The 72,089-nt window shown below is 38.3% G+C and overlaps 3 gene segments (V, D, J or C); all 3 read right to left on the reverse strand.

Moving 5' to 3' along the window:
- Positions 1-35,156: 35,156 nt before the first annotated feature.
- On the reverse strand, positions 35,157-35,857 carry LOC121433491. The segment is given in 2 exon segments: positions 35,157-35,596; positions 35,809-35,857. Coding segments are annotated over 2 exon segments (489 nt in total).
- A 5,715-nt stretch (positions 35,858-41,572) lies between these two features.
- On the reverse strand, positions 41,573-41,938 carry LOC121433501. The segment is given in 1 exon segment: positions 41,573-41,938. A coding segment is annotated over 1 exon segment (366 nt).
- A 26,755-nt stretch (positions 41,939-68,693) lies between these two features.
- LOC121433507 lies at positions 68,694-69,305 on the reverse strand. The segment is given in 2 exon segments: positions 68,694-69,043; positions 69,257-69,305. Coding segments are annotated over 2 exon segments (399 nt in total).
- Between the last annotated feature and the right edge of the window lie 2,784 nt (positions 69,306-72,089).

Genomic DNA, 72,089 nt, shown 5'->3' on the forward strand with positions numbered 1-72,089 from the left:
TCGTTATTGGCAGATGATAGGATAGTATACATAAGTGACCCCAAAAATTCTACCAAAGAACTCATACAGCTGATAAACACCTTTAGTAATGTGGCAGGATACAAGATCAACTCCAAAAAATCAGTTGCCTTCCTATCCACTAAGGATAAGGAAGCAGAGAGGGAAATCAGAGAAGCATCACCTTTCACGATAGCCACAAATAGCATAAAATATATTGGGGTAACTCTGACCAAGGAAGTGAAAGATCTATTTGACAAGAACTATAAGTCTTTGAAGAAAGAAATTGAAGAAGACACCAGAAAATGGAAGGATCTCCCTTGCTCTTTGATTGGGTGGATCAACATAGTAAAAATGGCAATTCTACCTAAAGCAATCTATAGATTCAATGCAATCCCCATCAAAATCCCATCAAAATTCTTCACAGGTCTGGAGAAGACAATAATCAACTTTATATGGAAAAACAAAAAACCCAGGATAGCCAAAACGATCTTATACAATAAAGGATTGTCTGAAGGCATTACCATCCCTGACTTCAAACTCTATTACAGAGCTACAGTATTGAAAACAGCTCGGTATTGGCATAAAAACAGAGAAGTCGACCAATGGAATCGAATAGAAGACCCTGACTTTAACCCACAAACCTATGAACACCTGATTTTCAATAAAGGAGCTAAAAGTATACAATGGAAAAAAGAGAGCATCTTCAACAAATTGTGCTGGCAAAACTGGATGTCTATCTGTAGAAGAATGAAAATAGATCCATATCTATCACCATGCACAAAACTCAAGTCCAAATGGATTAAAGACCTCAATATCAGTCCGAACACACTGAACCTGATTGAAGAGAAAGTGGGAAGTACTCTACAGCACATGGGCACAGGAGAGCACTTCCTACGTATAACCCCAGCAGCACAGACACTAAGGGCATCAATGAATAAATGGGACCTCCTGAGGCTGAGAAGCATCTGTAAAGCAAAGGACACTGTCACTAAGACAAAAAGGCAACCCACTTACTGGGAGAAGATTTTCACCAACCCCGCAACTGACAAAGGTCTGATCTCCAAAATATATAAAGAAATCAAGAAACTAGACCATAAAATGCTAATCAACCCAATTATAAAATGGGGCATTGAGCTGAACAGAGAATTCTCAATAGAAGAACTTCAAATGGCCAAAAGACACTTAAGGTCATGCTTAACTTCCTTAGCGATCAGGGAAATGCAAATCAAGACAACTTTCAGATACCATCTTACACCTGTCAGAATGGCTAAAATAAAAAACACCAATGATAGCCTTTGCTGGAGAGGTTGTGGAGAAAGGGGTACACTCACCCATTGCTGGTTGGAATGCAAACTTGTGCAACCACTCTGGAAAGCAGTGTTTCAGTTTCTCAGGAAATTCGGGATCAACCTACCCCTGGATCCAGCAACACCACTCTTGGGAATATACCCAAGAGATGCCCTATCATACAACAAAAGTATATGCTCAACTATGTTCATGGCAACATTGTTTGTAATAGCCAGAACCTGGAAACAACCTAGATGCCCTTCAACGGAAGAATGGATGAAGAAAGTATGGAATAAATACATATTAGAGTATTACTCAGCAGTAAAAAACAAGGACTTCTTGAATTTTGCATACAAATGGATGGAAATAGAAAACACTATCCTGAGTGAGGTAAGCCAGACCCAAAAAGAGGAACATGGATGTACTCACTCATATTTGGTTTCTAGCCATAAATAAAGGACATTGAGCTTATAATTCATGTTCCTAGAGAAGCTAAATAAGAAGGTGATCCCAAAGACAAACACATAGGCATCCTCCTGAATGTTAACCTTCATCAGGCAATGAAAGGAGACACAGAGACCCACATTGGAGCACCGGACAGAAATCTCAAGGTCCAAATCAGGAGCAGAAGGAGACGGAGCACGAGCAAGGAACTCAGGACCACGAGGGTTGCACCCACACACTGAGACAATGGGGATGTTCTATTGGGAACTCACCAAGGCCAGCTGGCCTAGGTCTGAAAAAGCATGGGATAAATCCGGACTAGCTGAACATAGAGGACAATGAGGAATACTGAGAACTCAAGAACAATCGCAGTGGGTTTTTGATCCTACTGCACGTACTGGCTTTGGGGGAGCCTAGGCAGTTTGGATGCTCACCTTACAGAGACCTGGATAGAGGTGGGCGGTCCTTGGGCGGCCACAGGGCAGGGAACAATGATTGCTCTTTGAGCAGATGAGGGAGGGGGACTTGTTCGGGGGAGGGGGAGGGAAATGGGAAGCGGTTGCAGGGAGGAGGCAGAAATCCTTAATAAATAAATAAATTTAAAAAAAAGAAATAAAATCCCATCCTCTGATCCTCTAAACTAGACACAGCTTCTAGTAACTTCAATTAGAAGGCTCTAGACAGGGAAGAACAGCTGAAGGCCAGGACTTAATTGGTCCCAACAGGGATTAAAAGCAAGCACAACTGGGATTAAAGGCCTGTACTGCCTGGTTTCTATGGCAACTAACTTGCGTGGATACTGGGATTAAAGGTGTGTGTTACCACTGCTATAAGACTGACCAGTGTGGCTGTTTCACTCTTCTGAACCCCAGGCAAGCTTTATTTGTTAAACTACAATTGAAATGTCACAGTCATCCGTGACACTTTTCATGGAGTTTTTAAAATGCTTTTTTGAAGTTTCAGATTATATCTCAATTTATTTCTCTCAAATCAGTCTATACAGCTCATTTCCCAATCTGCAGTTTGGCATGTAAGCATTCAGAGAAAGAGTTTGTATTTTCACTTTTTTATTGCAAAACTTTTTTGTAAGCCATTTCACAGAAGTTTCCTCTGTGTTGCTCTCTCCTTCTGAAGCCTCTCCAAGCCTCTCCAGAGCTTTCAAAAGGTCTTGTAACTCTTTTTTTAAAATGTTTATTTATTTATTAGGTATATAATATTCAGTCTGTGTGTATACCTGCAGGCCAAAAGAGGGCACCAGATCTCATTACAGATGGTTGTGAGCCACCATGTGGTTGCTGGGAATTGAACTCAGGACCTTTGGAAGAGCAGGCAATGCTCTTAACTTCTGAGCCATCTCTCCAGCCCGGTCTTGTAACTCTTTTCCTTTTTCTAACAATTCTTACAAAAGTATTGCCAGCTTTGCTGTAGCAAGTGCCTATTCTACATTGATATCTACAGACTAGAGGTTCTGATCATCTTTGTCATTCTTTTAGCCATCTAACTTAGCATTTTGATGCTTAAGAATCTCTGTTTCAGATTTCATCTTCATTTTACATTTACATGATGAACTTCCTTTATGTCCTCATGTTCTGTCTTGATTGCTTTTGATAAACATTGTATTTCCACTTTGATAGTGTTGCTTGTTTTTGTTCTGTTGAAGCTCTTGATAGCTTTTTGATTTAATATTATCACAGTTATATGTAGAAGCATATTTATTTTTTGAGATATTCCTGTTTGGATAGAAGTATAAGAGTTCTAACTACATTGTAATGATCATCTGAACTTCATTTGATTATGTTGCAAGCCTCTCTTTTCTATCTCTGATTTTATTAATGTAAATATCTTTCTTTTTCACTATGTTATTTTGCATGATAATGTTTACCTATTTTTTCAAAGAAAAAACTCTTTAAATAATTTTATGAATTACAATTTTAATCTCCATTTCATTAATTGCTACAGTAATATTTATCACCTTTTCTGATTTACCACCTCTGAGATTAATTTTATCATTTCCTTATATTGTGAGGCTCATTATTAGGTGCTTATTTGAGATCTCTCTGAATTTGGTCATTTACTTGAAATCTTTTTGTTCTTTTATTGTAGCCATTCAAAGCCATCAGCTTTCCTCTCAGTGTTACTTAGCTGTCTCTCAAAGATGCAGGGAAGCTATGCTATCATTTTAATTTGATTCTAAGTGTTGTTTGTTTTTCTCCCTAACTTCTTCAATAAACCAATGGTAATTCAAGTGGCTACAGGAAAGTTTCCAATTTATTATTTGGGCCCTGTAATTTTTCCCTGTAAGAGCTCAGTTTTATTAAGATTTTCTTATTTTTTTAAGACTTACATTGTGGCTTAAAATGATGTTTATATTTAAAAGGATGATGGGAAGCTTTGAATGACATATATTATGTATGTATGTATGATGCACGGGACATATTTCATATGTCATGGCATGGTGGTTGTTCATTTCTTGTGTAGTTTAATTCAAAAATTTCTCTGGTTATTTTCAGTTTCAATGTAAAAAAAACAAACAGACTGCTAAAATTACCCTCTGCTATTGTATCAAGAAAATTCTTACTTTCTATATCCATTTTTTATGTTGGTTGCCAGTTTCCTTGCTGTCCATTGGCCACAAGTCCATGTGACAAAGGGGCAAAAGCAATAGTAAAGAGTTTGAATTACCTGTGAACATGATGGAAACAGCTGTCTGGAAAAAAAACTTCAATGAGACAGCTCAACTTCATTCCAGAGTGAGGGGAGATATAATGGCAGGGCCATCACATAATTTTCAATAAACAAAATGATCCTATCATAAAGCTCCTAATTCAAGTCTTAGTTTTCATGAGTGGAAAGATAGCTGTATAATAAAGCACCTACCACAATGTCTAAGAGGGAGAAGATGAATGTAAATAGGGAACAGGAACAGGAATATTTGTCCTTAAGGGTCACTGGACTGCATCTGTATAGCAGATGTAGCACATAGGAAACCAGCAGCTTTTAAAGGTGGAAACCCAGTGTTAAGATGATTAGGTGTTTAATATTCCCTACTCCGCAACTACGCTTGAATTTCCTCTCTTAAAATGTTGGACATACTATACTCCTTACTTGATAGTCATTGTTAACCTATTCCTCTTATGACAGACACATTTTTCCAGTATTCTCATGACTGAAACTCTCTTTTTCTATGTGTATAGATTTGTACACTATCTTCTGTAGTGTTGTCTTCATGGTGATAAAATGCCTTAGTTTTTTGATTTTCTTGTAATGTTTTTATTGCTCCTGCAATTGAAAATACAATTTTGCAGGACACAGCTAATTTATTTGGCAGTTACATATCACATCTGCTTCAGAAATATATTGTTAAAAGTTTTCTGGTCTTTAAAGTTTTGAATGAGAGCTCAGATATCATTCTGATGTGTTTGCTCTTGGAGTTGTAATAGTATTTTTCAATTGTATCTTTTGATACTGACTCTTTACTTTGTGTTATTTTTTTACGTAGTAAGCACAAGTATGACATGAAAATGTTCATCTTTGGTGCTATATATTTTGAAAAAGTAACTAAATGTCATTTTATAATTGCCAATAATTTGTAGATTTAAATTTTTCTGCTCTCATTTCACTCAATATCTTTCCTAGATATTTTTTTCTCAGATCTTTTATATGTTATGATTCTTTGTATTGTTCTCTTCATCATATGTTAGAATTCTTTGACACTGTAGTGATGACAAATTTATAACAAATGATATTTCTTTGCTGTAATTATTTATTTTCAAACATTATTCAGCATATTCTTTCTTCTGCTTTACTTAGTCTTATGGTGATTTCTTTTTTTGTGTCAAAGGAAAAGTATATGCGCAGGACTCTCAGGACTAAGTTCTCAGCACAAAGGAGATATCTTCACCCAAGGGGAACATAGGACAGGAAACAAGATAAAAGACAGGAGATAGAGGAAGGGGAGGAAGGGATATGGAACCAGGGAAAGGGAGATTAGTATTTGTACTGGAGAAAATAAAAGGACTTCATCTAGATAGAGAGACAGATATAGAACAAAGGAAAATTGCAGATCATAAGAGTAGAAACCTGGTGGTAAGATGAGGGTGTTAATCTTAATTGGGCATGTTAATTAGATGAGACAGTGGATGCTGTTGATTGCTGGCTTTTGATACTCCTGTAGCTGTACCTTGGTAGCCAGTCTCAGTAGAAAGAATTGGGTAAATAAGCAAATAGACCTTGGTGAATAGCTTCAGGAATGTAATCTAATGGTTTTCAGCAAGACATAAAATTGGGCACATTAAACCAGTTTATAAATATAATACCAGTAGTACAGACACAGAGAGTAACAAATAATAAATGACACCTCCTGAAATGGAAGCTTGTGTAATGAAAAGGACATGATCATTAAGAAGAAATCACAGTCAACTGAATGGGTTAATATTTTCACCAACCACACATCAGAAAAAGCACTGATCTCCAAAGTATAGCTTATGAAATTAGAAAATTAGAAAATGGGGTAGAGATCTAAACAGAAAATTTTCAGTAGAAGAATATCAAATGACAGAAAGACACTTAAGAAATTGCTCAATATTCTTAGCCATTAAAGAGTTGGAAATCAAAACAATTCTGAGATACCATCTTATACCAGTCAGAATTGCTAAGATCAAAAACACCAATGATCGCTTATCGTGGAGAGGATTCAGAGTAAGAGGAACACTCCTCCATTGCAGGTTAAAGTAAAAACTTGTGCAGCCCTTGGAAATCAGTATGGCTGTTTCTCAGAAAATTGGGAACTAATCTATCTTAAGACCCAGCAATACCACTCTTAGGCATATAACCAAAGAATGCACTATCATATCACAAGGACATTTGCTCAACTGTTTTTATAGCAGCATTATTCATAGTAGCCAGTGCCTGGAAACAACCTAGAAGATCCTCAAACAAAGATTGGACAAAGACAAACATGGTATGTACTCATAAATGGACATTAGGTGTAAGACCATGGATAACCAGCCTATATCCATGACCACAGAGAAGCTAGGTAACAAGGAGACCCCTAAGAGAGATATACATTAATTTGTCTGAACAGGCAAAATAGAGAAGATCTGCTGCAAAATTTGGGAGCATGGAGGTGAAGGGAGGGCCAAGAAGGAGGGGAGAAGGGAATGTAGGAGGAGAACATGCGGAATGGGTTGGTCAAGATGGGGGAAGGACAGAGAGGGAGAGCAAGGAAAAAGATATCTTTATTGTGGGAGCCATTAGGGGGCTAGCATGAAACCTGGCAGTAGGGAAATTCCCAGGAATCCACAAGGATAACTCCAGTTAAGACCCTAAGCAAGAGTTGAGAGATTGCCTAAACTGGCTTGCCCCTGCATTCAGATTAATGACTATTATCATTTCCTTCATCTAGCAACTGAGAGAAGCAGATGCAGAGACACACAGCTAAGTACTGGACCAAGATTCCAGACACTTCTCAAAGAGAGAAAAATGATAATATCAGTAAAGGTGTCAAGAACATAATGGGGATACTCACACAAGTAACTATCCTGAGCTAGTGGGAGCTCACTGACTCTGGACGGATAGCAGTGAAACCTGCATAGTACCAAACTAGGCCCTCCAAATATTGGTGCAATAAAAGACAGAAATGGTGGAGAAAGGAAAATAAAAAAGACAGATAGACAATTGAGGTTAATTTTGTTCATTTCCTTCTATATAAATCCACACTCATATAGCGAACAATGAACAGTACCACTGACACTGTACTCTAATTTCTTGACTAAACAAAGAACAGCCCAAATTTCACTCTGTGTAAATCCTGAAGAACATTAAGATTGAGATGAGAGAATCTTAAATCTCAAGGCAAGGGTACAAATTTCACTTTGTGTAAATCCTGAAGAACATTAAAATTGAGATGAGAGAATCTTAAATCTCAAGGCAAGGGTACACCCTGCAGAAACAAACAAGTATCATCTGTACAACTAAGGGAACTGAAACAAGATGATGAATTGTGGGAAATATAAGAGGGAGAAAACAAACTTAATTTCTCAAAAAGTTACTGCTGTAGACCAATACTTACCAAGAGTGTTTATTCTATAATGCATTTTCTAAGATAATTTACATCAGCAGTATTGAAAGTGGCTGAAAATGGTCTTGCTGACATAGTGAACACTAAAAAAATTTCCCTAGTAGGGAACACTGTCATCATAAATCAAGCAATAATTTTATAGAGATCAATAGACCATAGCACCAGAGATTGCTGCCATATAAAAAGTATGTTTGATTAAGAATGAAAATCAGAAGCAACAACAGAAATCACAGAACATACCAGGACTTCCAGTTGGTGAACTCTGAAATAACATATAAGAAGTAAATTATTAACCTAGTATCATGTGTAAAATACAAGAAATAGAAAAAAATGAATAAATAAAACATCATGGCAAGAAGTTTAGATTCACATCTTTAACCTCAGAACTGGAGATACAGACACCATGGGATTATGTATTTGAGAGTAGCCTAGGGTACAAGTTCTAGGCCACTCTAACCTGTGCATGGAGACAACTTATCAAAATATGTGTTAATAATTAAGTGCTTACAAGGCAGTTCAGGTATTTACTTTCTCAATCAAGTATATATCTGACATTAACATTTTAGCATTAAGCCAAGAATATTATTTAAAATTAAGTATACATTTAAGTAACATGCATTTCTCATTTACTTGCTTTATATAATTTTATACATTTAATATTTATGTACAAAAGATTAAACTATTTCTGATAACCATATCCAGATCTCTTTGTCAACTTGTAACACCATGATAAGACAGAAATAAGCAGCATGTGAATTAATGAAATTCCCAATCTCGACATAAAAACCATGACAGATGAATAACTCTGCTCCAGTCAGTGTCTAAGAATATGACAGAAAAGTAACTGCCCCAATTAATATCTAACAAACTTTGCTGTGCTCTGGATTTTTGCAGAACTCTGTACTTTGTTTTTGACAACTGCAATCAGATCAGATTGTGGATTCATGTCATTTACTGCTGATTATTCAAATAGAACACACAGAGAAAGGGCCACACAAATCCTAAGGCTATTGCAGTTAAACATGTATTTTCACAGTATGTAAGGGGAGATCATGGAAAGTAAAAGGACAAAATGTTCATGTTTTTTTATGCATAGTAGAAAAATCCAGAAAATCTTTAGTTACTGCTTTTCCCACAGATCCAGTTTCCACTCTTGTGCATTGGATTCCTTGGGCTGTGATTAAAAGTGAACTAACTACAAATCTACTGGCTGACAACAACACAGATTATTTTGCTTTCAGCTTTGGAGCCAGAAAGTCTGATGTTGATGACCTTGATCTCCTGGGACACAGAATACTTTTCCATGGCCCCCACTAAATATAATGGCCTAGGGAAGTCATATTTCACCCTCAAAATCATCATAATGGGGGCTGAGGATGTTGTAATATATTATGGTGTAAAAGTCATGTAATCATGACAAAGGGTGCTATAGCCTAAAATGAAAACCTTATGGTCCAAATGTTATCACATGTAACTTATGTTCAGATATCACAGATAATTGCCAGAAATTGTGTGAAAAGAAGAACAATATAAAAAGTTACCCAACAACAAGTTCTGTGCCCCTTGGGAAACACAGCTTCACCAAAGTAAAGACTTAATGGTACTTTCAGTTCTACCATCCTCAGCATGGCAATATGGAGGAAAAGAATGAACATTATCCAATCTCTTTTAAATAGATAGATAAGACTGGAGGTAAAGGAAGCTACTGAATATTAATAACTTGTGCTCTTCTGAAGTTGGTTAGTGACTTCTAGATGGTGTTTTGTGGCTTGTAGTTTCTTCCAATTTTGGCATTGAGATAGCAGCCAAAGCAAACTCATAAAAATCACTTCATTTCAATGATGAATTAAAAGGAAATCAAGAAGTGACTATAAATGATGGTAAAACATGATAGGAAGAGCAAGCAGTATATGATGGGGAGAGACTTGTGTTTTGTGTTAATTTCATTGATTAAATAAAGAAACTGCCTTGGCCCTTTAATAGGACAGAAAATTCGGTAGGCAGAGTAGACAGTACAGAATGCTGGAAGAAAAAAGCCAAGTCAGGCAGTCGCTATGATTCTCCCACTCCAGGAAGACACTGGTTAAGATCTTTCCTGGTAAGCCAGTTCATGGTGCTACACAGAATATTAGAAATGGGTTAGATCAATATGTAAGAGCTAGCCAATAAGAGGCTGGAACAAATGGGCCAAGCAGTGTTTAAAATAATACAGTTTCCGTGTAATTATTTTGGGGTACCCAAATATTGTTTATAAATGTTCTTTTACATGTAAAGGGGTATATAATAGAGATATGAATAATTTGTATTGGTATGGATTTTAAGGTCAATTTTGTTATATGTATTTCTGATATTGAGTAAGGTATTGTGATTGTGTAGTTCATTTTAAAAATGTACTGTATAATTAGGAAATATAGGTTGTTAATGGATAACCATCAATAATAGTCAAGCTTGTAGTCATGTTAGTTAGATTTTCTAGATATATAGAGATATATTGCAGTTAGATAGGCATTCTTAATATCTTTCAAAGACTACAGAACATGGCATTGAAGATGTTTTAAAAACTTAGGGCTTTTCATGACAATGAGACACTCTGCTCCTGACAGTGCCAATCTGCTTCAAGAGGAAGATGGGTATCGAAGAGGATCCTTATGGAGCTTGATAGCCATTTGGGCAAAAAACTGCTCTTGCCTGGACTGTTGCATAAACTGGACACAAAGAACCCGCAGAGAGAGGACTGCTGAACTTGCATAGAGGTGAGATTATCCTTCGGAGTTCCTGATTCATGAAAGAGTCTATGAGACATTCTGCAGGACACAGCAGATAGTGACTGAACTGTCTTTGAAATTTCCTGCTTCATGGAAATGTCTCTGGATACTATGGGCCTGAAGGCCAAAGATGGATGCCCTAACGATACAGAGGAACTTTGGGTGACTGTCCAGGCAGCGAGATGCCTCTGCCATTTCTAGAGTTTTGGATTTCTTATTTGCTTAGGTAATATTATATCCTTCTGGAGTCTTTGATGGAGTTTAAAAATGGCTAGTTATAGTTTCCCTTAGTTATGATAAAAGATAAAGTAGATATATTGTAACTGTAATTCTTACTTGATAACTGTTTTGTTATATGTAATCTTACTATGTTAAAGTGAAAGCCTTTCTTTTTTGTTTAAACAGAAAAAGGGGAAATGATGGGGGAGAGTCTTGTGTTTTGTGTTAATTTCATTGGTTAAATAATGAAACTGCCTTGGCCCTTTAATAGGACAGAAAATTAGGTAGGCAGAGTTAAGAGAACAGAATGCTGGGGGAAAGAAGCAGAGTCAGGCAGTCGCCACGATTCTCCCACTCCAGGCAGACACTGGTTAAGATCTTTCCTGGTAAGCCAGCTCATGGTGCTACACAGAATATTAGAAATGGGTTAAATCAATATGTAAGCTAGCCAATAAGAGGCTGGAACAAATGGGCCAAGCAGTGTTTAAAAGAATACAGTTTCCGTGTAATTATTTTGGGGTAAAGCTAGCCGTGCAGAAGTGAGTAGAGGGGAGAGGCCTGCCGCTCCTACATCAAGTATATGCTGCTGGAGGGACTGCAAACTGATACACAGTCACTGTGAACTTCAGTATGGAGATGCCTCAAGAAAATATGAAATTGCCATACGATTTAGTTACTCCTGCATTATGCACTTTTTAGAACAAATGTAATTAAACATAAAAGAGATATACCTCCATACCCATGTTTGTTGCTGCACTATTCTCAGTGTAAAAAAATTTAATCAATGCAGTGTCTATCAAACAGATGAATCAATAAAAAATATATATGTGGAAAGAAATTTATGCAGCTATAGTAAAAATAAAAATCATGTTAATGTGCTAATTTTTCCTCTGTGGCTCAATATATAAATTTGTTTTAGAAAAGGCTTATTGTGGTTTTGAATATAATGCTTGTTTTTCTGTGTTTGGGAATAGAGTTCAACCAACTTCTTGTGGTTCAGGCTGAATAGTAGTAATCTTGAGATTTTCTATACCCTTGAGGATTTCCTTAGTACATGTCCATCAGTAAATGTGATAGCCATGGGAAAAGGTGGATCAGGCATCTAATCCTCACACATGAATAAACTGAGTCAGGACATTTACAAAGTCACTGTAATCATGCAAACCTTTGAGATGAAATTAAAAAAAAATAGTTGTACCAACAACTTCACTGGTTATACTGTGAGATGTTTTGAGTATCCAGAAAAGAATGCAGGCTTACCAACACCTTGACTAACCTGTGAGGACCAGAGAGTAGTACCCAAACACACCATGATCAGATTTTAGGTGTTGAGTTCATATGTAACTTTGTGACTACTTCTTGTGCAGCACTAGGAAAGTCATAAAATTCAGTTTCACTATCCTGAGCTAGGACTGTAATCTTGGAAAAACTGAAAGATGTTCATCAGAAGATGTTGCTAAGGATCATTTTGCTGTGCTTTCTCACTCTGCATGGAAAGGATATAAAAGCCCAAAGAAGGTTCATGAGTAGGTGGAGAGTTTCTTTGAAGTAAAGTCTCCATGATAGTAGCTTGCACTCCTGGATCTCTAGAGTTCCTGTACTTGTAATGGGAGAATAACTAGAATATATAATAGATCCTAGGTGTGGTATCATGTAATTTGTCAGTTAGGGTGAAGAGTCTGATGGGTTACAATTTCTGTGTGACCATACACGAAGTAGTGATTTCCAGTTCAGCTAGAAAATTTGACTTGGTGCTCAAAGGACACCTTCTCTTGTTTCACCCTATGGCAGTCCGGATTTGCAGAGGATTCGCTAGAGTATTCTAAGTGGTGTATTCCAGCTGGTTTCTTTCTTTTTTTAAATTTTCCATTCAAATATTTACACTTCCTTCTCTCCTCCAAATCCCCTACTGCTCCCTGACACCCGCTCCTCCCTCTCCTACCTTGCTTGAGAGAGGGCAGGGAATCCTGCCCTGTGGGAAGTCCAAGGCCCTCCCCTCTACATACAGGCCTAGGGAGCTGTGCATCCATATAGACTATGGTCCCCAAAAGCCAGAACATGCTGTAAAAACAAGTTCCAGTGCCTTTTTATCAATGGCTTCTCAGTCAGCCCCCATTGTCAGCCACAATCAGAAAGTCCAGTTTGATCAGGTGCTCACTCAGAGTTGGTCCAGCTGGTTTTGGTGAACTCCCATTAGAACAGGCACACTGCCTCAGTTGGTGGACAAACCCCTTGCAGTCCTGACTTCCTTGCTTGTCTTCTCCCTCCTTCTGCCTTTCAACTTAACCTTGGGAGCCCAGTCAGTTGCTCTGATGAGGGTCTCTGTCTCTATCCCCATCCATTGCAATTCTATGGTGATATTTGAGATAATCGTCAGTGTGATAGTGGGGCAAGGACAGCTCAGGCACCTTCTCCTCTGCTGTCCAAGGACCTAGCTGGGGACATCCCCATGGACACTTGGGATCCCTTCTAGAGCCAAGCCTCTTGCCAACCCTAAAATAGACCCCTTAATGTAGGTATCTTCTTCCATGCCCGTATATCTGAGTTCCTCCATCTCCACCCTTCCACACCCCCCAAGCTGTTGCCAATCATTCCCTTCTCCCTTCCCTCTCCCCCTCTTCCCTTCCATCAACCTCACCCCCACCCCTGAGCCCACCCCATGCTCACAACTTTTGCTCTGCAGTCTTATTTGCTTCCAATTTCCAGGATTATCTATATATGTTTTTCTATGAATTCACCTTGTTATTTGGCTTCTCTGGGTTTGTGAACTATAGGCTTAATGACCTTGGGTTATGGCTCGAGTCCACTACTAAGTAATACTCTATTCATCTTTTTTGGGTCTGGGTTACCTCATTCAGGAGAGTGTTTCTATTTCCATCCATTTGCATGCAAAATTCAAGATGTCATTGGTATATATATATATATATATATATATATATATATATATATATATATATATTGAAAAAAATTTCTGCCTCCTCCCCACCTCCCATTTCCCTCCCCGTCACCCCACTCCTCTCCCCCTCCCACCACTCCTCCCTCCTCTCCTCCTCCCTCCTCTCTTCTCCTCCTCCCTCTCCAGTGCAAAGAGCAGTCAAGGTTCCCTGCCCTGTGGAAAGTACAAGGTCCTGCCCCATCTATTCAAGCCTAGAAAGGTGAGCATCCAAACAGGCTAGGCTCCCACACAGCCAGTAAATGCAGTAGGATCAAAACCCAGTGACATTGTCCTTGGCTTCTCATCAGCCCTAATTGTCTGCCATGTTCGGAGAGTCCAGATTTATCCCAAGCTTTTTCATTCCCAGTCCAGCTGGCCTTGGTGAGGCCCCAATAGATCAGCCCCACTTTCTCAATGGGTGGGTGCACCTCTCCCAGTCCTGACTTCCTTGCTCATGTTCTCCCTCGTTCTGCTCCTCTTTTGGACCTTGGGAGCTCAGTGCGGTGCTCCAGTGAGGATCTCTGTCTCTATCTCCATCCATCAACAGATAAAGTTTCTATGGTGATATGCAAGATATTCATTAGTATGGTTATAGGATAGGGCCATTTCAGGTTCCCTCTCCTCAGCTGCACAAGGAATTAGCTGGGGACATCTCCCTGGACACCTGGGAACCCCTCTAGAGTCAAGTTTCTTGCCAAGCCTAAAATGGCTCCCATAATTAAGATATATACTTCTCTGCTCCCAAATCCACCCTTCCTTTATCCCAACCATCCCATTCACCCATGCTTTCCCCATCCTCCCCTTCTCACTTTTCTCTCCCCATTTCCCCTTAACCTCATCTCACCCCCAAGTTCCCAATTTTTGCCCCGCAATCTTGTCTACTTCCAATATCCAGAAGGATAACTATATGTTATTCTTTGGGATCACCTTCTTATTTGCTTCTCTAGGATCACAAATTATAGGCTCAACGTCTTTTATTTATGGCTAGAAACCAAATATGAGTGAGTACATCCCATGTTCATCTTTTTGGGTCTGGGTTACCTCACTCAGGATAGTGTTTTCTATTTCAATCCATTTGCATTCAAAATTCAAGATGTCATTGTTTTTATCACTGAGTAGGACTCTTATATGTGTATATTCCACACTTTCTTCATCCATTCTTCCATTGAAGGGCATCTAGGTTGTTTCCAGGTTCTGGCTATTAAAATAATGCTGCTAAGAACATAGTTGAACAAATGCTTTTGTAATATGATAGGGCATCCATAGGTATATTCCCAAGAGTGATATTGCTAGGTGCTGGGGTAGGTTGATCTCGAATTTCCTAAGGAACTGCCACAGTGATTTCCAAAGTGGTTGCACAAGTTTGCATTCCCACAAGCAATGGATGAGTGTACGCCTTACTCCAAAACGTCTCCAGCAGAGGCTATCATTTGTCTTTTTGATTTTAGCCATTCAGATAGGTATAAGATGGTATCTCAAAGTTGGTTTGATTTGCATTTCCCTGATCGCTAAGGAGGTTGACCATGTCCTTAAGTGTCTTTTGGCCATTTGAGCTTCTTCTGCCGAGAATTCTCTGTTCAGATCAGTGCCTCATTTTTAATTTGGTTGATTAGCATTTTAAAGTCTAGTTTCTTGAGTTCTTCATTTATTTTGGAGATCAGACCTTTGTGTGTTACAGGGTTGGTAAAGATCTTCTCCAAGTCAGTGGGTTTCCCATTTGTCTTAGTGACAGTGTACTTTGCTTTACAGAAGCTTCTCAGTTTCAGGAGGGCCCATTTATTCAATGTTACCCTTAATGTCTGTGCTGCTGGGGTTATATGTAGGAAGAGATCTCCTGTGCCCATATGTTGTAGAGTACTTCCCACTTTATCTTCTATCAGGTTCAGTGTGTTCAGATTTATTTTGAGGTCTTTGATTCATTTGGATTTGAGTTTTGTGCATGGTGATAGATGCAGGGAGCTGGACAGGATCACCATTACAAGATGGCGCCGACATCCTGTCTTGTTGGGAATAAACAACTCCATATTTGGCTATGCCTTTGGGAGCTGCATGTCCCCTGCTTGCTGCATGTGTGGTGGTTTAGAGTCCTTGGGCCTATCCTGACACAGTCTAGTGTCAGCTGATGGTGGCAGCCAATCCCAGGGCGACCCGTGTGCCTACTCCCTATATAAGCAGCTGCTTTAGTGCTCTCGGGGCCCCCCTCACTTTCTGCTCTCCCTCAACCAAGGTCACTCTTTAAAGCGTGATCTGAGAAGATTCCTCGTGTGGTGGTTGTTCTTTCTCGCTGGTCAAGAAGTTTGCTGCAGATAGATATGGATCTATTTGCATTCCTTTACAGGTTGACATCCAGTTATGCCGGTGCCACTTATTGAAGATGCTTTCTTTCTTCCATTGTATACTTTTAGCTCCTTTATTGAAAATCAGGTGTTCATAGGATTGTGGTTTAAATCCGGGACTCTATTCAAATCCACTGGTAGACTTCTCTGTCTTTATGCCAATACCAAGCTGTTTTCAATACTGTAGCTCTGTAATAGAGTTTGAAGTCAGGGATGGTATTGCCCCGAGAATTTCCTTTATTGTATAAGAATGTTTTGGCTATCCTGGGTTTTTGTTTTTCCATATAGGTGGATTATTGTCCTCTCAAGATCTGTGAAGAATTTTGATGCGACCTTGATGGGGATTGCATTGAATTTACAGATTGCCTTTTTTTTTTTAATTTTTTATTGAGAAAAAGAAAAAAAAAGTTTCTGCCTCCTTCCAGCCTCCCATTTCCCTCCCCCTCATCCCACCCTTCTTCCCCTCCCTCCACTCCTCTCCCCCTCCTTCTCCAGTCCAAAGAGCAGTCAGGGTTCCCTGCCCTGTGGAAAGTCCAAGGGCCTCCCCCCTCTGTCCATGCCTTTGAAGGTGAACATCCAATCTGGCTAGGCACCCACAAAGCCAGAACATGAAGTAGGATCAAAATCCCGTGCAATTGTCCTTGGCTTCTCATCATCCCTCATTCTTTGCCATGTTCAGAGAGTCCAGGTTTATCCCATGCTTTTTCAGTCACGGTCCAGCTGGCCTTGGTGAGCTCCCAATAGATCAGCCCCACTGTCTCAGTGGGTGGGTGTACCCTTTGTGGTCCTGACTTCCTTGCTCATGTTCTCCCTCCTTCTGCTCCTCATTGGGACCTTGGGAGCTCAGTGAGGTGCTCCAGTGTGGGTCTCTCTCTCTATCTCCATCCATCACCAGATGAAGGTTCTATGGTGATATGCAAGATATGTGTCAGTATTGCTATAGGATAGGGTCATTTCAGGTTCACTATCCTCATCTGCCCAAGGAACTAACTATGGACATCGCCCTGGGCTCCTGGGAGCCACTCTAGGTTCAAGTCTCTTGCCAACCCTAAGGTGGCTCCCTTAACTAAGATTTGTGCTTCCCTGCTCCCCTATCCAACCTTGCTTTATCCCAATCATCCTGTATCCCCTAGATCCCCCATCCTTCCCTTCTCACATTTCTCTCCCCTTCTCCCCTTACTCCCATCCCACCCCACCCCCAAGATCCCAATTTTTCCCCGGCAATTTTGTCTACTTCCCATAGCCAGGAGGATAACTATATGTTTTTCTTTGGGTTCACCTTCTTATTTAGCTTCTTTAGGATCACAAAGTATAGACTCCGTGACCTTTATTTATGGCTAGAAACTAAACTTGTGCAACTAATATAGATTGCCTTTGGTAGAACTGCTATTTTTACTATGTTGTTCCTCCCAATCCAAGAGCAAGGGAGGTCCTTCCATTTTCTGGTATCCTCTTAAATTTCTTTCTTTGAAGATTCAAAGTTCTTGTCAAATAGATCTTTCACTTTCTTGGTTAGAGTTACCCGAACATATTCTATGCTATTTGTGGCTATTGTGGACATGGTGCTTTTCTGATTGCCATCTCTGCTTCTTTATCCTTTGTGTATAGGAGGGCAACTGATTTTTTGGAGTTGATCTTGTATTCTACCATGTTACTAAAGGTGTTTATCATCTGTCGGAGTTTTTGGTGGAGTTTTGGACTCCCTTATGTACACTATCATATCATCTGCAAATAACAAAAGTTTAACATCTTCCTTTCCAATTCGAATCCCATTGATCCCCCTATGCTGTCTTATTTCTATTGCGAGAACTTCAAGCACTATATTGAAGAGGTATACGAGAGTGGACAGCCTTGTCGTGTTCCTAGTTTAGTGGGATGGCTTTGAGTTTCTCTCTGTTTAATTTGATGTTAGCTGTCGGCTTGCTTTATATAGCTTTTATTATATTTAGGTATGTCCCTTGTATCTCTATTCTCTCCAAGACCTTTATCATAAAGGGATGTTGAATTTTGTCAAATGCTTTTTCACCATCTAATGAAATGATCATGTGTTTTTTTTTCTTTCAGTTTATTATATGATGGATTACATTGATGGATTTTCATATGTTAAACCAGCTCTGCATCTCTGGGATGAAGACTACTTGATCGTAATGAATAATTTTTTGGATGAGTTCTTGGATTCAGTTTGCCAGTATTTTATTGAGAATTTTTACATTGATGTTCATAAGTGAGATTGGCCGGTAATTCTCTTTCTTGGTTGAGTCTTTGTGTGGTTTTGGTATCAAGGTAACTGTAGCTTCATAAAAGGAATTTGGCAATGACTCTTCTGTTTCTATATTGTGAAATACATTAAGGGGTATAGGTATTATGTCTTCTGAGAAGTTCTGGTGTATTCTGCGTTAAAAAAATCTGGTCCTGTGCTATTTTTGTTAGGGAGGTTTTTGATAACAGCTTCTAATTCTTCACGACTAACAGCTCTATTTAGATTGCTCACCTGGTCCTGGTTTAAATTTGGTATATGGTACTTATCTAAAAAAAGTCCATTTATTTTTACATTTTCCAATTTTGTGGCATACAGGCGTTTGTAGTAAGATCTAATGATTCTCTGATTTCCTCGGTGTCTGTGGTTATGTCCCCTTTTCATTTCTGATCTCATTAATTTGCGTGTTCTCTCTCTGCTGTTTGATTAGTTTGGATAGGGATTTCTCAGTCTTTTTGATATTCTCCAAGAACCAGCTTTTTGTTTCACTGATTCTTTGGATGGTTTTCTGTGTTTCTATTTTGTTGATTTCAGTCATCAGTTTTATTATTTCCAGTCTTCTACTCCTCCTAGGTGAGTCTGCTTCTTTTTTTTTTTCTAGAGCTTTGGGTGAACTGTAAAGTCTCCATAGTGTGCTTTCTCTATTTTCTTTAAGTGAGTACTTAGTGCTATGAACTTTACTGTTAGCAATGCTTTCAAAGTGTCCCATAAGTTTGAGTATGTTGTGTCTTTATTTTAATTAAATTCAAGGAAGACTTTAATTTCTTTCTTTATTTCTTCCTTGACCCAGGTGTGGTTCAGTAGTTGACTGTTCCATTTCCATAAGTTTGTAGGCTTTCTGGGGGTAGCATTGTGGTTGAATTCCATCATTAATCCATGGTGATCCGAGAAGACACAGGTGGGTTACTAATATTTTTTGTAACTGTAAAAGTTTGTTTTGTTACCAAGTATGTGGTCATTTTTCGAGAAGGTTCCATGAGCTGCAGAGAAGGTATGTTCTTTCCTATTTGAATAGAATGCTTTATAGATGTCTGTTAAGTTCATTTGATTCATTACCTCCATTAATTCTCTTATTTCTCTGTCAGGTTTCTGTCTGATTGACTTGTTCATTGGTGAGAGAGGGGTGTTGAAGTCTCCTACTGTTAGTGTGTGTTGTTAGATGACTGCCTTGAGTTTTAGTAATGTGTCTTTTACATAAGTGGGTGCTTTTATATTATTGGCATAGATATTCAGGATTGAGACTTCATCCTGAGGAATTGTTCCTGTATAAAATATCCCTCTCTGTCTCTTCTGATTGACTTTAGTTTGAAGTCAACTTTGTTAGAAATTAGTATGGCCACACCTGCTTGTTTCTTAGTTCCATTTGCTTGATAAACCTTTTCCAAGCCCTTTACTCTGAGTAGATGTCTGTCTTTGTGGTTGAGGTGTGTTTTTTGTAACAGCAGAAGTTGGATCCTGTTTTGTATCCAATCTCTTACCCTGTGCCTTTTTATAGGTGAGTTGAGTCCATTGATATTAAGTGATATTAATGACCAGTGGTTGTTAACTCTGGTCATTTTGTTATGATAGTAGAGTTTGTGTGTTTCCATTCTTCAGGTTGTGCTGATGAAGGGTTACTAGATATCTGATTTATTGTGGACACTGTTGTTCCTCTTGTGATGTGGGAGTGTCATATATCAATCTGTTGATTTCATTGGTTAAGCAATAAAGAAACTGCTTGGCCATCATAGGTTAAAACATAGGTGGGAGGAGTAAACAGAATGGAATACTGGGAGAAAAAAGCTGAATCAGTGAGTCGCCATGCTTCTCCCACTCCAGTCAGATGGAGGTTAAGATCATTCCTGGTAAGCCAGCTCATGGGCTACAGCAGATTATTAAAAATGGGCTAGTCCAGGTGCGAGAGCTAGCCTAGAAGAGGCTAGATAGAAATGGGCCAAGCGGTGTTTAAAAGAATACGGTTTCCGTGTAATTATTTCGGGACATAAGCTAGAGCTAGCCATGTGGGTGGCCGGGTGCCCCGCCGCCCCTAATTACAACACTCTTGGTTTGTGATTTTCCTTCCATTACTTTCTGTAAGCCTGGATTTGTGGCTACGTATTGTTTAAATTGTTTTTATCCTGGAAAATTTTGTTTTCTCCATTTAAAGTGAATGAAAGCTTGGCTGGATATAGTAGTCTGTGCTTGCATCCATGGTCTCTTTTTTTTATTTTTTTTTATTGAGAAAAGGAGAAAAAAAAACAAGTTTCCACCTCCTCCCAGCCTCCCATTTCCCTGCCCCTCCTCCCACCATATGCCCCCTCCTCCCACCCTTCTCCCCCTCCCCCCACTCCTTTCCCCCTCCCTCTCCAGTCCAAAGAGCAGTCAGGGTTTTCTGCCCTGTGGTAAGACCTAGGACCTCCCACCTCCGTCCATATCTAGGAAGGTGAACATCCAAACTGGCTATGCTCCCACAAAGCCAGCACATTAAGCAGGATCAAAACCCCGTGCCATTGTCCTTTGCATCTCATCAGCCCTCATTGTTCGCCATGTTCAGAGAGTCCAGTTTTATCCCATGCTTTTTCAGTCACAGTCCAGCTGGCCTTGGTGAGCTCCCAATAGATCAGCTCCACTGTCTCAGTGGGTGGGTGCACCCCTCGTGGTCCCGACTTCTTTGCTCATGTTCTCCCTGCTTCTGCTCCTCATTGGGACCTTGGGAGCTCAGTCCAGTGCTCCAGTGTGGGTCTCTGTCTCTATCTCCATCCATCACCAGATGAAGGTTCTATGATGATATGCAAGATATTCGTCAGTATTGCTCAAGGATAGGGTCATTTCAGGTTCCCTATTCTCAACTGCGCAAGGTACTAACTGGGGACCTCAGCTTGGGCACCTGGGAGGCCCTCTAGGGTCAGGTCTCTTGCCAACCCTAAAGTGGTTCCCTTAACTAAGAATTGTGGTTCCGTGCTCCCCTGTCCAACCATCCTTTATCCCAATCCTCCTGCTTTCCCAAGGCCCGACCTCCTTCCCTTCTAACTTTTCTCTCCCCATCTCCCCTTACCCCCAACCCACCCCACCCCAAGATCCCAATTTTCTCCCCGGCAATTTTGTCTACTTCCCTTAGCCAAGAGGATAACTATATGTTTTTCCTTGGGTTCCCCTTCTTACTTAGCTTCTTTAGATTCACCTATTGTAGACTCCGTGACCCTTATTTATGGCTAGAAACCAATTATGAGTGAGTACATCCCATGTTCATCTATTTGGGTCTGGGATACCTCACTCAGGATAGTGTTTTCTATTTCCATCCATTTGCATGCAAAATTCGAGAAGTCATTGTTTTTTACCGCTGAGTAGTACTCTAATGTGTAGATATTCCATACTTTCCTCATCCATTCTTCCATTGAAGGGCATCTAGGTTGTTTCCAGGTTCTGGCTATTACAAATAATACTGCTATGAACATAGTTGAACAAATGCTTTTGTCATATGATAGGGCATTTCTTGGGTATATTCCCAAGAGTGGTATTGCTGGGTCCAGTGGTAGGTTGATCCCGAATTTCCTAAGAAACCGAAACACTGATTTCCATAGTGGTTGCACAAGATTGCATTCCCACCAGCAATGGATGAGGGTACCCCTTCCTCCACAACCTCTCCAGCAAAGGTTATCGTTCTTGTTTTTGACTTTAGCCATTCTCACAGGTGTAAGATGATATCTCAAAGTTGTTTTGATTTGCATTTCCCTGATTGCTAAGGAAGTTGAGCATGACCTTAAGTGTCTTTTGGCCATTTGAACTTCTTCTGTTGGGAATTCTCTGTTCAGATCAGTGCCCCATTTTTTAATTGGGTTAATTAGCATTTTAAAGTCTAGTTTCTTGAGTTCTCTATATATTTTGGAGATCAGACCTTTGTCTGTTGCGGGGTTGGTGAAGATCTTCTCCCAGTCAGTAGGTTGCCTTTGTGTCTTAGTGACAGCTGCAGAGAAGAAGGTATATTCTTTCCTCTTCGGGTGGAATAATCTATAGATGTCTGTTAAGTCCATTTGCTTCATTACCTCCATTAATTCTCTAATTTCTCTGTTAGGTTTCTGTTTGATTTACCTGTCCATTGGTGAGAGAGGAGTGTTGAAGTCTCCTACTATTAGTGTGTGTGGTTTGATGGCTGCCTTGAGTTTTAGTAATGTTTCTTTTACATACGTGGGTGCTTTTATATTCGGGGCATAGATATTCAGGATTGAGACTTCATCCTGATGAATTGTTCCTGTTATGAGTATAAAATGTCCCTCTCCATCTCTTCTGATTGATTTAAGTTTGAAGTCAACTTTGTTAGAAATTAGTATGGCCACACCTGCTTGTTTCTTAGGACCATTTGCTTGATAAGCCTTTTCCCAGCCCTTTACTCTGAGTAGGTGCCTGTCTTTGTGGTTGAGGTGTGTTTCTTGTAGACAGCAGAACGTTGGATCCTGTTTTCGTATCCAATCCCTTAGCCTGTGCCTTTTTATAGGTGAGTTGAGCCCATTGACATTAAGTGATATTAATGACCAGTGGTTGTTAACTCCGGTCACTTTTTTAGTAGTAGGGTTTGTGTGTTTCCCTTCTTTGAGTTGCGCTGGTGAAAGGTCTCTAGATGACTGAGTTATTGTGGGCATTGTTGGACTCCTTGGTTAGTGATTTTCCTTCTATAATTTTCTGTAAGGCTGGATTTGTGGCTACGTATTGTTTGAATTTGTTTTTATCCTGGAAAATTTTGTTTTCTCCATTTATAGTGAACGAAAGCTTGGCTGGATATAGTAGTCTGGGCTTGCATCCATGATCTCTTAGTTTTTGCAGTACATCTATCCAGGACCTTCTGGCTTTCATGGTTTCCATAGAGAAGTCAGGTGTAAGTCTGATAGGTTTACCTTTATAAGTAACTTGGCCTTTTTCCTTTGCGGCTCTTAATATTCTTTCTTTATTCTGTGTATCTTGTGTTTTGATTATTATATGGCGAGGGGAGGTTTTTTTTTGATCCAGCCTATTTGGTGTTCTGTATGCTTCTTGAACCTTCATTGGTACCTCTTTCTTCAGGTTGGGAAAGTTTTCTTCTATAATTTTATTAAGTATATTTTCTGTACCGTTGAGCTGCACTTCTTCTCCTTCTTCTACTCCAATTATTCTTAGGTTTGGTCTTTTTATTGTGTCCCAAATTTCCTGAATGTTTTGTGATGAGAATTTGTTGGTTTTGCTGTTTTCTTTGATCAGTGTGTTTATTTTTTCTATGGTATCTTCAGTGTCTGATATTCTCTCTTCTATCTCTTGTAATCTGTTGTTAGTACTTGTTTCTGTCATTCCTGTTCGTTTACCCAGATTTTCCATCTCCATTCTTCCCTCGGTTTGTGCTTTCTTCATTGCTTCCATTTCATTCTTCATGTCTTGAACCGCTTCCCTAACCTGTTTGATTGCTTTTTCTTGTTTCTCTTGGTTTTCTTGCGTGTCTTTGAGTGATTTATTCATTTCCTCTACATTTTTGTTTGTAATCTCTAATTGTTTATGGCAGTTTTTCACCTCCTGTTTAAGGTCCTCTATTATTTTCATATAGTTCACTTTTGAGTCGCTTTCTTCTATTTCTTCAGGAGTAGGGTGTAGAATTCTTCTTATTTCGGGATCCCTGGTTTCTGGTGGTGTCATGATGCCTTTCAGATTGTTGGAGGAATTCTTGGATTGGCGCCTTCCCATCTCTTCCTTCAAATGGAGCCAGGAGAGGCCTGGTCTCTTGGTCCAGACTTTGCTGTGATTGACTCTCAGGCTATATCTCTTCAGTGTAGAAGCAGGAACCGTTCCCGTCCAGATGGGATTCCTCCGCAACCGTCCCGTCCTGATGGGATTCCTCAGCAACTAAACAGGGCCGCCGGTAGCCCAATGATCCAGGGCCAACAGGATGAATGGAGCAAGTGGGGGGGGGTGGTATCCAGGAACTCGCAGGAAGCCTGGCGCCGGAGCTGGATGTGTCCGGCTCCCTTACAGGAGACCCTGAGGCCTGCCTGGCTGGCAGGCACTCACCGCTCTGGGTGGGTCGCCTTAGTTTAGGAGCTTAAGACTGTAGTTGAGCACTGGTCCTAGCATACAGCGGGGCAGGGTTGGGGAGGGTTGCTGGGGGTGCACCATCCATGGTCTCTTACTTTCTGCAGTACATCTATCCAGGACCTTCTGGCTGTCATGGTTTCCACAGAGAAGTCATGTGTAAGTCTGAAAGGTTTACCTTTATAAGTTACTTGCCCTTTTTCCTTTGCAGTTTTTAATATTCTTTTTTTATTCTGTATGTTTGTGTTTTGATTATTATATGGTGAGGGGTGGTTTTTTTTTTTTGATCCATTCTATTCGGTGTTCTGTATGCTTCTTGAACCTTCATAGGTACTTCTTTCTTTAGTTTGGGAAAGTTTTCTTCTATTATTTTATTAAATATATTTTCTGGACCATTGAGCTGTACTTCTTCTCCTTCTTTTACTCCTATTATTCTTAGGTTTGGTCTTTTTATTTTGTCCCAGATTTCCTGAATGTTTTGTGATGAGAATTTGTTGGATTTTCTGTTTTCTTTGATCAGTGCATTCATTTTTTCTATGGTATCTTCTAAATCTTAGATTCTTTCTTCTTTCTCTTGTATTCTCTTGGTTATTCTTTTTTCTGTAGTCTCTATTAATTTACCTAGATTTTCCATATCCAACCGGCCCTTGATTTGTGTTTTCTTCCTTGTGTCCATTTCAGTTTTCAAGTCTTGAACTGTTTCCATTATCTGTTTGATAGTGGGTTTTTTTTTTGTTTTTTGTTTTTGTTGTTGTTGTTTTTGTTTTCCTAGGATATCATTTATGGATTTACTCAATTCTTCAAACTTTTTGTTATTCTTCTCATCCATTTCTTTAAGGGAGTTTTTCACTTCCTATTTAAGTACTTCTATCACTTTCATAAAGTCAATTTTTTCTACTTCTTCTTGATTAAGGTGTTCAAGTCCTCCTGTTGTAAGTTAGCTGGGTTCTGGTGATTTCATGTTGATTCTCAGATTGTTGGAGGAATTCTTGCATTGGTGCCTGCCCATTTCTTCCTCTGAATGCTCCCCTATGGATCTTCTTTTACAGACTCAGGTCTTCTTACCCAATGATATATCTTCTGATACCAAAATCAGGTCTCCTTGCTGGCCAGGTAGCTCACAAACAAAAGGCTTACCTTGCTTGCCATAGGCAGGCTATTGAAACAAAGGGACTCCCGCATGCCCTGTTGCACTCACGACTCAGTCCCAGTGCCCAAATTGGCTGAGCTGGGGAATGATCTGGGTCCGAAGGGGGGAGGAAGAATGGAGGGGTTTTCTGGATGCAAGCTGTGTGGTGTAGGAAGAGAGAGGCAGTAGCCGGGGATAATAGCCCCTGTGGGAAGACTAGGAAGGATAGGGGGATGAGGAATGTCTGTGCTCCGTCTCCCAGACTGCTGCTGCGGGTGGGGAACACTCTCAACCCACTGGTGTATCTTCTGGTACTGAGATCAGGTCTCCTTGATGGCCAGGTAGCTCACAAACAAAAGGCCTACCTTGCTTGCTGCAGGCCTGTTATTGAAACAAAAGGACTCCTGCTTGCCCCATTGCACTCACGACTCGGTCCCAGTGCCCAGACAGCTGTCATTGTTTTTTTTTTTTTTTTTTTTTACTGCTGACTAGTACTCTAATGTATATATATTCCACACTTTCTTTATCGTTCTTCCATTGAGGGGCATCTAGGTTGTTTCCAGGTTCTGGCTATTACAAAAAATGTTTTTATGAACACAGTTGAACAAATGCTTTTGTAGTATGATTGGGCATCTCTTGGATATACTCCCAAGAGAAGTATTGCTGGATCATGAGGTAGGTTGATTCCAAATTTCCTGAGAAACCACCACACTGATTTCCAAAGTGGTTGCACAAGTTTCATTCCCACCAGCAATGGATAAGTGTTCCCTTTACTCCACATCCAATCCAGCTATCCAAGGAAATGAAAGATCTATTTGACAAGAATTTTCTTTATCCATTCTTTGGCTGAGGGGCATGAGGGTTGTTTGCAGGTTGATCCTACATATTCAAGAATATGAGTGATCTGTTCATTTTCTGGCATCTTCTTCAATTTCTTTCTTCAAAGACTTAAAATATCTGCTAAACAGTTCTTTAACTTCTTTGGTTAGGCTTGCCTCAAGATATTTTATGTAATAAGGCTATTGTGAATGGTGATGTTTCTCTGATTTATTTCTCAGTTTCCTTATAAATTTTATTTTGGTTTTCTGCTGATATTTTTGAGTTGGTCTTGTATCCTGCCACATCACTGAAGTGATTTATCATCTATTAAAGTTCCCTTGTTGAGTGTTTGGCATCACTTATATATACTTCCCTATAATCTGCAAATAACAAAAGTTGAAGTTCATCCCAGAAATACAGGGATGGTTCAACATATGAAAGTCTATCAATGCCATCCACCATATAAATAAACTGAAAAAAAAATATGATAATCTAATTAGATGTCAAAAAAGCATTTAACAAAACCCAACACCCCTTTATGAGAAAGGTCATGGAGAGATCAGGAATGCAAGGAACATGTCTAAACATAATAAAAGCAATATAAAGCAAGCTGACAGCCAATATCCAATAAATGGAGAGAAACTTAAAGCAGTCCCACTAAAATCAAAAATAAAACAAGCCTGTCCACTCTCTCCATACTTATTCAACATAGGTCTTAAATTCTTGCTAGAGCAATAATACAACAAAAGAAAGATCAAGGGGATTCATATTGGAAAAGAATTAAACTTTCTTAACTCTTGGACTCGCTAATGTTTTTCTGAAACATGGATACAAAAAAAAGGTCATAAACTAAAAGAGCTGTTCTAATGAAGAGAAACAAAATTTACACCAAGAACAATCCTTATTGTAGCTCATACAAATATTTCCTCTAGCCTTTAAACCTTGACATTCTACATCAGGTAATCAAAAGAATTAAACTTTTTAAAAAGATATATTTGTATTTATTCTATGTATATATGTCTTTTGTCTGCATGAATGTCTATGTACCACATTGGTGACTGTTGAACTAGGTTTCCAGAAAAGGGCATTGGGTCACCTGGAAATATTGTGATAAATGGCTGTGAACTGTTGTATGGATGTGGAAAATTGAACCTATGTCTTCTGTAAGACAAGCAAGGGCTCTTATCCACTGATGTTGAAATATGGAGCGGCGGGCTGTGTCCCGCCACCCGGCTAGCTTTACCCGAAATAATTACATGAAAACTGTATTCTTTTAATCACAGCTTGGCCAATTTCTATCTAGCCTCTTCTAGGCTAGCTCTCGCACCTGGATTAGCCCATTTCTAATAATCTGCTGTAGCCCATGAGCTGGCTTACCAGGAATGATCTTAACCTGCATCTGCCTGGAGTGGGAGAACCATGGTGACTCTCTGACTCAGCTTCTTTCTCTCAGCCTTCTGTTCTGTTTACTCCACCCACCTAAGGGTGGGCCTATCAAATGGGCCTAGCAGTTTCTTTATTGCTTAACCAATGAAATCAACAAATTGATATATGACACTCCCACATCACACTGATCCATCTCTCTAGCCTAAATTAGTTTTTTGTATCTCATAAAACAACAAAAAACCAACATTTTTTGCTTTGTGGTACTTCTCAACAATAGAAAACAATTAGATTTAATATGATTAAGAAAAAAAGAATGTCATGGTTCCAATGAGAAGGGATGTTGGCTCCACTAAGAAGCTTTAAACTAAACGTCATCAGGAGCAGTAGAAGCAGTGAGATGTTATCATGGGATGAAGAAGGACACTAGAAACCCAAATTTAGAATGAACAGCCATCACTGAGAACAAGCCAGATCTTTCTCTTCTTCACTCCAAAGCAAATGATGAATCCATATGAAGAGGAGCCAAGCAGAGGAACATTTTACCCTGTAACCAGTAACCCATCCTCATAATCCACAGTTCCTGTCAATCAGCATTTAGTTTAGGAGTCCCAGCTTGGTCTGTGGACAGTGACAAATACCCTGACAATTCCCCTACTGTGAAACACAAAGCAGACAATGATGCTAGGCTTGTGTTCCTCTGGACACTCAACATACTCAGAATTCCACCTAGGACTATAGCGTTTAAGTAAAACCTCATGTCACCTAGGAAGTGAGGCTTTTACATAACCAACATTTCCCTTCTCTATGGCACCTGAACTGCACGTATTGACAATGTGAGGAAAAGGCAGACATTTCTGTTTCCAGATATTTGACGGTCTGAAATGTCTCAGACCTGTATCCTTGAATAGTTTCATTATACTTGAAGGGACTGAGTGAGGATCAGTATTCTCCAATCAAGGACAGAAGTACACTGCAGCTTGACTGTACCCAAAAGGCCTATGTGGTAAAGCCTTAGTCTCCAGGATGTTGGGGGTTTTTTTGGTGGTGAAACGTGTATAATTACAGGTCCTCTAGGAAGGTTTGAGGTCCTTTACTCTGTGTTCTTAGGAGAATTGTGTGACTGTGATCTCCCCCTCTTTCTGTTCCACAAAGATCTTAGCTTTGCTTCAAATACTCGTGTCCAATGCCTCAACACAGCTGCACACAGGGCCTTACTCCCATTGAGCAGAACAACCAAATGAGCAAATATTAAACTCATTATCTAGTGATTGAATCTCATTATCTAGTGATTGAAAAAGGGAGGCACAACAGGCTTCACACTTTCAATGTAATTCAAACCAAGAGATGCTTAAGTTATTGCACAGCTGAGCAGTGCAACACTCACTTCCATGGATGGTAATGCGATGATTTCCACCATTGTTTTTATCTAGTGTCCCTGGGACAATGATGTGGATTGAATTCTTGTATCACACTGTTATCACATCCTGCAGGACATTCTCTATTAGTGAATGTTAAACATTTTTCCATCCTCTGTCTTCTACAACTTCATTATTTAACATCCCAATGATTTCATGTATGGATCTTTAACTTGTTTTGTTTTTTTAATTGGTTCCTAGGCATTTTGTTTGAAGTTGTGAATGGAATTCACTCTTGACTTCTTTCTTAGGAAGTTTGTTACTTTTACACAGAAAATCTACTGACTTTTGTCTGTTGACTTTATATAGTGCTCTTGGTTTATATCCTGCCCATTGGTGATAGAATTTTTAGGACTAAGAAATTTCTGATTGAATTCTGAGAGTCTTTAAGATTAAGAATGCATTGTGCTCATTTGACTTTTTTTTTCATTTTTTTCTCAGTCAGGTTTGTTCATTTTTCTGAATAAGAGTGAGATTGGAAATATGCCCTTCTCTCATTTCAGAATTGTGAAGCAGTGCTCTGTTTTTTCTACTTAGTATAATTATAAGAATATTTCTCTCATTTGTAATTTTGGCTTTGATTTAAATTATTTTGCATTGTTATTTCAAATTTCTTTCAGAAACCCATCTTTATTTCATTGTTGTTTTTTTAATCTCATTTTTAACTGTCTTGTCAATCAATTACAGGACTGTCCAAGAGAAAAACAATAAAAACAGTCTGTCTGAGAATTGTCCAGATCTATCATTCTCTCATTCTTCACAACCCCTGTTGCTAAAAGGCCCCTGTACTATGGATCAGTAATGCACTTCCATGGATAGGGACCTAGATCTATGTTTCTTGAACTGACACCCAGAAAGCTTCCATAGCTTTCTGGAGATGCTTCAGCAACATGAAGCTGAGCAAGCCTCTCTTGTGTACTCTCTTATTTCGAATTGAAGTCAGCAGACCTTTCTGAAATTAGCCACCCAGGACCTTTGCATGTGTATATGCTGCCTATTAATACAAGGTCTATTCAACTCCTTCACAGCCTTCTTAACATCCTCATCCATAATAAAGGAGAAAGTCGACATAATCCATCCCACCAAGTGAACTTTCAGGTTGTTGAAGACATTCATCTCAACTAGTACTTGAGTTTCATATCCGTGAAAACTTCCTCAAAGACCCCATCACATTGTTCCTGTGCCTCCATGTCATTCCAGAACAGTGTGAGCCATCAGCTGTCTGTGCATTGTTTGGAGATTTATTTTATGTTTTCAATCAAGATGGTCTTGCTAAGGGTCAGCATACTGTGTAATTAAAAAAAAAAACTGTCTCCTTGATGACATGCTCTGATTTTGAAAGAAAATGTATAGTTGACATTATCTCTCTGGGTACTGACAATAGAAACTATGTATTCTTCCTTTTTCCAGCAGAACCTACATATAGGACTGCACAAGCCAGTTACTGGGTCCTATATTCTTAACTATATTCAGGAAACATCCTTCTACTGATGGCTCATTCTGAGATTTATCCTGAGTTTAAATGAGTGTTCTATACTCACCAAGATGATAACAGGATTTCTGCTTCTGAAACATTTTGTGCTGAGTTGGAGTTAATATTTTTGGGTTTGAGCCACCCTTTCATTCCTGCATAGAACACAATTTGGTTACAGTTTACAATCCTCTTATTGTATTCTTAGATTTCATTTGCAAGACTTAGGAGGTCCTTGTGTTAATCAAGAAAATTCATCTCTCATCTCTGTATTTTTTTCCTTTTGAATCTTTATTTTGATATCTGGATAATTCTGTCTCCCCACGTGAAGTCTGGTTTTATTTCTTTCTTTTCTGTCACATGGAACAGTTCCAGGGGTGTTAATGTTATTTCTTCATTAAAGGGTCACCATAATTCTGCCTAATACCCTGTGCTTCACTTTTAAAAAATATATGTATTATAATTTTGAAATGTTGTACAATAAAAAATTTGAAAATATTTTTTACTTCAATCCCTGAAAGAAAATTAAGATTAGTGAAGGCATTCGGGCCTAGAGACAGTCTCCAAATAAAGTCATGTAGAGAACAGAGTGTCTTCCACCAGGGAGGGTTGTTGGGGGAGGGATCCTCCAGGTTTCCAAGCTTTGAAAGATCTGTCAGAGCATGGTAGATTGCAACATCTGACCAACAGGGCCTCCCAGCATCTGTCTAGGTTTGTCTTATAACTCTGTATCCAAAGTCAATGTGGATACATTTGGAACTGTTAGATACTTTTGGTGACTCGTTTTCTTTATGGCTGCCTTGGCCCATTAATTCAGTACTGTTCAGATTCTAATGTAATCGTTTTCACCATATATGGTGATTTTTTTGTGCATTAACAAATAAAGCTTGCCTGACTATCAGAGTGCAGAATTAGCCACAATTGTTAACCACAGATGCTAGACATTGGTGGCACACACCTTTAATTCCAGCTTTCGGGAACACAGAGGCAGACAGATCTCTGTTAATACAAGGCTACCCAAGGCTACACAAAATTGATTCAGTCTAAAAGAAAAACAGCTCACACAAAAGTGATCCCAGGACTTGGCATCACATGCCTTTAACCTCAACACTAGGGAGGTGGAGACAGGAGTGATATGGCTTGGCATAGAGAGGAATACAAAGAAAGGAGACAGGAGCTCAGGAATTCCATCTGAGCAGTCAGGATGAACAGTCAGTCTGAGAATACAATCTGAAGAGGCAGTCTGAAGACAGGATCACCCCTTTGATCTGAGTGTTGGTAGAGGTAAGAACTCTAATGGCTGACCATTCTGCTTCTCTAATTCTTCACCTTTCATCCCTGATAGCTGACTCCAAGTTTTTATTAATTAAGACCATTTGGAATTTGTGCTACAAGCATAATTCTGCCAGCTTGGATTTATTCCCCTATTCTCTCAGGAGATTTACTTCCAACATTTGACTCTCAGCACATGTGTATAGTAAACAGGTACCTGTGGTTGAATAAAAGAAATCGATATATTTTAAATCTAGTCTAAAAACATGTGTGTCATTCTTGAGAAATGGGATCACATAATGTCATTAATAAATGTTTATTAATGTCTATAATTTTGCTGAGGATTCTTAACGTAATAGATTGTTGATTTATCTTCCTCTGCCCTAATGTTCAACTACATTGGAGCTCCTGGCTTATAGTGTTGGACATGCTGATAACTCCTTTCCTGATAATAATTATTCATCTAGTTCTCTGTTGAAAGTACAATTTTTCTGTGCTCTCCTGATTGAGATGATCTTTATTTTTCTATGTATATAGTACTAATGCTGTATTCTGTAAAGTGCTATTTTCATCATCATGAATTGCCATAACTTGTGATTTCCTTATAATGTCTTTATTTCTCCTCAATTTAAAATACAATTTGGCTGAACTTTGCTAAATTATTCCTGCATATTTCTGAAAAAGATTGTTCCATGCTTTTCTAGCCTTTAAGGTTTTAAAGGAGAGTTCAGGAGTCATACTCATGTGTTTGTCTTTGTAGTTGACTTAGCATCTTTCCATTAGGTGTTTTGATGGTTGTTCTTTATTTTGCATTTTTTAAAGAATAAGCACAATCTATGACATGGAGAGATAACTCTTTAGTGATCTCTATCTGGGTAGCTAAATGCCTTTTTTTCATTTACCATTTTTTTCTAAATATGAATTTTTTTCCATTCTTGCGTCATTCAATATAATCTCTATGTCTTTAGTTTTTTTCAGCTCTTCTATATCTTATGCTTCTTAGTATTGGTCTCTTGATCATACGCTAGAATACTTTGACATTATAATCATTGTATATTTTTTAACCAATGATGTTTCAAAGCTATGTTTTTTTTTCAATTTCAGTCTTCATACAGGATATACTTTACTCCATTTTATTGAGTCTTAGGGTGATTTCTTTGTTTTGTGTGAAAGGAAAAGTATAGACTCGGGACCTGAAAGATAATTTCTCAGCACAAAACACATGTTTCTTTTTCCCCAGATGAGTAGAGGGCAAGGAATAAGAGAAAAGGCCGAATATAGAGGAAGAGTGAGAATGGGATTGTAACCCTGCAAAGGGGTAGGAGTATTTTTCGTGGATTAAAAAGGACCATCTCTAAATAAAGAGACAGATATAGCACATAGGAAAATGGTAGTTTATGAAGGCAGAAACTCGGTGTTATGTTGAGATGCTTAATTTTAGTGGGTATTTTAATTACGTGAGCCAATGAAGGGCAAAGCCTACCAGAACCACATGCTTGAGCTTATAAGTGTCCCTTCATTGTGTGCTGTATTTGATACACTGAAATTTTACTAACATTTTAATTGTGATTTTCCTTCTTCATTTATTCTGCCATGTTGCTGATTATTTTATCCATTTTGTTTGTGTTTTATCCATCTTGTTTGTGAGAAAGGCTATATTTCATTAGCCTTTCTCAGTACATCCTTGGCTGAATATATATTTTGTTTGTAACTGTTGTGGTAATTAACTACTTTTTGAATATGTTTTTGAAATCATCACTCAATATTTTACTCATTTCATATCTTTGAGTTGAATCCTTGAGTGAATTAAGATCCTTTGGGGTATAACTTTGGTTTGATTTTCATGATCTTATGTTTGTGTATTATGATTCATATCTGTAGGTTTAAGTACCCCTTTTCATTTATTTGAAGCTTTTCTAAATGTAGCAAACTATATTCAAGGTCTTACTGACCAGAATCAGTCTTCTTTAAGACATTTGGAAATCTTCATTAATTTTATGCAGTCTGTAACAAACTTGTTCCATGCCATATCTTCAAAATAGGATAATTTTCTTAATCAGGATGTGGGCATAGTTAGAATATTCTATACATGGAATAACAATATATACCCCTTAAAAATTGAGCCTTATTAATTGATATGAAATATAAATACTTGAAGGCAGGATTTACTGATAAGATATTATATCAACATTAGTGTGAAGGAAGGTGCCTTTGTCTCCATAAATGGGAGTCAGATGCAGAGTCTTCAGGAGGAGATGTGATCCCCAAAACAAAGACAAAAAATTCCACAATTTCCTTCCTTTACATGCTTAGAATCCACATATTTAGAATCTGCAAAGCTATGCATGTGTGTATATATTTCTGTATGAGTTTGAGTGTCTTCCTGTGTGTGAATGTATGTATATATATATATATATATATATATATATATATATATATATGTGGGGGTGTGTGTGTTATGTGTGTGTATGTATTTGGATATATGTGTATCTCTGTCTATAAGTGTACATATGTGTGTATGTGTGTGTGCGTGTGTGGGCATGGGTGTATGAGCATGGGTTTGTGGGCATGAGAGTGCATATAATATGAGAGATGGAGAGATAAAATTAGAAGATACTCTGGAAGAAAATATTGCAGGAAAGGGAAGGAGAAATGGGGAAGGTTAAATACATATGTTCAAAATACATGACATACTGGAAAAACCTTGCTTTTAAGAAAATTATGTACAGTGAATTTAAGTCAATAATAGATTTTAAGGGGCAACAAGGTAACTCACATGTCAAAGACACTTGACATCAAGCCTGATATCAAGCCTCAATTTGAGTCCCAGAACCCAAATGACAAAGATAAGATAAAGTCCAGGCTGTCCTTTAACCTCCATATCTATACCATGTCAGCTGTACACCTAGAAATATGCACACACATACAGACAGACACACAAGTATAGACTCTCATGGTCATGGAGAAAGGTACTTAACTGACTAGAACACAATAAAAAGTTAAAGAAAAAACAAGAAATGGACCTCAGTAAAGAAGTAAGAAGCCCTCTGAAATCTATTAATGCAGGGAACACTTTTCCCTAGAGCTTCCAAAATGAAATACAGCTTGTAGTTAGTCATCATCACTTCAGCCCATGGAGTCTACTGATTGACACTAGAACCCCAGAAGTATAAAAAGCTAAACACCTCATATATTCAAGAAACAGAGCTTGTGGTAACTTAGTTATCCTTTGCAGTTTTGTATAAAACTTTCATACCAAAAAACAAAAGAGACATTGAACCCTTTACAGTTTGCTGAGCTCTGCAAAGTTTCTCATCAGAGTTTCAGGGACACTGACTCTAAGGCAGAAAAGGGAAGTTGAAAGGACCAGAGCTGTGTATGATGAAGGCAGATGGTTGGACTCTCAGAAGAGGTTTTTATTGGAGGCTGAAGCACTGTGGGAGGATAGCTGTAGTGCTGCTGGCAGTAATAATCTGCCAGGTCTTCAGCCTGGACACTGTTGATGGTCAGAGCAAAATCTGTTCCAGATCCACTGCCTATGAAACGATCAGGGACCCCAGTTTTGCGAGTGGATGCATAGTAGATTAGTAGTTTAGGAGACTGCCCTGGTTTCTGCTGGTACCAGTTCAAGTAGTTCTTCTTGCTGTTACTGTTGTAAAGACTCTGACTGGCCCTGCAGCTGATAGTGATCTTCTCTCCTACTGACACAGCCAAAGAGGATGGAGACTGGGTCATTGTGATATCTGCACAGGCACCTGAAATCAGGAAAACAAATGGTCATGAATAATGAAAAGCACACAGAATTTAATACGGATGAAATTTGTCATTTTATAGCCTCATAATATCATATTGTCAGAGTATATATCTTTTACAATAGTGTAAGAAATGGTGTCCTAGCGCACATTGTAAATTTCCTTTATACAAAGAAGTGACTCCAAAAAGAGTATAATACTTTTAAATTTCTCACCAGACACCCAGAGCAGCAGAGACATGAGTATTTGGGTCTGTGACTCCATATTGTTCCCCCTGCCTGTCTGATGTAGCTCAGTTTTCACCAAAAAGGCCTGCTTTATACATTCTGAGCAGCTGCTCTGGGCTGGAATTTCCCATGCAAAGCAGTAATCAAATACTTAAAGAAATGTCTAGACAGTGTGTATGAGTGACTGGTGTCAATCAGAAGGCAAAAGTACACTCATGGTAGTGTGAGCAATCCCTGAAGATATTAACGTACTGCTTTCACAGACAGAAATCAGTGAGGTGCTCTAATATCAACTTTAGGCTAAAATGCCTTACATATTTAAGTCAGTTTGCTTTTACTGCAATGTTTGGAAATTTATCTCATATTAACAGTACTAGGTATAATAAAATATATTAAAAATTTCACCATAGCAAAAGAAAGCTAGAGTAAGAAAATATAAAGTAGAAAAAAGGAAGAGTGGAGAGAGGAAAATAGGAAAGGTAGAAAAAGTGTGTATTGAGGCTAAATTTGTTTATTATCTCCAATCTGTAAATTTATCCTTAAAGTGAAGACAATGAAAAATGAGCTCCAGTTCCTTGGCTACACAACGAACAGAGATTCAAAGAGAGCCCAGAATTCACTCTATGGAAATTCTGGGAAACATTAAGATTGAGATGAGAGCTTTAATCTCAAAGCAAAGGCAAACACAGCATAAACTAACAAGTATCCTTCACACAATTTCAGGGAACGGAAAGAGGACACTGAATTTGGGGAAAAGGGCGTGGAACAAAACAAACTAGATTTCTTCAAGTAGTCATGGCTGTAGATCAACACTGCCAAGAAAGTTCATTCCAGAATGCATATTTTGGAGTAATCTTTAAATTAGTTGTGCTGAACCTGGGTAAAAACTGTCCTATTGACATAGTAAATAAGTAAAAAGCTCTCTAGCAAGAGGTAAAACCATGCTAAGTCAAGTATTAATTTTACAGAAACCAATAGAACACAAAATCAAAGATGGTTGCCATCCTAAGAAAATAATGTTTGAGTATGAATGAAAATCTATAGCAATAGCAGAAATCAATACCATGACTGGGTTTAGACATTTGAGTTCTAAAAGTACATATAAGAAATAAATTATAAACCCAATATTTATGTAAAGTGTAAGAAACAGAAAAATGAATAAGTAAACGATCATGGAAATTAGTGGATATTCATGTCTGTAATCCCAGAACTGGAGAGACATAAAGATCAAAACTATGAATTTGAGGACAGCTTATGAATTTTAGGTCAGTCTAATCTATGCATGGAGATAATATCTCAAAAATGAGCTTCCGTTTTCAAGAATTTACAAAACAACTCAAGTGCTTGATATCCAAAGCAAAGTAGTTAACTGAAACCGAGATTTTAGCATTAAGACAAGAGTGTTATTGAAACTTAAATATACATTTATGTAAATGAATTTCACATTTTTTGTATTTATTATATAATTTTATACATCTACATTTTATGTGCAAAATTTTTAATTATTTCTAATAAGCAAATTCAGATCTTTTTTGTAAGCTGATCACCCACATCATAACAGAGAGACAAGCTGTATGTTGAATAAGGAAGTTCTGAATATCAAGGTCAAGAATACGACAGATGAGAAACTGCCAAAGTCAATGTCTAACAATTTGTGCTGTGCCCTCTAACTAAGACAAACTTTGTACTTATTTTGTTATAGCTACAGTGGCTCATATTGTAATTTTATCTCATTGACTGCTCCTTATTCAGATTGAACACATGGAGACATGTGTCTTACAAATTCAAAGGCTCCTGTCTTTGTGTTTTCATGGTATGTAAAGGGAAATCATGGAGACTAAAAGGATAAGATTTCCATGTTTTTTTGTGCATAATAGAAAAAGCCAGACAGTCCTTAGTTACTGCTTTTACAACAAATCAAGTTTCAGCCCTGTTGCATTAGATTCCTTTGGGCTATGATTAAAAGTGAAAAAAAAAAAAAGAAGTCAAGGAAGCATGGAAGCTCAAAAGGACAGTTGGTCTTAGATATTAATATTGTGTATCCAATATAACTGGCAAATTTCATTGTATGCTGGCAACTGTATTGATCCTGACAGTTGCCACTACACTCCGTTTCTGATAAAAAAAAAAAGTCTGATTGTTCTTAATAAAAATGTCAGAGTCTCAGTCAGCAAGACTGAGAACAAATTGAACAAACTATAAACTCCTGGCTGCAAACAAGACAGCTTAATTTGCTCCCAACTTTGGAGCCAGAAAGTCTGATGCTGACAACTTTGAAGTTATGGAACACAGTAATCCACTTCTATGGATATCACTGTGAAAAGGCCCATGGAAGTCATATTTCTTTCTAAAATCAGCAGAATTGGGGCTGAGATTGTCATCACTCAATCTCCACATACAGTACTATAGCCTAAAATGCAAACCTCCCTGCTGAGATGGTCCAACTGCTATCACATGTTGTTTACCTTTACATCATAGAAAATTGCTTTCAATACTGTGATAGGAAGAACAATAGATCAACAAGTTATAACTGAGTTTTCTGCCCCATGGAAAACACAGCTTCCCTCAAGAAAAAAAACTTAATTGTTCTTTCTGGTCTACCATGCTCAGTATGGATGGAGATAATCAGAAGAAGAATAAACATTATCCAATCTCGCTGGGCGGTGGTGGCAGATGCCTTTAACCCCAGCACTCAGGAGGCAGAGACAGGTGGATTTCTGTGAGTTCGAGGCCAGCCTGGTTTACAAAAACTAGTTCCAGGACAGGCTTGAAAGCCACAAAGACACCCTGTCTCGCAAAACAAAAGCAAACAAACAAAAAAAAAAGCCAACATTATCCAGTATCTTCAAAGTAAGTAGATATTATTGGAAGTAAAAGAAGTTCCAGAGTATCCATAATCTGTGTTCTTTTGAAATTGGTTAGTGACTGCTACAAGATGTTTTGTGTCTTCTGTATTCCTCTCAGTTTGGTCTTGAGATAGAAACCAATGTGAAAACATAAGATCACTTCATTCAAATAATGATTTAATAGAAAAATCATGAAAATGACTATAAATGATGGCAAGACATAACAAAAAAACAAGAAGTGTGTGCTGCTGGATTGACTGCAACCTGGTATGCTCAAGGTGAACTTCCGTGTACAGGTCCACTAGAAATATTCCTGACCATGTGTATATCACATAAAATACATATACTTCCACAACCATGTCTATGGCTACACTATTCACAATAGTAAGAATTTAAATCAACTCAATATTTACCAACCTATAAATGAATAAAAAAGGCACATATGTGTAAAAAAAATTTCTCAACTCTCATAAAAATAGAAATCACATATATGTATGAAATTTTATCTGTGGATATATATATATATATGTATATATATATATATATATATCTTTCAGAAAACTCATTGAATTTATAAATACAATACTTACTTTTCTGTCTTTAGATTTGAAATTCAGAAAACTTCTGGTCTAGGCTGATTAATAGTAGTCTTGAAATCATCTACATCCATGATGTTTCCTTCCTGCATATTGTATCAGTGACTGTGGCAGTTATTGGACAGGATGGATTATGTTTCTAATCCTGGCACATGAGTGTCTGAGTCAGGACCTGGGAAAAGTCGAGGCAATCTTGGGAAACTTAGTGAGACCAAATTTTAGAAAAAAGAAAAAGAAAAATGTTTTTTACCAACAACCATAGTTGTCTCACGATGGGATATTTTTGAGTATCCAAAAAAGAATGTAGCCTGGATAATACCTTGACTGTAACCTGTGAGAACCTGAGGAAATGAATTAGATACCACCTGCTTAGATTATAGGTATTGAGCTCATAATTCACACCATTATTGCTCAGAGTCTTTTCTGGGGTCATACATGTGGATTCTAGGGAACTATTCTAGCACCACATTTCTCCCTAACCCCATAATGACTCCCTCCATCCAGATATCTTATTTCTTATATAGTGATATTCTAATACCATTTTATGTGCTACAAAATTGATTTAGGATAACATTATATTCTGTTTTATTGAGCATGTTGATTAGTTCTTTGATCTGTGTATTGTATTTGATACATTGAAATTTTAGTTCCCAGAATTTCAATTGTGTTTTTTCACCTGACTCACTACTTTCTGCTGTGTAACTGATTATTTTATCCATTTTCCTTATCTTTGCCTAGTATCACTAGCTTTCCTCATTACAGCCTTGAAAGAATAAATTTTTTCATTGTATCTTTTCTGGTGAGTCACCATTTTATGAGTATGCTTTTGAAATATTCACCCAGAATTTTATTTATTTCAGATCTTTGAGTTGAATCCTTGTGAAAATTATGATCCTTTGGGGATGTCATTTTTCACTTAATATTTGTTATATATATTTTTTCTTTTTTAATGATTTATTTTTATTTTAAGTGTGTTGTTATTTTGCGTGCAAGAGTGTCTGATTCTCTGGAACTGGTGTTACAGAAAATTATGAGCTACCATGTGGGTGCTGAGAATTGAACCTGGGTTCTGTGGATGACCATCAGTGCTCTTAACCATTGAGCTATCTCTTCAGCCCAAAGATTTTTATTTTACTATGTATACAGTCCAACTTATCTTTTAAGGATCTTGTGTTCCTGTGTTATGATTCATATGTCTTGGCTTAAACATCCCTTTGGTTTATTTGAGTCTTTTCTTTATTTATCAGCTTATACCCAAGGGTTTACTGCCCAGAATCACTCAGTGAACTACTCAGTTTTAAGGCATTGGGAGAGCTCATTAAGGCAGTTGTATGTAATCTGTTCCCTACCATATTTCCAAGATAGGTGCTCAATAAGGTTCTTAATCAGAATATGGACATGATTAGTTAGTACATTGTTTTTACATGAAAAAGCAAAATATTCCCTTCTAAAACCATCAAGCTTTATCAAATGGTATAAAATGTAAATACTGGAAATAAGATATGGAGAATTTAGAGGGAGATATGGCCTCAGCAACAAGGACAAGAATTATCACATTTTTCCTCATTTGCAGATCCTAAGTATGTGGATTCTGGGTATATAAAGTTCATGTGTGTGCATTTTATTAATGTGCATATATGTGGATATATGCATATATGTATTTCAGTATATGTGTTAGCTGGGTATGTATATGGATATGTTGGGTGAAGCAAGATGGATCAGATGGCAAAGAGACTTTCCACCAAACCTGAGAAAAACCTGAGCTTGATACACAGAACCCAAATGACAAAGAGGCAATCAATCCAAGCATCCTCTGAGCTCTACAAACATAAAATACCACATATTCACCTAGAGACATACACATGCATACATACAGATAGAGGTAACTAATTAACTAAAATATAGTAAAAGTTAAAAGAATTTATGAAAAAAAAAGAAATAGATAAAATATGCACCAGTAAAGAAGAAAGAAATCATTCCAGAATCTGGTAAAAGCAGGAAACACTCCTTTCTAGAGCTTCCAAACTAAAATACAGGTTGTCTTGTCATCAATTCAGCCTATAAACTCTTATGATGGACACCAGAACTGCAAAAGTATAAAAGATAAATCTTTTATATTCAAGCAACAGAGTTTGTGGTTATGTGTTACAGAAGGAATAGAAAGGTAATGCTGAGTTCTCCTTAGCATTATCATATAAAGCTGTAAAAGACAAGAGATATTGAGCCCATTATGTTTTGTTGGGCTCTGCAAACATTTTCATCAGAGTTTCGGGCACACTGGCTCTCAGGCAGAGGGGGGAATGTGCAGATTTATAGCTCTTTATGGTTCAGACACTTGTTGAGACTCTTAGAGCAGGTTTGTGTTGAAGGCTGAAGCACTAAGGATGAAGTGCAATAATGATGTTGACAATAATAAGTTCCCAGATATTCAGCAAGGACACAGCTCATGGTGAGAGTGAAATCTGTCTGCAATCCACTGCCTATGCTGTAATCAGCGTCCCCAGTGTTCCAAATAAATGACCAGTAGATTAGCAGTTTAGGAGACTGCCCTGCTTTCTGCTGGTAGCAGGCCAAGTAGTGCTTAGGGATTGAGTACAGACTCAGACTAGACTGGGAGCTGATGGCAACATTCTCTCCTCCATACACAGTCATGTAGGATGGATATGGGGTCGTCATAATTTCCATGCATTTGTGGGCTTTATGGAATTAATATTGCCATTGACTTCTACTTTTAAACCATGGTGATCTAATAAGATACATGGAGTTATTCCATTTTTTTTTTGTATTTGTTGAGGTTTGTTGTGTTACCGAGTATGTGGTTAATTTTTGAGAAGATTCCATGAGGTGCTGAGAAGAAGGTATATTGTTTTCTTTTATGTTTGGATGGTGCTGCGGGAGCTCCTTCTTCTTCTCAGCTAATAGCCTTTAAGATACCAGCCCACTGGGGCCTGGTCTCTTATACTTTAAAAAAGCAGTGGGGTGATTCAAAGGAAAAACATATAGGTGTCCTCTTGGCTATGGGAAGTAGACAAAATTGCCAGGGAGAAAATTGAGATCTTGGGGGTGGGGTGGGATGGGGGTAAGGGGAGATGGGGAGAGAAAAGGGAGAAGGGGAGAATGGGGGGGGGAACTTGGGGAAAAAGGAGGATTGGGATAAAGGAAGGTTAGATAGGGGAGCACGGAAGCACAATTCTTAGTTAAGGGAGCCACCTTAGAGTTGGCAAGAGACTTGAACGTAGAGTGGCTCCCAGATCTCCAAGCCGAGGTCCCCAGTTAGTTCCTTGGGCAGCTGAGGATAGGGAACCTGAAATGACCCTATCCTATAGCAATTCTGACGAATATCTTGCATATCATCATAGAACCTTCATCTGGTGATGGATGGAGATAGAGACAGAGACCCACACTGGAGCACTGGACTGAGCTCCCAAGGTCCCAATGAGGAGCAGAAGGAGGGAGAACATGAGCAAAGAAGTCGGGACCACGAGGGGTGCACCCACCCACTGAGACAGTGGAGCTGATCTATTGGGAGCTCACCAAGACCAGCTGGACTGTGACTGAAAAAGCATGGGATAAAACTGGACTCTCTGAGCATGGCGAACAATAAGGGCTGATGAGAAGCCAAGGACAATGGCATGGGGTTTTGAACCTACATAATGTGCTGGCTTTGTGGGAGCCTAGCCAGTTTGGATGTTCACCTTCCTAGGAATGGACGGGGAGGGGAGGACCTAGGACTTACCACAGGGCAGGGAACCCGGACTGCTCTTTGGACTGGAGAGGGAGGGGGAGAGGAGTGGGGGGCGGGGGAGAAGGGTGGGAGGAGGGGGAGAAGGGTGGGAGGAGGGGGAGGGGAAAGGGAGGCTGGGAGGAGGTGGAAACTTGTTTTTTTTTCTCCTTTTCTCAATAAAAAAAATGAAAAAAAAAAAGCAGTGGGTACCTGGCATTCTCCATTGCTGCTTGCTTCTCTCTTCCCATTGTGACGGCTAGACTCTCTGTTTCTTGTTTGTGACGAGAGGACTGTTGTTTGGGACAGTGATCTGTAAGTTTTTTCCCTTAAATAGATAACCCCTTTTAATATCCATAATTCTTAACTGGTGTGGGATTGTTTGGGGACTTCATCTGGTGATGAGCATTTGGGTTTAAAACCCCAGGCTCTACTGCCCACCTCCAGGCCAGTACAAGCCCTGCCTCAGCAGGCTTGAATCTCTGCATGGAGCCAGCAGTTCATTTAGAATCTCACACAGAGGCTTTTCTAAGGATCAGATAAAGGCTTTTCTCTTTACATGCCTTGGATTGACTTCAAGTTCCAAGGCACCCTACCTTTTGCCTCCCACTAGGGGACACTGCAAACATTTCAGTGAGATGTGGGCTTCCCCCTGCTTAGCTAGCTGTTCTGTGGCATTCTAACGATTTGTTTGCATTTGCCTATTCCATTGCTCTAGACATTTGCAGAGCACACAGTCTGTGGTTTATATTTTAGCATTCTGCCCTAAAATCTGTTTTCAGACAATCCACACATGAATTTATGGGCATCACTGTGCCCAGCTGGATAAGTTTTGTAGGTGGCCTGAGACACCTACTGGCAGGTTACTGTTATTGGACCTAATCAAGCAGATTGAACCACAGATAAGATTTCACATCCTGAATATAGAGCATAAGTTTCTAATTTAAAAGGACAATATGTTAGACAATCTAACCATCCAAGTTTCCATAGCCTCTTTACTTACACCATGTGTGATGTTATACAAGACTTTTATGATAGCCCTTCTACATCACTACTTTTGATTCTGGTGATTAGTCTTGTCCTCGATATTTTTTTTCTTTAAAAAATTGTTCAACAATATGGCTAGAAATGCTTAATTTTTAGAAATGGTACAGTGTTTTCAGACTGAGACTACACTTTTCAGGAAAGATGTTGGAAGAAGGTCTTAAGAAGGATATGGCCAATTTAACTAACAAAACTGAGCCAAATGAGATACTTTTGGAAATGGTACAGACTGATAGTAATTTATTTAAAGGAAGTTTCAGCAGACTAAAGAAGGAAAGAGCCAATTTGGCACAAAAAACCCAATCAATGATAGTGGGTACTTAAACATTATTTGAGAGAATTCACACTGTTGAATGACTTAATCAGACACTGTCAAAGGGGTATGACTGATTGATTGATAGAATCTCTCTCCAAGAAAGTAACATGCAGGCTATAAAGTTTATGTCCAAGGATGAGACTTTGTTTCTACTGGACAGATTTCATACCTTGGAATCCTCAATGAGGGCATTAGACCAGAACAATGCACAGTAGATCTAGACATTACAAAAGGCAGTGCTAAACAGATTTGAAAAGATTGAGAAAATTATAGAATTTGATGACCAGGACCAAAAGGTAAAAAGGCAAAATTTAAACTCGTCAGTATGTAAAATCTCTGGGATAGCTTACCCAGAGTTCTGCCTGCCTTTCCAGTAATAATAGCAGAAAAAGTACCTGGCTCCAAGTACCCTAAGGTTGTCAAGGAATATTCATGAGAGCCCATACATGACTGATCTAAAAGAAATTAAAGAAGAAATTGTAGCTTACAGACTACATTCATCTTTTGTTAGGGAAATGGTCAAATCATCGGCTTTCAGCAGCAAAGCCATGCCTCAATATTGGGCTCAGGTAATCTCAGCAGTCCTAGAAAGTCAACCACAATTTCTTTCGAGGTGCTTTATTAAAAAAGGAAGCAAGAATTTTAGAGTAACAAGAAAAAGCAAAAAGACTTGAGATTTCCCTAGATCAAACTCTATGTGAAGGACTTTCATCTGATCTTCAGGATCAAGCTCTTTTTGATGACTATACCTTGTCCTTATGTACCACAGTAGCTTTAAAGCTTTGGGACAGGATTCAGGAACTATGAAAGACTGTTGAATCATATCTTAGTGTTAAACAGGGTAAGAGAGAGCCTTTTAATGACTTTATGCAAAGACTAACTGGGGCTGTACAAACAGGGGTAACTGACCGAGAAGCTAGACATATAATAATTGGGTCTTTGACTTATGAGAATACTAACATAGAGTGCAAATGGATCCTTGGGTCTTTAAAAATCTGATCAGCACCCATGGATGAATGGATCTTGCATATAATGAATGTCAAGACACTTGACTATGGTACTGAAGTGTTTGTAAGAGAAACAATTTCCAATGGTAAAAGACAACATCAAGATACTAGATGATTTAATTATGGTAGAATGATACATCTAAAGAAGGATTGTAAATGATGGATTCTTAGGGATAATGCCTCCTCTGGAAATGGCAGAAATAGGAGGACTCAGCCTCCAGGTATATGTAGGATGTGTGGCAAAGGTCAACATTGGACTATTGAATGTAGGTAGACAAGGCAACCCAATAACATTGGGAAACACCATGGGGTCCTCTCTCAGGCCCCCATGACGAATGTGCTTCAGTCATCCCCAGATACCTTGGAAAACGTGTCTCAACAAGAAAATTTAAAAATCCAATGCCTGCTATAACAAGTAATACTGGTCTGAATGATAGGTTAAATTTGGAGGATGGGTCAAAAACTCCAGTAGAACAGAGGAAACCTAGATTTTGGCAGACTTCTATAAATGATCAAAGACCAAAGCTAAGAGTTTGTATAAATGGCATTTTTATTGAAGGCTTATTAGACACAGGTACAAATGTAGGTATCATTACTCCAGAATCTTGGCAATTGAATTGGCCTCTTCAAGAGGTAGGTGTTCACTTCCTGGGAATTGGAACCCTATCTCAGGTAAAAACAAAGCATGAGATGAGTTGAATGTATAGGGCCAGAAGGGCAAATAGGAAGACTAAGGGCATATATAACCAATATTGCTGTGAATTTGTGGGGTTGTGACATATTGCAGCAATGGAATGCCCTGATTAACATTCCTGCAGCCCAAAAAGCTTATGTTGCTGAGGAAAATATAGAAGATATTATAGATGACAGACATCAGGCATGTGGGCTGTACAAGAACACAAAGCAATTGAAAAAATCCTCAGAGGTATCAACAGTCCTACCTTTAAAATGGTTAACTGAGATACCAATATGTGTTAAGCAGTGGCCTCTAGCTGAGGAAAAGTTGCAGGCTTTAGAAGAGCTGAAAAGGGAGCAACTAGATTCTTGACATATAAAAGGATCTATCAGCCCTTGGAATTCTCCTGTATTTGGTGTTAAAAAGAAATCTGGAAAATGGAGAATAGTGACAGATCTAAAGGCTATCAACAAGGTTATTCAACCTATGGGCCCTCTACAATCTGGAGTTCCTCTGCCTTCTCTGTTACCAAAGGGATGCCCTCTCATAGTTATTTATTTATTTAAAGAATTGTTTCTTCACTATCTTTACAAGATAAAGTTTGCCTTCATAGTGCCTACATATAATAATTTTAGCCTACTCGAGGATATCAATAAACCATCCTCCCACAGGGAATGCTCAATAGGCCCACCCTGTGCCAATACTTTGTCAGCCAGACATTGGAAATAATATGTAGGCAATTTTCTAGATCTATAATCTACCATTATAATGATGACACTTTGTTATCTGATTCAAATACAGATAATTTAGAAAAGATCTTTGAAGAAGTAAAGAAAGTCTTGCTTAATTGGGGATTACAAATTGTTCCTGAAAAGATTCAAAGAGGAGATTGTGTTAATTACCTAAGTTACAGAAAATTAGAACAAAAAGGCATAAATTAGGAGAAACCAGTTTTTTTTTCATGACTTTTAATGACTTTCAAAGATTATTTGGAGACATTTCCAGTCTACAGCCAGCTATTGGGATAACACCTGATTTTATAATTCATTTAAACAAAACTTTAGATGGTGATAAAGACTTGAATAGTCCCAGATAATTAAAAGCTGAAGCAGAAAAGGAATTGGTGATTGTTGGGGAGAACTTACAGGAGACACATGTGGATAGGGTGAATCTAAATCTTAATTGTATTCCATTCATATTGTCTTCCAGAACTTCTCCTACAGGAATTTTAATGCAGAGGGACGAAATTACCCTAGAGTGGATCTTTTTACCACATAAAGCAAGTAAAATGAAAACTGAGACCCTGTTCCTGTGCTGAGGAAATTGATCCAGATTGGAGAGTGTGTGCCTGCCTGGTGTGGATGGTCTGCAAATGGAGAACAGGGCCCCTCCAACTACTGCAGGGGCTCCTTGGTTTCACATGACACTGCCTACCCCAAGCCTGCCCTATTGTCTGCAAGGTCCTAGGCCTAAGAACAGTTGCTGCTCCTGCACTGAGGCGATCTACCCAGAGGGGTTAGCTGGAAGGTCCCCGGAAGGGAGTGGAGGGCACCTTCAGCTTTAGCTGCAGGGGTTTCTTTGTTCCATATGATCCTGCCCCATCCCCAAGTCCACCCTTTTGTCTGCAAGGGCTTGGCCCCCAGGAGCTCCTCTTCCTGTGCTAAGGAGATTTATCCAGAAGGGTGAGTGTGGGCCTGCATATAAGGTCACTGGAAGGGAGTGCAGGACAACTACAGCTCCTGTTGCAGGGGCTCCTTTGTTCCACACAACCCTGCCCTCTGCCAAGTCTGCCCTTATGTCTGTGGGGTCCTTCACCCACCAGAAGTCCCTGTTTCTGTGCTGAGGAGATCTATCCAGAGGGGACCCTGCCTCCCTCAAGCCTGCCCTATTGTCTGTGAGGTCCTTGACCTGGGAACAGATCCTGCTACTGCTCTGAGGAAATCCAGCCAGAGAGCACTCCTTTTCATCTGCAGGGTCCTTAGATCCACCAGCATGACCAGTTCCAGTGGAGAGGGGCCCTAAGAGAGGCCAGACCAAGAAAATTCCACAAATGCACAGTCAGTCACAGGCAAGATTGGACCAAGAAACCAAGACTCTCCTGGCTGCATTTAAAGGAAGTGATGGGCAGGCACCAATGCAAGAATTCCTACAACAACTTGAAAAGCAACATAACAACACCAGAATCCAGTGATCACGCAACAAGAAGACTTGAACACCCAATTCCAGAAGAAGTAGAAGAAATCGACTTTAAATGTAACATAATAATAAAGAAAATAATAGAGGCCCTTAAACAGGATGTGAAAAACTTCTTTAAAGAAATGGGGAAGACAAACAAAAAGGTAGAAGAAATTAATAAATCTCTCAAAGATACCCAAGAAAAGCAAGAAAAAGAAACAAAACAGGAAATAGAAACAGTTCAAAACTTGAAAAATGAAATGGAGGTAATGAAGTAAACACAAACAAAGAGAAGTCTGAATATGGAAAACTTGGGAAAATAAACAGGAACTACAGAGACAACCAACAGAATAAAAGAGATAAAAGAAAGAATCTCAGATGCTGAAGATATTATAGAGGAAATAAAGTCGTTGATTAAAGAAAACAACAAATCCAAAAAATTCTTGGGACAAAACATCAAGGATATCTGGGACACCACAAAAAAAAAAAAAACCTAAGAATAATAGGAGTAGAAGAAAGAGAAGTATTACAGATCAAAGGCCCAGAAAATACATTCAACAAAATTGTAGAAGAAAACTTTCCTAACCTAAAGAAGGATATTCCTATGAAGGTACAGAAGCATACAGAATACCAAATAGACTGGATCAAAAAAAAATCCCCTCGCCATATAATAATCAAAACACATAACATACAGAATAAAGAAAGAATATTAAGATCTGCAAAAGAAAAAAGGTCAAGTAACATATAAAGGTAAACCTATCATAATTACACCTCAATGGAAACCATCAAAGTCAGAAGGTCTTGAATAGATGTGCTGCAGACACTAAGAGACCATGGATCCATCCCAGACTACTATCCCCAGCAAATGTTGCATTCATCATCGATGAAAGACATGATATTCTAGAAAAAAAAAACAGATTTAAACAATATATAGCCACAAAACCTGCCTAACATAAAATACTAGAAGGAAAACTACAAACAAAGAAAGACAATAACACTCATAATAATAAAGGCATCTGACAACACTCCACCAGCACAACTCAAAGAAAATAAATACACAAACACTATCACCAAAAAAATAAATAAATAAAACCAGAGTTAACAACCACTGGTCATTAATGTCATTTAATATCAATGGACTCAATTCACCTATAAAAAGGCACAGGTTAAGAGAATGGATACAAAATCAAAATCCAACATTCTGCTGCTTACAAGAGACACACCGCAACCTCAAAGACAGACACTACCTTAGAGTAAAGGGGTGGAAAAAGGTTTTCCAATAAAATGGACCAAAGAAACAAACAGGTGTTGCCATACTAATATCTAACAAAATTGAATTCAAACTAAAATCAGTCAGAAGAGATGGAAATGGACACTTTGTACTCATAACAGAAAAAAATCATCAGGAGGAAGTTTCAATCCTAAATATCTATGCCCCTAATATAAAAGGACCCATATATGTAAAGAAAACATTACTAGAACTCAAAGCATACATAAAACCCCACACTCTAATAGTAGGAGATTTCAACACTCCTCTCTCCCCAATGGACAGATCAACCAGACAGAAACTTAACAGAGAAATAATAGAACTAACAGATGTAATGAACCAAATGGACTTAACAGACATCTATAGAACACTCCACCCAAAGAGAAAAGAATATACCTTCTTCTCAGCATCTCATGGAACCTTGTCAAAAATTGATCACATAATCAATAACAAAGCAAACATCCATAGATAGAAAAAAGTGTAGTAAGCACTTGTGTACTATCACATCACCATGGAATAAACTTAGAATTCAACAACAATTCTACCCCCCAGAAAGCCTACAGACTCATGGAAGCTGAACAGTCAACTACTGAACCAGCCCTGGATCAGGGAAGAAAGAAATAAAGAAATTAAAGTCTTCCTTGAAATCAACAAAAATAAAGACACAGCATACCCAAACCTATGACACACTATGAAAACAGTGCTAAGAGGAAAGTTCATAGCACTAAGTACCCACATAAAGAAAACGGGAAAAGCTCACATTAAAAACTTAACAGCACCCCTGAAAGCTCTAGGGAAAAAAAAGAAGCTGGTTCACCCAGGAGGAGTAGAAGACTGGAAATAATCAAACTGGGGGCTGAAATCAACAAAATGGAAACACAGAAAACAATCCAAAGAATCAATGAAACAAAAAGCTGGTTCTTGGACAAAATCAACAAGATTGACAAACCCCTATCCAAACTAAAGAAACAGCAGAGAGAGAACATGCAAATTAACAAGATCAGAAATGAAAAGGGGGACATAACCCCAGACACAGAGGAAATTCAGAGAATCATTAGATCTTACTATAAAAGCCTGTATGCCACAAAATTGAAAGATGTGAATAAATTGGACATTATTTACATAAGTACCACATGCAAAAATTAAATCAAGACCAAGTGAACAATTTAGATAGACCTATAAGTCAAAAGAAATTAGAAGCTGTCATCAAAAACCTCCCTACTAAAAAAAGCTCAGGACCAGATGGTTTCAATGCAGAATTCTACCAGAACTTCCAAGAAGACCTAATACCTATACTCCTTACTGTGTTTCACAAAATAGCAACAGAAGAGTCATTGCCAAACTCCTTTCATGAAGCTACAGTTAATCTGATACCAAAACCACACAAAGACTCAACCAAAAAAGAGAATTACAGACCAATCTCACTCATGAACACTGATGCAAAAATTCTCAAAAAAATACTGGCAAATCAAATCCAAGAACACATCCAAAAATTATTTATTATGATAAAGTAGGCTTCATCCCAGAGATGCAGGGCTGGTTCAATATATGAAAATCTATCAATTTAATCCATCATATAAATAAACTGAAGGAAAAAGAACATATGATCATTTCATTAGATGCTGAAAAAGTATTTGACAAAATTCAACGTTTTAGCAAGATTAAGGATTCTAGGTTTATACCTAAATATAATAAAAGCTATATACAACAAGCTGACAGCTAACATCAAATTAAATGGAGAGAAACTCAAAGAAATCCCACTAAATCAGGAACAATACAAGTCTGTCCATTCTCTCCATACCTCTTCAATATAGTGCTTGAAGTTCTAGCAATAGCAATAACACAACATAAGGAAATCAAGGGGATTCGAATTGGAAAGTAAGATGCAAAACTTTCATTATTTGCAGATGATATGATAGTGTACATAAGCGACCCCAAAAACTCTACCAAAGAACTCCTTCATCTGATAAACACCTTTAGTAATGTGGCAGGATACAAGATCAACTCCAAAACATCAGTAGCCCTCCTATACACGAAGAGTAAAGAAGCAGAGAGGGGAATCAGAGAAACATCACCTTTCCCAATAGCCAAAATTGCATAAATTATGTTGGGATAACTCTAACCAAGGAAGTGAAAGATATACTTGACAAGAACTTAATGTCTTTGAAGAAAGAAATTGAAGAAGATACCAGAAAATGGAAGGATCTCCTATGCTTTTGGATTAGTAGAATCAACATAGTAAAAATGGCAATTCTGCCTAAAGTAATCTATAGATTCAATCCAATCCCCATCAAAATCCCAACAAACTTCTTCACAGACCTTGAAAGAAAATAATAACTTTATATGGAAAAACAAAAACCCAGGATAGCCAAAATAATCCTATACAATAAAGGAACTTCTGGAGGCATTACCATACCTGACTTCAAAATCTATTACAGAGCTACAATTTATTCTTATGAAATGGGTTTGATTGAAGGTAAGGAAGTTCCAAGTATCAACAACCTTGGTTCTTCTGAAGTTGGTTAGTGATGTCTACATGATTTTGTAACTTGTGAATTCTTATTATTTTTGGCAGTGAATTAGAAACCAAAGTAAAAATATAAAATTACTTATTTTGAATGGTGAATTAAAATAAATTATTTTTAATGAATTAAAATGAATTCATGAAAGTGACCATAAATAAAAAGCAAGACGGCAGAAAGAACAAGTATTATACGCTACTGGAAAGACTGCAAACTGGTGCTGAAGCTGTTAACCTCAGTATAGAGGCTTCTCAGGGTAGCATCAAATCACCATATGATTTAACTACTTCTGCACTATGTAATGTTCTGAAACAAATGTAAATCATCTTAAAAGAGACAATATTTCTACATCCATTTTTTTACTGCACTGCTCACAATAGTCAGAATTTAAATCATCCCCGTATCTATCAACAGAAGAAAGGATAATACAAAGGGACAAATGTACAACGAGGTTTACTCAACTATAATGAAAATGGAAATGACATAAGTGTGTTAACTTTTTCTTTGTGACTCATTATATATGCATTTGATTCAGAAGTCTCCCGGCATACATGAATAAATATTTTTCCAGTGTGTGTGAATGGAATTCAGCCAATTTCTCCTTGTCCAGGCTGATTAAGAGTAGTCTTGAAGTCTTTTATATATTGAAGTTTTCCTTCCTGCATGTCCCATCAATAATTGTAAAAGTCATTGGACAGAATGGAAGGGTGGTACATGAGTGGTTGATGCTGGACATTTCTAAAGTCAAGGTATTCTTATGAAACTTAATGGGACCAAATTGAAATTAAAAGTTTATTCTGGTCTTATAACCAGATGTTTTTAAATGCCTGGATGAAAATTCAGCCTTGACAACACTTTTACTATAACCTGTAAGAGCCTGAGGAAATGACCCAGACATCATCTGCTCAGATTCTAGGTTATGAGTCACTGAATTTGTGATAACTTCTTGTACACCACAAAGAAAGTCCTTAAGTAAAATTTCACTCTCCTGAAATAAGACCATACACCTGAAAAACGTAAGGATATGCATCACAAAGTGGTGCTAAGGATCATTTTACTGAGCTTTATCACTTTGTGTGGGCATGATATGAATGTCCAAGGAGGTTCATCAAGAATTGCAAAGTATTGAGTCTCTGGATTTTATGCACCTGCAATGGAACAACACCTAGAATATAAAAAGGAGCTGATTGTGGTATCATGTACTTTAACTGTCAGGGTGAAGAGGCTGGTGGGATACAGGTTCAAGGTCACTGTGTGCTAGATAGCAATTTCCAGGTCAGCTTAAAATATAAGGTAAAACTTTATACTCCCCCACCTAAGAAGAGACAAAAAGTGAAGGAAGGCAAGGAGAGAATGTGGCCACATTGTTGAAGATGCTATATCAAAAATGTAGTGTTGGGCAAGTAGAAAAACAGCTAATGGGTCTAAGTTCATACATGAGCTTCTGTGATGGACACAGAGATGCAGATCAGAAAATAGGCAGTAAATCAGCTGTAGGAGGCTCGTGAGTGTGACCTGCTGAAATGGAATTTTAAAATCTCAAGCTAATACAAGTGGAAATGTAGTATTAGAGTGAGAATGTCAATTTGCATCTTCAAGACACTTAAAAATCTTCAATATTCAAGGCTCTTAATTTGAGTGTCTAATAAGTTTCCTGTATATATTAAATGATTTTCTGTCTTGTCAATCTATTAAACATAAAAATTACATTTTGAAAATAGTATCATGGAGATGTTAATTCAGGAAGAAAATTGAAAACTTATACAGCATATATGGTGAGATAATCACATGTATTATTTTAAAAATCTGTGCTAACAGGTTTACCCTTTCTAAAAAACACAATTTTAAGGATAACATCGTTAAGATGTGTGGCAAAAAGACATAGCTCAGATACTGAACTTCACTGAGCAGGAACCCCAGGAAGTTTTGTTTAGCTTTGGAGCACTGTGGGATGAAGCCCATTGCTCTGTTCACAGAAATAGTTTGCAGCATCTTCAGCTTCCTCAGCATGGCAGGTGAGGGTGATGTCTGATTCACACTCACTGCCACTGAACATGGCAAAGAACACAGAAGCTAGGTAAGATGCAAAAGGGATGAGGAACTTGTGAAGCTGGTTCCAATGCATATAACTAATGTCATTCAGTGACATTACTTACTGGTCCTAGAGGAGATAATGGCCCTCTGCTCTAAAGAAACGGGTATTGAAGTTGGAGATTGGTATAGAACAATGTCCCCAGGGGAACCTAAAATGATGAACACCTTGCTGACACATTTGTTAAAATCACCGAAGTGTAAAACCATCATGTATGTGGTTCTTATTTTTATTGATTTTATTGGGCTATACATTTTTCTCTGTTCCCCTCACTTCCCATCCCCTTCCCTTCAACCTTCTCCCATAGTCCCATGCTCCCAATTTACTCAGGAGATCTTGTCTTTTTCTACTTCCCATGTAGTTTAAATCCATATATGTCTCGCTTAGTGTCCCCATTGTTGTTTAGGTTCTCTGGGATTGTTTTTTGTAAGCTGATTTTCTTTGCTTTAAGTTTAAAAACCAATTTTGAGTGAGTACATGTGATAACTGTCTTTCTTGGTCTGGGTTACCTCACTCAATATGATGTTATCATGAATGTGGAATCTATAACAGCAGTAAGGAGCTAGACTCTGAGAAGTCATAAAGGAAAATGGAAACTTAACACTATTTAGATGCCTTAATTTCAGTCATCAAATCATCAAGGCATGAAAAACAGTGATAGCCACAGTTCCTGCTCCCAGCCCTTCAGGCTCTCACCTGGAACCCAGAGTAGCAATACCCAAAGCAGGAGATCATCTGACTCCATCTCTGCCAGTTGGACTAGAGGCAGCTTCTTGGTCACTGACAAGCTACCTTTAAAAACACTTAGTAATCTGCACCTGGCTAAAGTCTAAATATGCAAATCAGCTGAGAAAAAGCTTGACTTGGTGCTCCAAGGACACCTGCTCTTGTGTCACCGTATGCCAGTTAGGAGTAGCAAAGAATTCTCTATACTAGTCTCAGTACTGTATTCCAGGTGACATTTTGGTTGGTCTTTTGGAATTGTCACTTTCTGTTATTCTGAGATACCAGGTGAAGAGTTCATTGCAATTACTCTGTCTGCTCTAAAGGATGTCGGTTCCAGAAGCCCTGGGATTTTGCAGAATTAAACTTTTTAAAAAGATATCCTTATATTTATTCTTTTTGGCTTTTCAAAATAGGCTTTCTCTTTAGCTTTGCAGCCTGTTGTGGAACTAGCTTTTGTAGACCAAGCTGGCCTCAAACCCATAGAAATCCACCAACCTCTGCCTCTTGAGGGCTGGAATAAAAGCTGTGCCACCAATGTCCAGCTCATTTATTCTATGTGTATATGAGGATTTTTTCTGTATGTATCACATTTGTGGTTCTTGCCCTTAGATTCTAAAAGAGGTCATTGTGTCCTTTGGAACTATTTTCACAGCAAAAGCAGGAATCACTCTTATCCACTGATCTATCTCTTCATCCTAAACTAATTTTTGTATCTTATAAGAACATCTTATTTTGTATTTGAGTAGATGCTTCTCAACAAGAAAAAAAATCACTGGATTCAATAAAATTGAGAAAAAAGGAAGAATGTATTCTGTGTTCAGATTAGAAGGAGAAGCTACTCCAATAAGAAGCTTTAAATTAATGTCATCAGGAACCAAAGAGGCTGTGAGCTGTGAGGATAGAATAAGAATAGGGCTGAAAATGTAAATTTGTAATGAACAAGTATCACTGAGACTGAAGCAGATCCCTCCATCTCCTCACTCCATAGTCAATGCAGAGTCCCCATGAAGTCTTATCAAATGGAGGAAGCTTTTACCCTGTAACCAGAAACATATCCTTAGAATTCACATTTCCTGTCAATCAGCTACCAGCTTAGGAGCCCCATTATGGCCTGTGGACAGAATGATGGGCATTCTGTTAATGTCCCTACTATGAAAACCGTGTAAGATAATGATGCTGGACTTTGTGAAACTTTGGACACTATGCATACTATCAATTCCATACAGGACTACAGTTTTTAATAAAAATATCACTAAGATTAGCTGGGAAGTGGCACTCTTTCATAATCAGCATTTCCCCTCCCTTAAGCACCTGAACTGGTGATACTGACAATGTGAGGGCAAGGTAGACATTTCTGTTTTCAGGAATTTTTAATTATTATTTTTTATTTAAAATTTTCGCCTCCTCCCTGCCTCCCATTTCCTTCCCCCTCCCCCACTCCTCTCCACCTCCCTCTCCAGTCCGAAGAGCAGTTGACAGATAGAAATGTCTCAGATCTGTAATAGAGTTTGAAGTCAAGGATGGTAATGCCTCCAGAAGTTCCTTTATTGTATAAGATTGTTTTGGCTATCCTGGGTATTTTGTTTTTCCATATAAAGTTGATTATTGTCCTCTCAAGATCTGTGAAGAATTTTGATGGGACCTTGATGGGGATTGCATTGAATCTATAGATTGCTTTTGGTAGAATTACCATTTTTACTATGTTGATCCTCCCGATCCAAGAGCATGGGAGATCCTTCCATTTTCTGGTATCCTCCTCAATTTCTTTCTTCAAAGACTTAAAGTTCTTGTCAAATAGATCCTTCACTTCCTTGGTTAGAGTTACCCCAAGATATTTTATGCTATTTGTGGCTATCGTGAAAGGTGATGCTTCTCTGATTTCCCTCTCTGCTTCCTTATCCCTTGTGTACAGGAGGGCAACTGATTTTTTTTGGAGTTGATCTTGTATCCTGCTACGCTACTAAAGGTGTTTATCAGGTGTAGGAGTTCTTTGGTGGAGTTCTTGTATTGGCATAAAAACAGAGAAGTCGACCAATGGAATCAAATAGAAGACACGGATTTTAATCCTCAATCCTATGAACACCTGATTTTCGATAAAGGAGCTAAAAGTTTACAGTGGAAGAAAGAAAGCATCTTCAACAAATGGTGCTGGCATAACTGGATGTCAACCTGTAGAAAAATGAAAATAGATCTATATCTATCACCATGCACAAAACTCAAGTCCAAATGGATCAAAGACATCAATATCAATCTGAACACACTGAACCTGATAGAAGATAAAGTGGGAAGTACTCTACAACTTATGGGCACAGGAGATCACTGCCTATGTATAACCCCAGCAGCACAGACATTAAGGGCAACATTGAATAAATGGGCCCTCCTGAAACTGAGAAGCTTCTGTAAGGCAAAGGACACTGTCACTAACACAAAAAGGCAACCCACTGACTGGGAGAAGATCTTCACCAACCCTGCAACAGACAAAGGTCTGATCTCTAAAATATATAAAGAACTCAAGAAACTAGACTTTAAAATGTTAATTAACCCAATTAAAAATTGGGCACTGAACTGAACAGAGAATTCTCAACCGAAGAACTTCAAATGGCCAAAAGACACTTAAGGTCATGTTCAACCTCCTTAGCGATCAGGGAAGTGCAAATTAAAACAACTTTGAGATACCATCTGTCAGAATGGCTAAAATCAAAGACACCAATGACAACCTTTGCTAGAGAGGTTGTGGAGTAAGGGGTACACTTATCCATTGCTGGTGGGAATGCAAACTTGTGCAACCACTTTGGAAATCAGTGTGACAATTTCTCTGTAAATTCTGGATAAACCTACCCCAAGACCAGAAATACCACTCTTGGGAATATACCCAAGAGATGCCCTATCATATGACAAAAGCATTTTTTCAACTATGTTCATAGCAGCATTGTTTGTAATAGCCAGAACTTGGAAACAACCTAAATGCCCGTCAATGGAAGAATGGATACAGAAAGTGTGGAATATATACATATTAGAGTACTACTCAGCGGTAAAAAACAATGACATCAGGAATTTTGCATGCAAATGGATGGAAATAGAAAACACTATCCTGAGTGAGGTAACTCAGACACAAAAAGATAAACATAGGATGTACTTACTCATAATTGATTTCTAGCCATAAATAAAGGACATTGAGCCTATAATTTGTGATCCTAGAGAAGCTAAATAAGAAGGTGAACCCAAAGAAAAACATATAGTCATCTGCCTGGATATGGGAAGTAGACAAGATTGCTGGGCAAAAACTGGGAACTTGGGGGTGGAGTGGGATGGGTTAAGGGGAAATGGGGTGAGAAAAGTGAGAAGGGGAGGATGGGGGTAGCTTGGGCGAATGGGATGATTGGGATAAAGGAAGGGTGGATATGGGAGCAGGGAGGTATGTATCCTAATTAAGGGAGCCATCTTAGGATTGGCAAGAGACTTGACTCTAGAGGGGCTCTAGGTGTCCAGGGAGATGTCCCCAGCTAGTACCTTGTGCAACTGGGGAAAGGGAACCTGAAATGACCCTATCCTATAGCCATACTTATGAATATCTTGCATATCACCATAGAACTTTCATCTGTTGATGGATGGAGATAGAGACAGAGACCCACATTAGAGCACTGGACTAAGCTCCCAAGGTCCAAATGAGGAGCAGAAAGAGGGAAAACATGAGCAAGTAAGTAGGACAGCGAAGGGTGCACCCACCCACTGAGACAGTGGGGCTGATCTATTGGGAGCTCACCCAGGCCCGCTGGACTGGGACTGAATAAGCATGGGATAAAACCAGACTCTCTGAACATGGTGAACAATGAGGGCTGATGAGAAGCCAAGGACAATGGCACGAGGTTTCGATCCTACTGCATGAACTGGCTTTGTGTGAGCCTAGCCTGTTTGGATGCTCACCTTCCTGGACCTGGATAGAGGGGAGAGGACCTTGGCCCTCCTACAAAACAGGGAATCTGGACTGCTCTTCAGACTTGAGATGGAGGGGGAATGGAGTGGGGGGAGGAAGAAAGGGGTGGGGAGAGGGGGAGAGCAGTGGGGAGAGGGGGAGAGGAGTGGGAGGAGGTGAAGGGAAATGGGAGGCAGGGAGGAGGCAGAAATTTTTTCAACAAAAAAATAAAAATAAATAAATAAATAAATAAATAAATAAATGTTTCATACCCTCACATCCTCACATAATATCATTATAACTCAAGGGATTTAGTGAAGCTCAGTGCTCCCTAATCAAAAACTGCAGTACATTCCAGCTTGACTTTCCCCATAAGGTCGTGTAGGAAAACATTGGTCTTCACGCTGTTATTTTGTTTAGTAAAGAAACATGGATGAATACAGGGTCACTGAGAAGGTTTGAGGTCACTAACCCTGTGTTTATGAGGAGAACAGTGTGTCAGTGATCTCTTTCATCTCTGCAAGATACTCAACATTGTTCCACACACTCCTGTCCTAATTTTCTGCCTCACCACAGTCTCACATCTGGCCTTACTGCCTTGGAGCAGATCTTCCAAAACTAAGCTAACATTAAACTCCTTATTTTCTTTTCTTCTCCCGATTTGAACACACAAGGTTTTAATCTTTCAATGCAATTCAAAGCAAGATATGTTTAAGTTAATGCACAAATGAACACTGCAACACTCACGTCAATGGATGATAGTGAGATTATTTTCACGACCGTTTTCCCAGCTCTGTGATTAATGTCCCAGGGAACTTGATATAGATTATATTCTTTAATCACACTGTTACCACAGCCTGCATGGTTATGTTAACTAGGGGGTGTCAAAGATTTCCCCCCATCAATTTTCTTCAACTTCATTATTCAATGTCCCAACAATTTTACTGGGATCATTAACTTTCTTGTTCAAACTGGTTCCTAGATATTGTGTTTTGAAGTTGTTAATGGAATTTACCCTGACTTTTTTTCTTAGTAAGTTTTTTTCTATTTCACAGAATACCTATTGATTGTTGAATGTTGACTTTATATCATGATCTTTGTTTATATCCTGCTGTTTGCTGAAAGTATTTTCAGATCTAAGAGTTATCTGGTTTAGTGTTCAGAGTATTCTAAGTATAAGGACTTGTTCTGGTAATTTGACTTCATCATGATGTTTTATATTCATTTTGTTTCTCCCTCTTGCCTATTTTCTATGACTCATGTTTGAAAATTACAATGAATAAGAGAGAGAAAGTGGGCATGAACCTTTTCTCCTTTAAGATGTAAGAAGCAGAGCTCTGATTATCTACACTTAGGATAATTACACTTATTTTTAGTGGCCTGAATGAGTTCCAGGAGTGTAAATGTCAACTCTTCATTAAGGGTCTATCTGAATTCTTAAAACATCCATAAGTCTTGTGCTTCAGTCTTTTTAAAAATGAATAATTTGTAATATAATTTTAGAATATTGGGGACATCTCCCTGGACACCTGGGAACCCCTCTAGAGTCAAGTCTCTTGCCAACCCTAAAATGGCTTCCTTAATTAAAATCTAAACTTCCCTGCTCCCATATCCACCCTTCCTTTATCCCAACCATTCCATTCCCCCAAGCTCTCCCCATCCTTCCCTCTCACTTTTCTCTCTCCATTTCCTCTTACCCCCATCCCACCTCACCCCCTAGTTCCCAAACCTTGGACCTCCCACAGGGCATGGAACCCTGAATGCTCTTTGGAATGGAAAGTGAGAGGGAAAGAGTGGGGGGAGGGGAAGGACAATGGGAGGTGGGGAGGAGGCAGAAATTTTTAATTAAAAAATAAATAAACAAATAAATAAATAAATAAATAAATAAGAAGTTAAACTAATGGGCCAAGCAGTGATTCAAATAAAAAAATCAAAAAATTTAGAATGTTGCACAAAAAATGAAAATAATGATTTTATCTCTGCTCCCAGAAAGGGACTACATTACAAAATGTTGACATTAAGACAATAATTATACGTCCTGTATTTAAAATGTGCTATCCTTCATGAATTTTGCTAATGAACTCACTAAGACTCAATCACCTGTCCCTTTTTAAAGTCCCTCTTTGATGGAGGAAGGTCATTGGCTAATAAAGGAACTGCCCTGGCCCATTTTATTGGTTAGGACATAGGTAGGTGGAGTAAACAGATCAGAACGCTGGGAGGAAGAGGAAGTGAGGTCAGAGACTTGACAGCTCTCCTCTAGGGAGCAGACGCCTGAGAGAGACGCCATGCTCCTGGCTCCTGGGCAGACACACACTATGAAGCTCCGACCCAGGATGGACTAGGCTAGAATCTCCCCGGTAAGTGCACCTTGGGGTGCTACACACAGATGATTATAAATGGGCTAAATTAATATGTGAGAATTAGCCTAAAAGAGAATGGGCCAAGCAGTGATTAAAAGAATACAGTTTGTGTGTTGTTATTTCGGAGCATAAGCTAGCCATGTGGGCGGCCGGGTGTGGGGGACACAGCCCTGCCGCCCTTATTACTTCATATGGCGCCCAACGTGGGGCCATAGATTTTGCTTTATTGATAGAGATTTAAGGCCAATTTTGTTATATGTATAAGTGTTTCTGATTTTGATTAAGGTATTGTGATTGTGTAGTTCATTTAAATACGTACTGTATAATTAAGAAATATAGGTTGTTAATGGATAATCATCGATAATAGTAAAGCTTGTAGTCATGTGAGTTAGATTTTCTAGATATATAGAGATGTATTTCAGTTAGATAGACATTCTTCATGTCTTTCAAAGATTACAGAATAGGACATTTAATGTTTTAATAACTGAGGACTTTTCATGACAATGAGACACTCTGCTCCTGGCAGCACCAATCTACTTCAAGAGGAAGATGGGCATTGAAGAGGCTCGTTATGGAGTTTTGATAGCCATTTGGGCAAGAAACTGCTCTTGCCTGGACTATTGCATAAACTGGACACAGAGAACCCACAGAGAAAGGACTACTGAACTTGCCTAAGGTGAGATGATCTTTTGGGGTTCCTGATTCATTTTGAAAGAGTCTGCGAGACATTCTGCAGGACACAACAGATAGTGACTGAACTGACTTTGAATTTTCCTGCTTTATGGAAATGTCTGCTGGATACCATGGGCCTGAAGGCTGAAGATGGATGCCCCAACGGTACAAAAGAACTTTGGGTGACTGTCCAGGCAGCGAGATGTCTTTGTCATTTCTAGAGTTTGAAGTTTCTTAGTTCTTGTTTACTTAGGTAATATTATATCTTTCTGGAGTCTTTGATGGAGTTAAGAATAGTTAGTTATAGTTATAGTTTTCCGTAGTTATGATAAAGATTATTGTAACTTTTACTTGATAACTGTTATATGTAATTTTGCTATGTTAAAGCCTTTTTTTTTTTTTGTTTAAACCGAAAAAGGGGAAATGATGGAGGAAGGTCATTGGCTAATAAAGGAACTGCCATGGCCCATTTTATTGGTTAGGACATAGGTAGGTGGAGTAAACAGATCAGAACGCTGGGAGGAAGAGGAAGTGAGGTCAGAGACTTGACAGCTCTCCTCTAGGGAGCAGACGCCTGAGAGAGACGCCATGCTCCTGGCTCCTGGGCAGACGCACACTATGAAGCTCCGACCCAGGATGGACTAGGCTAGAATCTCCCCGGTAAGTGCACCTTGGGGTGCTACACACAGATGATTATAAATGGGCTAAATTAATATGTGAGAATTAGCCTAAAAGAGAATGGGCCAAGCAGTGATTAAAAGAATACAGTTTGTGTGTTGTTATTTCGGAGCATAAGCTAGCCATGTGGGCGGCCGGGTGTGGGGGACACAGCCCTGCCGCCCTTATTACTTCACCTCTTTACCAGAATTATCTTTGAATTGCATTTATTTTCATGTGCAGTGGGCATGTATTACAAACCAAAAGTGCTATTAAAGTAAAATATATTCTAAAGACTTACCCACAGATTTTTTTCTCATTTTAGAGTGGCTAAAAACTTAAATTTGCTATGCAGCTCTTATCACACTGTCTGGTATTAAGAGGAACCAGGTGTCGTCATATCATCTGCACCTTCCACAGGGTTCAGCAGCAGCACACAGTGCAGACACCAAATGTACTTCCATGGTCAGTGCCCTCTCCAGCAAGGGGGTGTAGGACAGACTGGGAGAGATGCTTGAAAAAAACAGGCTAACAGATTTGATGGGATGCTATCATACATTTATGTTTTCGACATTTAAAAATGAGATTGTAAAATAAACTAGCTATTTAATGTATATTTTAATTTTTTATTGGTCATAATATTCCTTTTGCAACAGAAAAGCTAAAATTTCTTATATTACTTACAACTGCCGGGCGGTGGTGGCGCACGCCTTTAATCCCAGCACTCGGGAGGCAGAGGCAGGTGGATCTCTGTGAGTTCGAGGCCAGCCTGGTCTACAAGAGCTAGTTCCAGGACAGGAACCAAAAGCTACGGAGAAACCCTGTCTCGAAAAATCAAAAAAAAAAAAAAAAACAGAAAAAAGAAAGAAAGAAACTTACAACTTTGGACTTGCCTAAAATTATTACTGCCACTTACTAGACCTGGCCTACATTAAAAGATACATTAATCTACACTATTACTTGTCACTTTATATTAGGTCCAAAAAGCCCAAAAGAACATGCTATTTCCCTGCACAGAAATTACAACTGTCATCTAAGTTAGAGGATGTCTAAAGCTCAGCTAATAGTTCCTGAGATTGTTCACATTAGGTGGCCCACATTCCTCCACCCATTTCGTAAGAAAGAACTGATTTTCTCTTGTACAGAATTTATGTATACACCTAATCTACAAAATGTGAGTAAAGAAGAATTTTCGTCTTTTCCTCTGTAGCCTAGGAGAAAGCCCTTTTAGAGTAATCTTTGCTAAGGTTTACTAAGTGTCCTGTTGGTTCAGTGCATTTATTCTGACATGTTTCCCTGGTAGTGTTCCCATATCCCTGTATATGAATCCTTATTTTTCAAAAGCTGTTCCAACCATGGCACATTTTTCATCTGTCATCCAACAAGATCACACAATTCCAAGTTCCAACTAAAACTCTTGCTGCAATTACTTCATCTACAAGTGCAACTGGTAGTCCTAAACCCCTGCAGCTCCCACACAACATGAATATGTAGTGTGATTCTGTGTGGAATTTGTGTAGCTGTGCTACTTTAGCTGTGCAAGTTTCTCCATTTCTCAACTTCCGTGTTGTGCTCAGTTTCTACTACTGGGTGTGTTTGCTGTATTAGCTTTTGGACTCCTTGTTTTCTCTGCTTATGCTCTATTTCCATCTGCCTATTCATCGCCTCTAAGCCCATGATATGCTTCATCTCTGGTGTATGGGTTTCATTGACTTCTTTCAAATCTTCCAAAGAGATAAAAAAAACTTCTGTAGGATTTCTTTTGAATCTTGAGAAAGGCAAAGTTACTTATTTACCCTGAAAATCATTCACTGGACTTTGGAAATGTTTTATAAGTACCTCTTCAGTTGTGAATTTGTGATTTAGTTTGGCAACTTTGGGAGAGGAACATTCTAATGTATTTTCTCTGTGATGAGATATGTTGAGGGCATCAATGTGTCCAGCAGTGCCATCTTTGAACGTTTTAATCTAGTTTTCAAGCCGCTCTATTGGTGCTTCAGATTCCATCCTCACTTTATTTCTCTATGACACAAATCGGTCTAGCTCACTTCTCATTCTACAGTTTACTCTTTGAACCTTTCAAATATGGGAACCACTAAAGGCATGTTGATGGTACAATTTGGCATGCAGGTTTCCAGGTAAAAAGTTTGCACATCCCCTATTTGAGTGCAATTCTTCTTTTCAGGTTTTTGGTAGAAGTTTCCTCTCAGATTCCTGGGCTCTGCCTAGACAACATCATTCTTATCTCCTTGAAGGCTCTTGAGAGTTTTCAAAATGTCTTGTAACCCTCTCCCTTTTTCTACCAGTTTTTACTCAAGTCTTGACAGCTTTGTTGTGTCATTTGTCTACACTATGTGAAAGTCTATATACTGAAGTTTCTGATTATCTTTGTCATTCTTCTTTTGTTCTAACTTTGCATTTTAATGTTTAAGAATATCTATTCCAGTTTTCAGTTTTTAAAAAGAGTGATATGGTGGATTTTCATTATGTTCCCAAGTTCTGTCTTGAAAAAATTTGATAGACATTTTATTTCCAATTCAACAATGTTGTTTGCTATGATTCAGTTTAAGTTGTTGTTATTCTTTTTTTTCATTTATTTATTTATTTTTAATAAAAAATTTCCACCTCCTCCCATTTCCCTCTCTCTCCCCCCATCTCCCGCCACTCCCTCTCCAGTCCAAAGAGCAGTTTTTATTTAATTTCATAATTTGTGTGACAAAACATACCTATTCAAGGTTTTCCAGTTCGGGGGACAAGTATAAGATTTCTATATACTACTTAGCGGTCATCAGAATTTCATTTCCATCTGTTACAAGCTTATGTCTTCTGTCTCTGATTTTATTAACTTAGATATCTTTCTTTTTCTCTAGGTCAGTTTGCATGCTGTTGTACATCTGTTTATTCAAAGAACAAACTCATTGAATACTTTAACATATTCCTATTTTAATCCCCATATCATTAATTTCTGTATTAATATTTATCACCTCCTACCATTGACGGCCTCTTGTTTGATTTGATGACTTCTTTAGATATTGAGGCTCATTATTAAGTGCTTATTTGAGATCTCTCTGAATTTGGTCATTTACTCGAGGTCTTTCTGGTTTTAATGTAGCCATTCAAAGCCATAAACTTTCTTCTCAGTATCACATAGCTGCCACACAAAGATTCAGGGAAATTTGTGCTCTTATTTTCATTTGACTCTAGGTATTGGTTGTTTTTCTCCTTAACTTCTTCAATAAATCAATGGTAATTTTAGAGGCTACTGTGAAATGTCCAATTAATTTTTTAGTTCTTATACTTTCTTTCTGTGATTCTAGTTTCATTTAGATTCTCTTATTTGATTTAAGACTTACATTGTGGTTTAAAATGAAATCTGTGGGTTTTTTTTTTTATAGAAGGTTGATGGGATGCTATGAAAGATATATAATATATATGTATAAATAAAAGATAGATAGATAAATAGATAGAAAGATGATAGATAGATAGAAGATAGATAGATAGATAGATGATAGATAGATAGATAGATAGATAGATAGATAGATAGATAGATAGATTAATGGGATTTATTTTTGATGTCATGGTGGTCATTCATTTCTCCTTCAGTATAGCTTAAAATTTCCCTGGTAGTTTTTAGTTTGAATCTAAGGAAGAAAGCAGTGTGCTGAAATTACCCTCTGCTATTTTATCAAAATAAATCTGAACTTCTATATCCATTCTAACTGTGGGGTCCCCTTTCTCTTTACAGTTCACTGGTCACCGGTCCAAAATGACAAAGGGGCAGAAGTATTGACCTGAAACTTTGGAATGTCTGTGAAAATGACAGAAATAGTCTTATGGGTGGTAGTTTCTGGGAGTCCTCTTTGGCTTACAGAGAGGGGAGATGTAAAAGATGGGAGCAGGGGCTGACTCATCACATAATTCACACTATATATCACAATCCTATCATAAATCACCTAGTACAAGTCTTAGTTATCATAGGTAAAAGGACAGTCCTATCAAATAGCTCCAAGCACAATATCAAATAACCATTTGGGCAACATGGGGAAATCTTTTGCAGAGATCTGTTTTAATGGTCATATTAGAGATAAATCAGGCATTTGGGACAAGAGACAGTTCCAAATAAGGTCAGGCAGAGAACAGGGTGCCCTCCACTAGAGAGGTAGTTGGGGTGGAGGGACTCCTCCATTTTGCCAAGCTCACAGAGTACTGCCTGGCTATGGAGGACTGAAAGCTTCAACTGGGAGGGCCTCCCAATATCTATCCACATTTGTTATATAAAACTTGAGCCCCAAAGTTTGATGTGTATGCATTTGGAATTGTTATTAGTGAATCATTTACTTTAAAGCTGATTTTATCTGCTTGATTCAGATTTGTTCAGATTCTAATGTAACAAATATCAACAGAGCTGTGCCAGCATGGTTTTGGGCTCCTAGTCCCTTGCTAGATTTGATTTCAACTTTTGATTCTCAGCACATTTGTGTTGTTACCAATTAGATGTGTCTCCTGGGGAAAACAGACAGTTGAATATAGTTTTTAACCTAGCTCAACAATTGTGTATCATTTTTGCTGAATTGTGGTCACATATAATAATTAATAGATGCTTATTAATTTATATCCTTTTGTTGCAGTTTCTTGGTGTGTTAGATTTTTGTTTCTTTCTTTTCCCTTGCCCTTACTCCTCAAATGTATTGGAGTTTCTGACTTGCAGCGTTGGAATATTCATATGTTTTTCCTGGTAATCATTATTCATCTACTCTTTTCTTTCCACTAACATTTTGTCTGTGCTCTCATGATTGAAATGATCTTTCCTTTTTCTGTGCATAATATTTTGATAGTGTATGTGTATTAATGTATATGTGGGATTGGGTGTGTGTAACAATGAGAGACAAATATAAAAGCAGAAGGTAGAGAGAAGAAGAAAATTGTAACATGAAGGGCCAGGCCTGCTTGTTTGTTTTTGTTTTTTGTTCTCCCACCAGGGCCCCTCAACTGTTTAGCCCCCCAATAAAATCACACATAGGTCTCCATAAATTATGAAGCTGATTGGCCCATTAGCTCTAGACTCTCACTGGCTAACTCTTACATCTTGATTAACCCAATTTTCTGATCTATATTAGCCATGTGGCTCACTACCTTTTTCAGTGAGGCAGATCACATCCTGCTTCTTTGGTGATCTGGGCAGGAGTGGGAGGAATCAACTTCCTCCTTCCCAGAATTCTTCTGTTCTCATTACATCATTTCTACTTCCTGGCTGGTTTTCCTGACTATATTTCCTGCTTGGTCAGTCAGCATTTATTTAAAACATGATTAACTAAATACAAACAATTCTCCCGCACCAGAAAAAAAAACAGCAGGAAAGGTAAGGAGAAATGACAATGATTAGCACATATAGTCAAATATATGATATACTGGAAAAAATTGCTTTTAAGAAAATTGTTTTTAATGAATTTAGATTAATGCATGGATCTAACATACATGGGAAGTAGAAAAAGACAAGAACTTCTGAGTAAATTTGGATCATGGGAAACTTGGGGGAGGGTTGAAGGGTAGGGGAGAGGCAGGGAGGGTAGCAGAGAAAAATGTAGAGATCAAGAAAAATCAATTTAAAAAGATTTTAATGGGCAGCATAGTGGTTCACATTCCAAAGACACTTGACACCAATACTGATGTCCAACCTGTTTTATCCCCAGAACTCGAATGAAAAAAATGACAAACAAGTCCAAGTTGTTCTCTAAACTTCACAACTAGGCCATGTCATGTCCACCTAGAAATATGCACACCTGAACACAACACACAAATGCACACTCACATTGACACAGAAAAACTTAATCATCTAAAATGTAGTAAAAAAGGAACAGAAAAAAAAAAGAAGAAATAGACACCAGTAAGGAAGTAAGAAACTACTCTAGAATCTGGATAATTAGGAAACATATTTTGCCCACAGCTTCCAAAAAAAAAATACAGTTTGTCATCACCACTTCAGCCCAAAGAATCTTATGATGGAAACCAGAACTCCTGACCTATAGAAAGATAAATTCTTCACATTCAAGTAACAGAGTTTGTGGTATTTATTACAGAAGGAAAAGAAAGACAAAATTGAGTTCTCCTTTGAATTTTCATGTACAGGGTTTTCATACCATAAGAAGAAGAGACACTGAATCTATTATATCTTGCCCAGCTCTGACAACATTTTGATCATAGTTTCAAGCTCACTGTCTCCCAGGCAGAAAGAAGCGTACAGGTGCAGGGCAGCCTGTGGTGCAGGCAGCTGTTGAGATTCTCAAGAAGTTTTTGTTGGAGGCTGAAGCACTGTGGGAGGATCCTCATTACTTTGCATACAGTAGTAATCTGCAAGATCTTCAGCCTGGACACCACTGATGGTGAGAGTGAAATCTGTCTCAGAACCACTGCCTATGAAGCGATCAGGGACCCCAGTGTGCCGAGTGGATGCATAGTAGATTAACAGTTTAGGAGACTGCCCTGGCTTCTGCTGGTACCAGCTCAAGAAGTTTTTGTTGTAGGCACTGTCAAAAAGACTCTGACTGGACTTGCAGCTGATGGTGACCTTTTCTCCTAATGATACAGCCATGGAGGATGGAGACTGGGTCATCACAATACCTGCACAGGCACCTTTAATAAGGAACACAAAATGAAGATTCATAATATGCAAACACAGAATATAGTAACAGCTGAAGTTCATCATTTAATAAACTTGCAGTGTCACCTTGTCAGTGTATATCTCACAAAATACTATAAGAAATATCATGGACTAGCACACTATGTAAGTTTCTTATATATAAAGAATTGACTCTAAAAAGATTATACTACTTTTAAATTTCTCACCAGACACCCAGAGCAGCAGGGACATGAGGACCTGTGTCTGTGACTCCATCTTGCTCCTCCTGCCTATCTGATGCAGCTCAGCTCATACTGAAAAAAGTCTGGTTTATAAATTTTGAGCAGCTGGGCTGGCCTGGAGGGGCCATGCAAAGCATAAGGAAATGTCTGAGCAGTGTGTGTGAGTGGCTAGTGACAAACAACAGACAAAAATAGCACCATGGGAAGAATGAATGATCACTGAAAGACATCATCTTATAGTTCTCCAACAGAAATCTAATAGGTACTGTAAGAACTAATTTGTGTTAAAATCCAAGTCATTTTAAGCAGTTTCCCTTTGCAGAAATGTTAGGAAAGCAATCTCAGTTTAATGGCACTAGACAAATTGTAAAATATGTTTAAAAATTTACAACAGCAAAAGGAACTTAGAGTAAGAAAACATGAGGTAAATGAAATGATGGGTGCAGTGAAGAAAAGAGGAATAGTATGAGAAAGAGAATTGAGGTTAATTGGGTTTGCTATCATTCACATGTAAAGTCAATCATGAGGACTGAACATTGAGCTCCAGATTCCAGACTAAACATAAAATATAAACAAAGATCAGCCAAGAATTCATTCTGTGGAAATCGTGGGGGAAATTAAGATTGAGATGAGAGAAGCTTTCATCTCAAGGCAATGGTAAACACAGCAGGATCCAAGAAATATCCTCCATACAACATCGGGAAAATGAAACAGAACTCTAAATTTGGGAAGACAGAAAAGGAAAAAAATTGAACTGGATTTCTTCAAGTAGTCATGGCTGTAGACCAACACTGTCAAGAGAGTTTATTTCAGAAATGCATATTCTAGAATAATCTAGAAGTCAGCCATATTGAAAGTAGGTGAAAATGGTCCTGTTGATATAGTGAACAGGTAAAATCCTCTCCAGAAGGAGTTTAGGCCAAATTATATCAAGTGGTTATTTTATTGACACCAATAGACCAGAGCACCAGAGGATGTTGGCATCCTAAGGAATAAAATGTTTCACTATGAATGAAATTTCAGAAGCAATAAAAGAAATCACAAAACCTGCCTGGACTTCAGATTGTTGAACTCTGACAGTATATATAAGAAGGAAATTGCAAACCCAGTGTTATGTGTAAAGTACAAGAAACAGAAAGATAAATAAAGAAAGTATCATGGTAATAAGTCAATATTCATGTGCAACCCCAGAACTGAAGAGACATAAACAGTAGGATTATGTACTTGAAGCCCACCTAGGGTACAAGTTCCATCCAGCCCAGTCTAATCTGTTCATGGAGACAATCTTTCAAAAATGTGTCTTATCAATCAAGTGGTTACAAGGCAGCCCATGACATTTGATATCCAAGACAAAGTAGTTATCTGATGTTAAGGTTTTAGCAATAAATCAAGATTATTATTGACAACTAAATATGCATTTAAGTAACTTGCATTTCCCTTTTATTTTGAATTAATTATATGATTTCATACATCAAGTTTTCATGTACAAAATGTTAAATTATTTCTAATAAGCATATTCAGATCTCCTCTGTTTAACTGCTAACATGCCATAGTAAAATAAAAACAAGGAGCATGAGGATAAGGAAGTTCCCAATTTCAAGATCAAGAATAAGATTGATGAGTAAATGCCCCAATCAATGTCTAATAAGTTGTGCTATGCTCTGGATCTTTGATAAATTTTGTATTTTGCTTTGTGACAGCTGCAGTGAGCTCAAATTGTGCTTTCAAGTCATTAACTGATGCTCATTCAGATTGGACATATGGAGACAGAGGGGTGGTTGTATGGAATTCTTCAGCCAGTAGCCTCTAAGTTACCTGCCCACTTGGGCATAGCCTTTTATACTATAAATGCCAATGTAAAGCATGTGCTCCCTCTCTCTTCCAGCTACTGAATTCCCATTCAAGCAAAGGACTGTGATCTGTGACTCTACCCCTAAATAAAAAACCCTTTATTATATTAAATTCTGAGCTAGGGTGGTATTTTTTTCTTATCATTCCTATTCATCTGGTGTCCAATGTGTATGTATGCTCAGGGATCTTTTTGGGTAAAAAGGGAGGAAATTGGATGGAATAATAGATTAGTGTGTGCTTATTCACAGTAATAATAATAGTGAATAATAGAGTGAATACTTGTGAGCTATTATTAATAGGCAATTTACAATGGTATAGATTCTTCTACATTGGTACAAACATAGATAATATTGAATATGTTACTTATTTTTGTCTACAATATTTGTATAGCTAGGCAAAGTTATTTTGTCATATTGTATGCATGTATGCTTCTACCTCTGCTTAAAGAATTTTGTATATAGATACATTTTGAGGTCATTGTCCGCATTTGTTGCACAGTTGTTTAATGATTGTTTAATATTCTAATACAAAGTCTTAGTCTTTAAGATATATATATATATATATATATATAAAGAATTCTCCATGTTTGCCATACTTATAGTTACACTAATCAGGTTCTTTAGATACTTAGAGATTGCATTCTGCATAGATAGGTGATCTTCAACCACTTCAAAGAGCTGTAGAATATGACATTAAAATAACTTAGGGTTATGTTGATGTGAGATACAATTGCTCCTGGAAGCCCCAATCTGTTCCCGAGAGAATGTTGAACACCTAAGACACTCTACTTGGAATTTGTTTTCTTCTTGTCAAAACTGGCCTTTGGGCAAGGAACTGCCCATGCATCAACTACCAACAAAATTCATGATGTCCAAGCAGGACACGTAGGATACAAGATAAAAGACTGTTAAATCCTTTCAAGACAGGGTAAGATTCCTAAACCACTGACAAGATATGGTATCTTAAA

This window comes from Microtus oregoni, unplaced genomic scaffold (genome assembly GCF_018167655.1).
Source record: "Microtus oregoni isolate MIOR12 unplaced genomic scaffold, Mior012 000002F_ref0000024, whole genome shotgun sequence".
Classification (NCBI taxonomy): domain Eukaryota; kingdom Metazoa; phylum Chordata; class Mammalia; order Rodentia; family Cricetidae; genus Microtus; species Microtus oregoni.